This window comes from Drosophila subpulchrella, chromosome 3L, assembly GCF_014743375.2.
Source record: "Drosophila subpulchrella strain 33 F10 #4 breed RU33 chromosome 3L, RU_Dsub_v1.1 Primary Assembly, whole genome shotgun sequence".
NCBI lineage: Eukaryota > Metazoa > Arthropoda > Insecta > Diptera > Drosophilidae > Drosophila > Drosophila subpulchrella.
In genome coordinates this window covers 18,843,340-18,908,493 of record NC_050612.1, presented here as the reverse complement: position 1 = coordinate 18,908,493, position 65,154 = coordinate 18,843,340, and the positions used below count along the sequence as shown (strand labels likewise).

General features: G+C 39.9%; 4 protein-coding genes across 6 annotated transcripts; 1 reads left to right on the top strand and 3 right to left on the bottom strand.

The window, feature by feature from the left end:
• Positions 1-5,572: 5,572 nt before the first annotated feature.
• LOC119555051 (neuropeptide-like 2) lies at positions 5,573-6,495 on the bottom strand. The gene is made up of 3 exons (XM_037866243.1): positions 6,341-6,495; positions 6,162-6,272; positions 5,573-5,749 (listed from the first exon to the last, which is right to left on the bottom strand). Exons 1-3 carry the CDS (start codon positions 6,470-6,472, stop codon positions 5,639-5,641), a joined length of 354 nt encoding a protein of 117 aa, XP_037722171.1. The 5' UTR covers positions 6,473-6,495; the 3' UTR covers positions 5,573-5,638.
• A 1,643-nt stretch (positions 6,496-8,138) lies between these two features.
• On the bottom strand, positions 8,139-15,216 carry LOC119553196. 2 transcript variants are annotated; one of them, XM_037863446.1, is made up of 9 exons: positions 15,194-15,216; positions 14,873-15,138; positions 14,270-14,817; positions 12,620-13,662; positions 10,253-12,386; positions 9,372-9,515; positions 9,034-9,311; positions 8,813-8,974; positions 8,139-8,425 (listed from the first exon to the last, which is right to left on the bottom strand). In XM_037863446.1, exons 1-9 carry the CDS (start codon positions 15,214-15,216, stop codon positions 8,245-8,247), a joined length of 4,779 nt encoding a protein of 1,592 aa, XP_037719374.1. In that variant the 3' UTR covers positions 8,139-8,244. The 2 variants fall into 2 exon arrangements, with proteins under 2 accessions (XP_037719374.1, XP_037719375.1); XM_037863447.1 differs by lacking the exons at positions 14,270-14,817; positions 14,873-15,138; positions 15,194-15,216 and adding an exon at positions 13,746-13,805 and having other exon boundaries at positions 8,245-8,425.
• Positions 15,217-38,891: 23,675 nt separating this feature from the next.
• On the bottom strand, positions 38,892-39,372 carry LOC119554745. The gene is made up of 2 exons (XM_037865769.1): positions 39,262-39,372; positions 38,892-39,211 (listed from the first exon to the last, which is right to left on the bottom strand). The coding sequence occupies exons 1-2, from the start codon at positions 39,280-39,282 to the stop codon at positions 38,981-38,983; spliced, it is 252 nt and encodes an 83-aa protein (XP_037721697.1). The 5' UTR covers positions 39,283-39,372; the 3' UTR covers positions 38,892-38,980.
• Positions 39,373-61,733: 22,361 nt separating this feature from the next.
• On the top strand, positions 61,734-63,102 carry LOC119553811 (accessory gland-specific peptide 70A-like). 2 transcript variants are annotated; one of them, XM_037864432.1, is made up of 2 exons: positions 61,734-61,863; positions 61,918-62,092. In XM_037864432.1, exons 1-2 carry the CDS (start codon positions 61,734-61,736, stop codon positions 61,968-61,970), a joined length of 183 nt encoding a protein of 60 aa, XP_037720360.1. In that variant the 3' UTR covers positions 61,971-62,092. The 2 variants fall into 2 exon arrangements, 1 of the variants encoding a protein (XP_037720360.1); XR_005219784.1 differs by lacking the exon at positions 61,918-62,092 and adding an exon at positions 62,615-63,102 and having other exon boundaries at positions 61,763-61,863.
• Positions 63,103-65,154: the final 2,052 nt, after the last annotated feature.

Below are 65,154 nucleotides of genomic sequence, written 5' to 3'. Positions count from 1 at the left end.
AACTGAAGGGGTCTTTATAGTTCAAATGAAATGTAACAAAAATGATATTTTTCATACACATTATTTCCAATCGGTCTCAAAATATAAATATTTTTTATGAAAAGCTCTATTCTTATCGCATTCCACAGCACCTGTAAAAAGGCCATATGAAAATAAAAAAAATATCTTTGTAATTTATGATTTATAAAAGGCTTAGACAAAATATGTAGATAGAAATTCCTCATAAATCCACAAGGAGTTGTATTATTCTTAACAAGCATAAGCTATTTTTTTCTGCTTGCCGCGTTCTGCTGATCTTTTATAAATAATAAACATATCCCAAATTTAGGATTTTTTAAAATATTATTTTGCTTTTCAACTATGCCTTGCAGAGGTATTTTTCTAAAAACCGACCCAACTGTGAGCGAAAGATCATAGATCTAATAATTATCGAAATTCCTGGAACCTTTCCAAATGTTTTCGATATTTTAGATTCTACTGGTCAAGCACTTAAGCGATTTTTTTAAAGAAAATATCGCGAACGTTTCGTATACATAATGTCCCTGGCAAAAGCGATATCTACTGTAGTTTCAGCGATTTTTTTGCAGCGCGTGTGTGGCGTGTTTTGATGGCTTGTAACTGCTCAACTGCTCATGCATATTCATGCAAAACGGCAGCCAGAGCAAACGAACCGACGGGATTGCTGTGGGGCCGCCTGCAAATCAACGCGGCCACAGTCGAGTGCTCACAAGGATGTCATCGAGGACTTCCTGGCCACCACTGTCTGCCGACTGCCGCCTGCATTCGGCAGTCTTAGCGCTAAGGCAGCTGTTGCCGTCAATTTTCGTTGTCGGAATACATGAATATGCAAGGACCACTCCGTGAGCCGCGACTCCAACTCAACTAACTCACTTGATGAGACAAAAGGTTGTGGTTTGGTTCTTGGCAAAAGGCAATCAATGGCCCAAAGCTGACGCTGAGTGGCTGGGAGAGCTCTCGGAGAATCCTGGAGAAGCTCCAGGTTTTTACACAGCCCAAAACCACGCCCATGTTTGTTATATAATTTCATTATTTGGGATTTATACATTTTGTTTATATATTTATTAAAAATAAAATATTTTTGGCCTTACATTTCTGCTAAAAACAGACTTTGCTTATCTTTTATTTGTCATTAACTTTTATTTACCAACCTTATTTATTTTTTTTGGAAACCATTTTAAATCTTACTAATAATAAATATTAAATAATTATTATATATAAAAATGCTTGAATTTGTTGAAAAACAAAAATCGCACACTTCGTGTTATTGCATGCAATATATCAATGTATCTGTATAATCATAGTCTTTTTTTATAACATCTTTGAAATGAATATACATATCATGTTTGTGCAAGAAAATAAATTTCTTGTTTGTACAAAAATAATACCTCAGCGGTTAGCTGACTAAACTTTGTACTAAAAATATGTTCCTTCAAAACTTCTAATAGCATTGACCATAAAATGGGAAATTCCAGTGACACAATTGTACAAGCTTAATATTATGTATTTCCACGACAAGAGCAACAGATTATTAAATCCGTACTTATGTGAGATATATATTGACTCCTCGGTTTTATTGAAGTTTAGTCGTACCTGCCGCACCTTAATATACATATTTTCATGCTCGCATTTCGAATGCATTGAAATGCATGCAAAGAGTTATGTATGCGTTCATATAAAGTCCTGCGAAGGAGCAGCGGAGCAACTTAAATACTTGTCATGGCAAATACTTCGATGTTGTTGCTGCAGGCACGCTGATGTTGCTGCTGTTGTGTTGCTGTTGCAGTTGCTGTTGCCGTTGCTGCTGGGCAACATGCAAGGAGAAACATCCTTCGGAAGTGGCAAGCAAATGTGTCTGTCAGCGTGTGTGTGTGTGTGTGTGTGCTCCGTGCTGCAATGTTGTTGTTGTGCATTATGTTGCATTTGCAATGCAAATGCTTTTGTGCTTTTTGTTGATGTCGCTACGACAACGACGACGATGAGGCTTATGTTGCTGCTGCTGCTGCTGCTGCAGAGCCTTTTATTTCTTTATTGTGGCTGCCACATTGTGCGTCTATTCAGCTATAAATGCATCTGTGTGTGTGTGCCTCGGTGCGCGTATTTGCATTTGCTTTCTGCTGTTTATATTTCTAATAAAAATTGTACGTTATTTTATGCTCCGATGCACTGCACTAGGCGTTCTGAACAAGGGCAGTGCTGTCAGCGTGAGGATTTTAAAGAAATTGCACTATATAGACCTTAATTTATAAATTTGTCAACTAACACCATCGTCATTTGAAGCGAATGATGGAAGATTGGTATTATATGGGAGGGATGTGTATTTTAAAGTATCTAGAAGGTCTCAAAAATACATGCATATATAAAATAGGTGCTAAATAGATGATATAGGCTTTAAAAATGTCAATTATATTTTAAAAATTTCTGAAGATTACATAGGTAATGCCGAAATTAAATACATTTTTTAAAATATTTACTTTCGGACCATTGCTATTTTTAAAAATTTACCTTTAGAGGTATTTTTAAAATATAAACGTAAGTCTTTAAATGTTTTCTGGTTTATAACCTAACTTTGCTTTAGAGACTTGAAATAATATAAATCCACAATTTATTCAAGGGGTTTGATATAAACATAGATTATATTAGGTACAAAAGACGTTCAATACATTTAAAATATTTCTGAATATTATATAGGTAATTTTCGAATTGAGTACATTTTTAAAGCAATTTATTTTCGGATCATTGGAATTTTTGAAACGGTAACCTAAGAGGTACTTTAAAAATATATACCAAAGTCTTATACATGTTTTCTAACTATGCTTATAAGACTTGATATAACATATGTAGATCTACAATTTATCACGCTGCCATCTTTGAACAGCGAATAAAAAACATTTCACTGACGAGGCGGAACCCTCGGCGGAGTGCGTGTGGGCGTGGCTGGAAAAGCCCCCTTTTCTGTGGGCCAGAGCAACTGGCTGATAAACACAAACAAATGCGGGCGACAACAGCTCGAATAGGCGACGGAAAATGGTTGGCGTTGTTCCCGTTTCGGCTTCCGCGCAATTCCCGCTGCATTCCATTAACATTACAAATGTATTCATTGTTCGCAACAGGCAGCGGCAGCAATGACGCCATTATGCGAAAATGTGACAAGTGATAGAAAGGATAATGCCACCCCTCTGCATTTTCCCCCTTCGTCCTGCCGCCCGGGAAACTTTTTCCTTTGCCGCCGTTTTTGCTTCTTTATGCGCAAGTGGCTTTATTATTTGTTTTTCCCGCTTGCACGCTAATATTGCCAGATGTGTGTGTGTGGTGTCTGGCTTACTGCAGATGCTGCACACCCAGCAACAAAAACAATTTCAAGGGAGTCCTTTTTCTGGAAGAAGGCCTAATACCCTTTTTGATTGAGCGTAATGGTAACAATAATATGATTGTAGTACATTCGTAAGGTAAATAGATAGGATTTTAAAGCGTTAAGGTTTATCCAAAAAAAAAACTCAGAGCTTCTTTGTTTAATAATTTATACTTGGTTATTTATAATTTTAAAGACGTGTTGTTGCAAAAAAAATAGATATGTTTTTAATAAATAAATATATTATTGGTGATTTTTAAAATATAAATAAATATTTTTTACTAATTTCAAGAGATACTCATAGACGTTCATTAAAAAATACATTTAAGTGCTTAAAGTTTGGTTCATGATTTTGTTAACCAGACTCAAGCCGTAGGTAAAGCAAATTGAATACTCATTTTAACCTTTATATTTGTTAGCCAAATTGATTTTGTAGTATAGGGACTTTTCCCTTCAATGGTAGAGCATCAACAACTAACAACAACAATCGTGAAAGGATGACAAAATCACAGAATGCCAAATTGTTTTCCTATTATTGTTGCCATTGTAGTCGCTGCCATCATCATGAACGTTGTTGTAGTGGCAGTTGTAGTTGTAGCTGGTGCTGTTGTTGAGCTTATCGTTATTTAAATTAGCATTACAATGCACTCACACTGGCACACTCACTTCGTGACATGGCAACCATATTGTTGCTTTGGGAGTTGTTTGGTGCAACGCAGAGGAGCGCAGTTTTCCAACTGGGTTGCACTCCTATGAATACCCCTTCCAGTTCACCCCTTCCTATGGCATTCCACCCAATCACTCCGGGGCTCTTTTGTGATTCCTTGCGATTGTGTCGCAGCACTTAATAAATTTTTAATTAAATTCGAATTGCTTTGAGAACGACTGACAAGAAATAATAGAATGAAACATTGTGTTTTCGATACTTTCGGGTTTTTACAGTTAGCGAAGTGAAGAAACAAAGATATTAGATATCGTGACAAATGTCAGAGAAGTTCAATTTTTAGTTAAATTCTTTTTAAAGTACGTTTCAATGAATGAATATAAGTAATAATATAAACTACATAACTTTATGCTATAGCAACATTACCTTATTTAAAACTTGTTAAAAACCTTAGCTAAGTGCAAGCCATTGTTAAATTTTAAATTTAAATTACCACTTATTATTTTGATAAACAAGCTCAGATCTAAGCAAATTTCCTAGTCCATTCGTGTGACAAATTTGGTTTCAAGCGAACCCTCCTCTCCCCACGACAAACATCAAAGATCGAATGGATGAGTAAGCCCCGACACTTTTGAATAAGAAATGCTCTGAAAAAAGAAAATGAAAACATTTATAAATTTCACACAACAATGCCATAGAAATGGCACAAGAGATGCCAATTGATGGACGCACAGATACACACGAGTACATAAAATGTGTCTAAGCAACAATTTGGCATTATCCGCCTCAGCCAACTTCCGTTTGTGCAACCTCTGGACCCCTGGAAAGAGGAAAAATCCACTTTGATACTATGCAATCGTGCGCGGCGGAGGAGTTAGATTGTGATGCCGTACAAATGCCAATACATTATTCATGTTCGAAGCTCAGATAGGTGTGCAAAATAACTGACAAATAATTCACAGACGCCACCCTTTCGCAGCTATGTGTTTCTGTAGTTCCAATAATTTGTCAATTATTTACTGTGCATTTATTTCAAAGTTTGCGCGTTATATTAAAATGTAGCCAATAAATAACAAGAACACTGTATTGCCATTAAACATTACAATCAAATAAATGTTTGAGGGACTATCGTGTCGCTACTTAATAAAAAAAACCTTTTCATGAAGTGAGTAAGTCTCTAAGTGGTTTTTGTTTTTTCTTTTCACTGAATGGCCATTTACCCTGAACCAATTAAATTTTAAAATTCACTATACAGCACAAAAATTTATGCTTAGACTATCACCTGAGGCGTATTTATATACCTATCTTCATATTTAAGATTTTTCGCGATAGTTTTATAAATGAATTTAAAATCCCTAAAAGTTTTGGGCGAAAAATTTTCTTCAAATTTTTGTAAGCCTCTGTTATTATTATTTATCAATCCTAATTAATACTGAAGAAACATAGGCGATAAGCATTTTTTTCTTAGTGAATGTGTTGGAATAATATAGTAATTTAGTGTTCCAAAAATCCGTACCGTCAAAAAGGTAAAAACTTGATTTAAAGTTTACACATTTATTATAGACTTTTTTTGTGTAGTAAATATATTGCCATCTATCAACGTCTTAGTGGGCTTTGTTCTCGAATTCCTGGATTTTCTGGTTAGTCTCGGCAGAAATCTTCTTGGCACTTTCAAGAGCGGCATTCCAGAATTCGCCAAATTTCTCCTTGAGTTCCTGTAGACAAACAGACGCGGTTAAAAAATAAATTTAGGCAAAATTAGGTTTGTTTCGGCAAGCCGATGCTTTTTAAACTTAGCATTGGTACTAAAAACCAATTAAGGATTTTAGTTAGTTGTAGGCTTTCTTCTGAGCTGCAGGCCTTCTAGAACAGTACTCAGGTAGCCAACTATCCAAACTAATTAACCAATGATCCGAAACGAACAATTTCAAGCGATAAGTATTGATAAATGATATAAACTGTAGTACGGGCAGACAGATATGGCTACATCGACTGGGCTTTTGACACTGACCAATAACAAGTAAATAGGGTAACATTCTATTCAACGATACACGATTCACAGTACATGTAAAAAGTGTTAATATATACTGCAAAGTATGCCGAATTAGCGAATGTTGTTATACTTACTTCAATTTTTTCCGGAGTCGTATTTTCCCTGAAGGCCTTTGCGATTTGGTTTGCAACGTCTTGCACGGGATTAGATGCCTCTCCACTGGGCACACTAGCGGACATGGCCACCTGAAAGCAAAGGCCCGAATTATATCCTGATCCTGGGGGTCCGTTCCCGGATTTGATAATCAACTTACGGCGAACAGGGCGAACAGAAGGAAGATCAGAGCAATCTTTGCCATTTTGAGTTGGATTTTGTAACTGCTGCGGAACTCTGAACTGGAGAACGTTGACTTGAGTACTGATTGAACGTCTGCCAAACTACTCATAACGACACCTCGTTTTGCGTCGCAGCCGCCCGAATTCGAGCCCGGCTTATCGCCACTAGGAAGGCCGAGCGTTTAGCGCTAGGGAACTGACCCGTGATAAGCGTACTTTTTTCCGTCGCATGCTGGGTACTGTGGTGTATTGCCTAGCCTCCCAGCTGTGGGATTACTTTGATGGAGAATCTCTAATTTGCTTTTTCTACGGGAGACATCGGCTATGCGAAACTGCTTGTTAGTATGACAATGTGTTTGCTTCGGGTATTCTAAACTCTTTGTGGTGGTATAAGCATATTTTTAAAATCGCTTTACGTTCCTATTCCAATTTTGAATTTAATAATTTAAGTTTCCATTTAAATTTTTTTTTCTAATCAATTAATATTTTTTAAGGCGTATTCGTTTGTATGATTTTAAATGTATGCAACGCCCACTGTAGTTCGATGGCATGGAGTGCCAAAACAGAACCGTGCTGAAGGCCTTCTAATCCAGCACCCGGAAATATGCTTATCTATTATTGTTTTTTCCAATTTTGTAAAATGTTTAAAGGTTTGATTTTGTTTTATTTCTCTTATATTTTCTAATCAATTTTTGTTTGGGCAGCATCCGTCACTTCGGTGCACGTGGCAAATAATTTCAGCTTGATAAGAGGCTTTTTTTTAAATTTCTGATAAGACGACCCACATTCCAACAGTTGGGCACAATCACAATTGGACTTAATATACTTCATAGCACGAACAATTTTCAATGGCAAGCTTATACAAAAAAATTGAAGTCCAAAATTAGAAGGGCCTGCAAACATTGGACGTTCTTACCGAGGTTTCACTTAATATGAACTCAGAAACGTAGCTTGATCACGTTGATCTTATCTTTAAGAGGCGGTAAAAAAAAACTTTATAGGGTTAATGCGTTACAAAAATACAGAGTTAATAATATAGTGTATACAGTAGCTCACCTGCAAAGGTTAAAGCTTTTAATTTTGGTCTGTTCATAGACTTTTTGTGAATGATTTGCAATTCAATTAGAATAATTGACACACTGAGCGAATGAAAGAACAGTTCGCTGATTTTGACGGCCAGACAGATAAGGGGCTAGTTTTCTGGTCAGAGTTCACATATGACATAATGTTTACGATAGGTAAATGCTTTTGTTGATGCTTTAAAAACAGTTGATTTTAGGTTTAGGCTCTTAATAATTTTTGTTTAGTTTAAAAATTAAATTAAGCCTTACATTTGGAATCCTTTAAAACTACAGTAAAACTTATTATAAACCACATAAATCGGAAATTGTTATATAAGAATATGTTCCTAACACATACTTATTCGGAATCAGTCACATTTGTGTCATTGCAAAGCGCATTATAAATTCGTTATTAATTCTGAAAAATATATTTTTTCGTATGCTTGCCTCATCGCATAAGTTATACCAACTATCTTGACGCCTGGCTTCAAGAGAAATCCATTAAAACAATAAATGTGAAGTGCGACGCTGAGGGTTTTTCACCCCGCCAATTTGAGCCCCAAAAGCGGTTAGTCTACGAGTCTAAGCAGCAAACAGAGCTCAAAGTGCATGACTTTGTGCCTCGTTTTGGTAATTTTCCTAGACACAAACAAACCCAATTAAGTGGCAGCGGCAGTCGTAAGACCCCGACCAGATCCCAGGAACCACTAATAAATTTTCATTTGGCGCAATGAAAATATTTAATTGCAATTTCGCCAAGTGGCTAAAACTTAGCTCCACGGAATGGTCTGCTGGCTGGTTTTGGTCGGGTTGAACTTCTCCTAGGGCACCGAACTGAGGATGTGCTCCGGCACCGGCGGATGGCATTGGGGCAGGGGTGGGCCCAAGGTGGGGTAGGTTCGCAGACGAAGTAGCTCCAGAATCGTCTGCAATTCCAGCACATGGGCGTAGTGGCGGCGCACATTCTCCATGAGCTGCCGATGGGTCTTAATCTGCGACATTCTGGGGGTGAGAGAGATGGTGCTTTTATCAGTACACACAGAAAAATAATACACATATTCAATTGATTCACATTATTTTCGCTATTAACATGATAACATGATATATGTTTTTAAGAATTTGTTTTTGTGCGGATGTATTGACCTCAAAATGTAAACATATCTATACTGGGAAAAAATTAAATACATATAAAAAGGAGGTATATTTATGTGTAGAATCTTCCTCTCTAGTAACCTTTGTAACACTGCCAATTTACTTTTATCTAGCTAGGGTAATCGATGTTATATATTTTTAAAAAGAGTCTCGCGGAAATTTAGTTAAATAAGATAAGCATAATTTTGTAGAGTGTTTGGGTGCATAATTCAGCTCCCGTTGGAAAGGTTATCTCACCGTTCGCGCTGCTCACGATCCCGCTTTTCCTCCATCATGGTATCGCGCATTGTGTTCTGGAAAGTGACGTCCACCTTGATACGCTCGATCTTAAAATCGATGGCGTGGTTGCTGCGCTTCACCTCCAAGGTCTGTGCCTTTACCGCATCGATTTTAATGTTCCTTGGGTGGCAACAGGTTTGGGTTTAGATCTTGGCAAGTCCTGAGAAAGTAATACTTACACGCGTTCGATGTTCTTCCTGAAGGTAGCTATCTTTTGCTCGATCACTCGTTCGATGGCACCGGCTATGTACTTCTGTCGTTCCGTTTTGACCTTTTCCCAGTTGCGCAGAATGTTGAGGAACTCCATGGATACCTTGCACTTCTCGATGGCGTCCAGCATGTATTTTAGATACGCTATATTGGCCTTGTACAGCTTGTGCTCCCACTCTTTGAAGATCACCTGGCGTCTAAATACGGCTACTCGCTGCATGGCCTTGATCTTCTTGTTTCCAGCATCCTGTGGTAATTAGATGGAAGTGTATTAAAGACCCTCTCATTTGGCTGGTACGGGGCTTACCTGTATCTGGCGATTTACTTCGTTGATGTCATCCACGTGCATTAGAACTGTGTTCGAGAGATTGGTGAACTGGCCCAACACCGAGACCTCGACCTGACCCTTTGTGAGGGTCAACTGGATGGTCATGTTTCTCATCTTTTCCAACTGCAGTGGGAAAATTTATTTGTTAAGAAGAAGAAATATTATGAAGCAGAAAAAGCCCAAGAGTATGCTGTAATTGTTTACTGGTAGCTATGCAAATTGAGAGGTTTTTGCCTTATAACACAACATTGTTCGGTTAATTCAGAAGATCAATTCTTTCAGGCAGCTTTCTGTAGTATAACAACTCTTTAAAGCGAGCTTTGAGGTTTAAAGTAAAAACCAATAAGCCAATTCGTGTATTAGCCCAATTTCGAAATTTTTAAATCCCCAAATAAGTAATATTCTTGGGCTAATAGGTCAATAAGCAAATATATATCCGGAAGTTATAATTTCGCTAAATTTTTTCTAAATTTATGATTTTTTGAATTTATCTTAGCATTTTGTGGGACGTATTTAGTGCAACAAATAAATAATAGTAAAAAACAGACTAAAGCTACTTAGCATGTTCGATGCGACATTAAGAAAATGTTTAAACGTGTATATAAGGAGGAAAATATATATTCCACCAGCCTACATGGAATTCAATGAGCTTGTTAAGAATTTAATACCACAGATGATTAACAAGAAACATTTATGAATATAGTATGCTTTGTACTATTAAAATATTTGATTACAGTACTTTGTTTAAAGATCTCTTCTTCTAAGCTGTAATGAATGAGCCGAACAAAACGGTTTCATAGCCGTATTAAATATAAGTGCAGATCTAACCAGAAAAGGATAAGAACTAGGGCTCAACTTACGTAGGTTTGTATGCTCTCCTCGGCATTGCGCTGCGTGAGCACCTTGGACTCCTTGAGCGCCGCGAGGTCCTTGTTGAGGACGCCCAGGAGGCCCTGGCTGTCGAGCAGCTGGTAGCCAATGCCCTTGAGTCGCAGCTCGCTTTCGGTCTTCTGGCGACGCAACTTGACGAAGGTGTCCCAGGACTTGGCATCCACCTGAGGCGGACACTGCTTGGGCTGGTCGAATTCGGAGAGATAGTTGAGGAACTCGAGCACGTCGTCGGGCAGGGGAAAGGGCGTACGGTGGCTGGGCTTTCCACTGAGCTTGTTCGAGGCCTCCATGCAGATGAGCACCGAGTTGAAGACTTTGCCGGGCAGCTTGGGCCGCTTCTTGAACAGCTTGGTCATCTCGTGGGTGGCATGCGGGACCAGGGGCAAAAACTGAGCCCTGAACTGACGCTCCACGGCCCGATCGCGGGTCTGCTGGGCCTCCAGTCGCGTCTTCACATCGAGGAAGGCCTTGTCGTAGAAGTCGAGCAGGTTTCCATAGCGAGTCATGTAGTCGTTCAGCTTGTCGATGTCCTTGCGAAACATGCAGAAACGTTTCTGCAACTGGACGCGTCCAAAGTTGATCTGCTCCAGGGTGAGAAGACGCATCTGGCCCTGCTTTAGGGCGAAGTCGTACTTCAACTTCATGATCATCAGCTCGGCCACGCGCTGGTTGAGCTTCAGGATCTGGGCGGCCTTCAGGGCCAGCGTCTTCTCCTCGTTTTCGTGCAGGATGCGAAGGTACTTGCGACGATCCAGTTCCAGCAGGTGGACCGCCTCCTCGTAGGCCCGGAAGATCTTCTGCTCCTCGAGATTGTACTCGTGCGGCTGCTTCTTCTGCATGAACTCCGGCTCAGGGATGTCCTTCTTGATCTCCTCCTCCCACAGCTTCTCCAGCACCCCGTCCATCATCACGATGAGGGCCCGAGACCAGAACTCGGGGCTCCACAGGAGCAGTCTGCCCTTCTTGCCGCCCGTATCGATGGTCTTGGGCTTCCTGCGGTTAATAGCCTTGATCTCCGAGTCGTCCACCTCCATGATCCGCTTGATGACCTCATCCTGGGCCAACGCAGGCACGGTCAGTTCCGGAAGCTCAAATTGATCCATATTGAGCAGACGTAGCATGATGTTCATGTTGTCGTAGATTTTGTTGAGCACCACATTGGTGTTCATCACACTGTCGATGGTGTCCTGCTTGAGCTGCTGGGCCTCGTGGAAAAGCTTGTTGAACTCCGCCTTGAGCGGGTCGTTTAGATAGTAGCGGATCTTGCAGTTGTAGTTAAACAACTGGTTCGAGGTCACCAGATTCTTGTCCTGCAGCTGGAAGACGGGTGCCATTATGTGCTCGTAGACGCTGGGTCCCTCCACCACGAACTGCTTGAGTTCCTTTAATCCCTCGACGACCTCTTCCTTCTCCTCATCGGCCTGTTCACCTTCCTCGATGGCAGGAGGTGGACCATGACCGCCGGCGGCTGGAGCCGGGGCCTCCTCCTCCTCGAAAGAGCCCAGGGAAACTCGCAGGTGGTCCTCGAGGTCGTAGAAACGATACTTGTCGAACTCCGTCATCTCCACCTTGCGTCGCAGTGAGAAGCTCTCGAAGTTGGCATCTGCGAAAATGGAACGTACGCGATAGTTGATGCTCACGGCATCGCGGGTCACCAGGCGCAGGATCCAGTCCCGAATCCTGGCCTGATCCGCAATGGCTCGTTCGAGGGATCCCCGCTCCAGGGCACACAGCTTGTGAGCCTCCTCCGTGAGGGCATCCAGCCAGCGGTAGTGGAAGCAGAACTTCTTGAAGATGCCATGGGCTTTGCCCGTCTTCGAGATGTCATAGTCGATCAAAGCCGTCACCTTGGCGGCGAAATCCTTGATGCTGGCCAACAGCTTGTCCCGCTTCAGCAGATCAGCCCGTGTGTACTCCTCCTTGACCTCCTGCCGCAGACTCAGGGGCACAAACATCTCCACCTTGTGGACCACCTCCTCCACGAAGCAGGGAATGCCCTCCTCCACAGGCAGCGGCAAGGCCACATTCTCCCTCACAAAGTCCGCCAAGGAGGGCAGTCGCGTCACCCGCATGCTCTTGTTCGCCAGCAGGATGATCAGGTATCTGCAGATTTGTTACACATTAGGGGTATTAAAAATGAGGGTTCCTTTGATCGTTTTTTATAAAGATCTTCAAATTATCTAGATTCAACTCCCAAAACTTCGATTAGACCAATAGTTTATGAGATATAGGAGTTGGAGGTTGAGGTTTGTAGTTCGTTGGTCTGATTCAACGCAATTGATATAATTCCCTAACTTTTTAACTATCCCTTGAATTAGGTGATCATAGATACTCACTTGGAGTTGAAGCACTCCTTCACCCGCAGTATGTACTCCGTTTGCATGCCCAGGTTGAGGAAACGGCAGATCATGAAGGGTTTCTTGGCCCGCTTGTGCTGCTTGAAGTGCACCAGGATACCGCCAAGACTCCAGGTGACCAGGTGCTTGGTCATGCCGGCGCCCAGAATGAAGCTGAAGTGCCCCGACTTGGTGGAGGCGATCCACTGCAGTTCGTCCCGCTCGTTCAGCGCGAACTGGTCAAAGTTCAGGGTGTTGTTCTCGGTGGCCACGATCTCGATGACGGCCCATCTTCCCACCGGCGGCTGGACGCAGAAGTAGCCGTACTCCTTGGGCAGGACGAACTCCCGCCGATGCAGACGCTTGTCCTTGCCCCAGTTGTAAAGCCAGAGCTCGGTGGCGTAGCCGGGACGCTTCATGGTGTGATCCCGGTTGATGAAGACCATCAGGCGCGGTCCGTCGGCTAACATGAAGGTGTGAATGAAGACCTGCCCCAATTCCGGCTGGTTCATCTCGAAGTAGTGCGTCAGCTTGTGCGGCCTATTGTCCACCTGGACGACGTGCAACAGCTTGGACTGATCCTGGAACACCAGCCAGCTGTCGTTGAACTCCAGTCCGACCACCGGCGCCGTCTCCAACTTAAGTTCGCAGAGGACGTGGGGCAGACTGGCCCGCTCGAAGTGGATCAGGACGATGCGGGCATCCAGGGTGCCCACGGCCACCTGGGCCAGGCTGCGGTGGTTGCACATGGCCCCTGCCCCCGGCACCGCGACCTCGCAGAGGGTGTGACCCTTGGCCAGGTCAATCATGGCCACCCCCTCGTCGTGCAGCACACACACGCACTCGTCCTTGAGGCCCTGGAGCACCCGGAACGTGATCACCGGCCTGCCAGTGGGCACCACGCACTCCAGCGAAGCCGTCCCGTTGCGGTCCACCATCACCTGGTCAATGTGACCCGGTCGACGCTCCGCGTAGACCTCGCCATTGCTGTTGCTCTGGAAGCGCACGACCTCGTGCAAACGGGACTCCAACTCCCACTCAACCTAGGATAAATAAAAGGATATTATTGCAAACGCATTCTAAGATCAAAGTCGATTTATGAATTTGAAAAGGATTCAATACACACTATAATATGTAAGCTATCCAATATAAAATATATACTTTGTGTCATCAATTATTCGATTTAAAAAATGAAATCTAGTTATAAAAACTTTTGAATCTGTAACCTAAGTTTTGAGTTCAATAAGTGGTTCCTTTGACATAGCTCGCGAGATATTTTTGCGACGTACAGACTTGGAGTATATCTATACTTTCGAGAACTTTTTTTCTAAAGTCAAATACAGTATTATTAAGATGGTTTCACTTGTTTTAAACATGATTCATTCATAACAGGTTATAACATGAAACTTTAAATTTTATTCGGATCTTAAAATTTAGACAACTTTTACTTGTAACCATGGCATCAACTTCAATATTAAAGCTCGAGCTAAGCTAGTGAAACTCAAATGGATTTTAACTAGTTTTAATGGGAACTATCAGTTTTCTGAGTTTAAATTATATTAACACTCCCAAAACTTTCAAAAGCTGTGTTTTTGGGTAGCATTTTATATCATTTAAATGATTACCTCTTTCAGGGCATTAGGAACCTACCTTGTAGACCCCCGCCTTCTTCTTAACGTAGTAGGCATTCGAGCTGTTCCAGATGATAAAACCGGACCGGTGGTAGGTAAGGCCGTGGGCGCGGGGCATCCGTTCCACGTCAATATCCGATTCGTAATTGGGTTCCCACTGGGGCTTTAGGGCGAAGCAGGCTACGTCCACCGTTAGCAAGTGACCAAAGTCGTTGGTGGCGTACAGGATGGTATCCTCGCCGAAGGTTAGACACTTTTCCCAGGACTTGAGGTAGTCCTTGCCCAGCTCCACCTCGGCCACCTTGTACAGGAAGGACTCCTTCTCGACGGTGCAGATGTCGTAGCACAGGATGGACATCTCCTGTTTGTTGAACTGTATAATGCTGGGCAAGCTGGTGTAGCTCATCACAATGCCACGTGGCACGGTGGGCACATTGGTGGATTGTTCCAGGACCAAGGTACCAGTGCGGTAGTTATAAACGCATAGGCAGTAGTCGGGAAAGCCGCCCACGGCGATTAGAAGATCCAGCTCCGAGAAACGGATGTCGGTGTAGCTTATCAGGTGAGCTAAGGGGAAATATAAATTAAGAGTAGAACAAAAATCCCTAACTAGGCAACTCACGTGGAATGGAACTAAACTTGGCCATGTCCGGATAGCGGTATATAAAGATATTTGGTCGCAGAACGACCTCGGCGAAGGCGAAAAGCGGAAAACGATTGTGGCCAGCAAAAGCACTGATGCTAAGTCCAGTGGCCACCGTTTCCGGTTTGAAAAAACTGACGACCTTCGTCTGCATGTGTACGAACTTGATTGCATTGCCATTTCGCAGGCACAGGACATCGGGACCCACATTAACAATGGTGTTCTTGTCCCAGATGTTGCACCAACTGGGGATCGTTTGAATAAGTGTTTGTTCGCAGGGAATGTTCGCGGAAAACTCACCAAACTGCTGATGTGATATTCATTTTGGTCCTGTTTAAAGTTCAAACTTCCTGCTATTTCCTTAAATACGTTTCGACTGGCCGTCAACAAGTTCTGGGGTTGCTAAGATAACTAAACACCTGCTAGAGTTTGTTTTGTTACCCTGGATACAAACATTAAAAAGTAAAGAAATTGCTGTTTTTTCTTTAATTGTTAACTTATTTACAAAATATATGCACTTATTTGATATTAATTAAATGTCCAAATTGATGATCATAATTCTTCGTTTTCCCGTTTCCCAGTCAAGGCGAGTAACTTTCTTATACGGGTTATTCCAGGTCGATGATCGTGACTTAGCCGTTTTTGTTCGCATTCAATCTCAAATAAGCAGGGAAACAATGAGATCCCTATGGTTCGAATAGCTGACTGAATGCGGGGCAGCTGAATACTTAGGAATCTTCCATCACTATTCACTTCCTTTCCATTTTTAACTTGAATATCAGAATCGGTTCTGGCTGAATGACCATAGACGAGAACTAAAACAACCAGCTTTAGCCACATTTTAAATGGAAATAGCCGAGAAAAAGGTTCAACCCCGAAACTGATACAAATTCAATCAAACCATAGCTGTATCGCATTACCTATATAGCCAAGTCCGCTTTAATAAGGAAGTTCCCCCACATTTTCTGTCACCGAATTTCCCAGGCGACAACTTCTTTGACCCAAGTAAATTGTCTTGGCCACTTTCCCTCAAAAGTACAAACAATAAAAGTCCTGGACCATAAAAAGTCAACGCCTTGGACAGCCGCTGCCTTTGGCGCAATTATATTTGTTTGTTTTCTCCCTGGCTGAACGTTACTTTAAAATTTGATGCGGCTTGTTATTTTTATTGCCTAAGCGTTATGGTTAATGGGTTTATTTTTTCCCGGCTCTAAGCGGTGATAGGTAATTTTTTACGGGCCACATGGGTGTCGTTGCTGGTGCTTGCGGTTATTATTAAACTTCAACCAATAATACAATTTTGCTATATTTATTGTTATTTTGCATGAAATTATTGCATATTTTAATTGAATAACTGAAAGTTAAACAAAGATCTCAGCTGTTTCGGAACAATTACACAATTTACAATTTCCTTTTAAAATAGCCCAATCTAATGAGGCTAAATTAGTTAAAATTGGCTTAAACGCACATAAATTAAATCGCTTTCCTATCGACTTATTCCTAGAGGAGGCAATTAAAAACATTTTAGCACAGATTTTCATTTACATGGGCCCATAAATTTCATTAAAAGCCCGAAATATGTTTAAATAAAATCCTAAAGCCCGGCTCAACACCGACAACTAATGGCTAACAACAAATAGAATGCATGTTAAATTGGGCTAACAACGGAAATGGTCTTTAGGCCGTTGGGCCAGATTTGTTTGCTGGCCATATAGAAACTAATTTGCTGGGCTTGCTATTTAAATTTGTTAAACATTCCGCACTCTAACAAATTAGATTAAAAAGTGTGGAGAGCAGAGCAGAATTTCATATTAATGTGGGGATTTCCCGACCCGTCGAAATGCTAATGAATAAAGAAATGGAAAATCCCGTCGGCCCATGTGGGTAGGGCAAAGAGCTCGGGGTGTTTGGGTCAAAAGGACAACCCCAGTTGGTTCCTTGCCAGACTCTTAGCCATCTGCCAGCCAATTGTGTGGCCTATTCAGCTGTTGTTGACAAGACGGAAGGAAGGAATTTTCAGCACATCAGCGCAATCTTTCCTACAAAGTTGCCTTTTTTACGACGGTCGCTACCTGTGGAGGATGTTATATGCATGCCCCATCGTGTTCTTGTTGACGTCGTCTGGCCTTTATAAAATATTTATTGCCGCCACCTGAATGGGATGGTCGGCTCTCCCCTCCATTTGAATGCCTTGGGATGCGGATGGCATTACCCCCAGGTGGGGTTATTAACATGTTAAGCAGATAAGCAAAAAATTGTGAAAAATTGCTGGTTTCGACGGCCATTTCTCTTGATGCTTTGTAAACGCGTTCCATGGGTTGAAGCTATGATATTTCAGGGGGATTTTTCAATTCCAAGCCATGAAGGAATCTTGGTTTAAGGGCTAGATAATATTGTTTCGAATATTTTTTTAGAAAACTAAATAAGAAAACTAAAAATTACTGATAAAATGGGATATATTTTAAAAGTCGCTTTTAAAATTACTTTTAATTTTTTGCAACAGAACAAGCATCTTATATTAATATAGAAGATTTTTTTTAAAATAAATTTACTTTTTAAAATAATATTTTCGGCTTCCTTGTTCACTGGATAAGCCAGTACGAGATACACCCTGGATAAAAAGCATCTGCGGTCTGTCTGAGGCCTTCGACCTGCGGGTCAGTCGGCAGGATAACTCATAGGTTGGCCCCTGACATTGTTGAACACACATATCCGACGCCATACACATGTACACAATCATCGGATGACATAACTGCTGCCAGATGATACCGATGCCCCGGGGAGTGGCGGAGAGGTACGAACCGGTTGAGTGCTACTTATGGCACAATAATGATTTACATTGCATAGTTAATGCGTTTTTAATGAGTGCCTGCATGCTATTATAAAAAGTTGTGTGCAGCGGAAACTTGTCACCAGAGATTTGAGATTTCCCAGCCGCACAATGGGAAAGTTGCCGGCATCGTCGTCTTGCCGCAAAGCCGCCTTAAGCGTTTGCAAAAGTTCTGCGGCACTCGAGTCATTAACATTAAAGACATTCCGTGTTGCCAGCGTGGTGTGCGGATGTGGATGGCGAAAAAGTTCGCCCCTCATATGGGGATGGCAACCCTGGCACTGCAGGGGCACATAAATAATTGAGTGGCGCCCCAAAGTAGGCAGCAAAGTGCACCCAGCAAACTGCAAACTGCAGACAGCAGGTGCGGCCATCGGATGTTAAATAGGGTGGCTCAGTGGGTGGCTGAGAGGGTGGTCCAGTGGGTGGTTGTGGGGGTGTCAAAGTGGGTGGGCCAGCCATCCGAGCTGCTTGGTTATGCGAATGCTGTGGGCTGCATTTACTTAAATGGAGCAGCCGCAGGGCGAAAGCGAATGGGCGTGGTCTTGATTTTGGTTTTCTATTCGCTTAAGGCTATTGCATTAAATTAAGGCAGAATTGAAGAGATGTTATTAAGGCAACGCCACTCACACAAGTTCTAAACCATTTTACGAGTCGAGCATTGGATGCACAAAATGTTTTAGGTAGATTTTAGGTTAGGCATTAGACAAATTAATTTAAAGGAGCAGATAGCTAGGAGATGTTCTTTAAAAATCAATGGAGTGCTTTAGAGGTTTAGTTGAAAATTAAATAATCTTTACAAATGTTTACTGTTTATTTATTTAGCATAAGGTTCTAGACTTAAAGATAAATATTGTACATGGATAATATATGAAAAGTTTGAAATATAATTTATGTTCAAATAGTTAGATTTTCTTCCTAGGCTCCACATCAAATTTGATCATACTTTAGATTAAGAGTTAGGATGGTTTAAAATTATGTTTTAAAATACATATTATAAAGCTTAAATCAATTGTTTTTTTCCGTTTTTAAAATGAGCTGTTTATTATCAGTTCGATGCCGGTCTCTCGTCAACTCACTTTTTTGATCTGCAGAACTGGCAGCTGATTATGCTGTGCTGCTATGCATTACAAGAGCTGTTGTCGCGCAACTCGTTAAATTTCCATCAGGGAGCGTGTTGTGCACCATATTGCCCCTAAATGTCACCCAGCCGAGGACGAAGCCCCAGCAATGAACTCTGATGTCCTCACGTATTCGCATGATATCGATTTGACTTACAAAACCCATACACCCGAACACACTCGCTTAGCTGTCACACATGTCCGTAATTGATATTTTATGAATGAAATGTAAACACTTTTTTTACGATTCCGGGCAGAAGAATGTCACAATGGGTCCCATAACTTTGTTATGGCCCAGAGCCCTTTTGGAAAACAGAACTTTGAAAGATACAAAATTATATATTTTTTGACCATTGTCCCCCAATACAACATTTTCACCAGCTAACTAACTTAAAATCAGATCTATACCACCATAATTTAGGAAGTTATTCAAGCAATATTATCACATAACTAAAAAAAAGATTATTAATATAAATTTTAAATAATCAAATACGTGCAACATTTGTTTTTTATTTGAATAATTGTCCGGCACATGGCAGCTGATTATCTGTACAGAAAAAAAAAGTATGAGTTTGCAAAATAAATTATATTTCGATAAGAAACAAACAATATTATGTGATTATACATTTTGTCCTACTTCTATGGCAATTCCTCAAATAAAAAATTACCTAAACTCAAATACTTTTAAATGGTGCACAAGAAAACCGACAAAGAAACAATACATTATGCTACTCTAGCAAAGCTTTGCATAATTTGCCAGCTAACTTACTTGGAAAATGGTAAATGAAATAATTTTTAAAAGCATTTCCAGTTAGGTCATGTGTGCTTCCACAGTGTCCAACCAACTTTGAAGCTTCAAAGTTGTCAAAAACAAAAAGAATTACCCAACTGGCCGGGTCCAGAGCGGTCGTCAACGCCTTTTGGCCTGCACACAATTGCCCAGACCCATAAAAAGCCGAGCGCCGGCGAGCCGTAAAGAGCTCTCCAAAGCACTTTCATAGCAATATGTGTAAACCATTAAACTCCACAGGCCCCGAGCTTTTAACCCACAAGACCGTACAAAAGTATACAAATATTGCATTTATCGTATATACATACACCCTATATGTTTTCAATTCATTTTTGTGTGCATATTAACACGGGGTGGGGGGAAAATGGAATTGTTTATAATACAAAAGCAATTTATTGATGATGTCTTTTAATCGAGTGTTTTCCCAGCGGTTTGTTGTCTCTGAAAACGTTTATTTTAATTATTCGAGTTGTGCATGCAAAAATGCAGTTTGTGATTTCTCGTCTTGTTATACCCTTGCAGAGGGTATATTGATTTCAGTCAGAAGTTTGCAACGCAGTGAAGGAGACGTTTCCGACCCCATAAAGTATATATATTCTTGATCAGCATGACTAGACGAGTCGATCTAGCCATGTCCGTCTGTCCGTCTGTCCGTCTGTCCGTCTGTCCGTCTGTCCGTCTGTCCGTCTGTCCGTCCGTTTCTACGCAAACTAGTCTCTCAGTTTTAAAGCTATCGGGCTGAAACTTTCCCAAAAGTCTTATATCTTTTGCAGGTAGTATATAAGTCGGAACCAGCCGGATCGGACAACTATATCTTATAGCTCCCATAGGAATAATCGGACAAAAAAATGAAAAAAAATTATATCTTTGGTGTTTTTTAGCATATAAACTCCTAAGCTTGGAAATAACAATTTTTAAATAATTTTGAATTTTGAATTAAATTTTATCGAAATCGGACGACTATATCATATAGCTGCCATAGGAACGATCGGAAAATTTGTGGAAAAATAATATGAAAAAAATTTTAGCTTCGGTGTTTTTCAACATATAACCTCCAACGCTTGGAAATAACATTTTTTAATTAGTTCTGAATTTCGAATTAAATTTTATCAAAATCGGACGACTATGTCATATAGCTGCCATAGGAACGATCGCAAAATTGGTAGGAAAATAATATGAAACAAATTATAGCTTCGGTGTTTTTTAACATATAACCTCCTACGCTTGGAAATAACATTTTTTAATTAGTTCTGAGTTTCGAATTTAATTTTATCAAAATCGGACGACTATATCATATAGCTGCCATAGGAACGATCGGAAAATTGGTAGGAAAATAATATGAAACAAATTATAGCTTCGGTGTTTTTTGACATATTATCTTATACTATTGGGAATATCATTTTTTGTGTTTTTAAATTTAATAATTATAGCTGCAAGGGTATATAAGCTTCGGCTTGCCGAAGCTAACTTCCTTTCTTGTTTTTATTTAATAATAATTCATCTTATTCGGTTTTTAAATCGAACATTTTAACGTGTTTTAACGTCTTGAGCAGCCAATAGTGCGTATGATTGACAGTGGCGAATTTATGAGCTCGACTCGATTGAGTGTTATTCTTGCTGAAAAATATTCTTCTGCTATTTGATTTAGCTCAGTAAAAGTGCGTCATCTCTTTTATTGCCTCTCAAAACAGAATAACATCGAAAATGTATCGCATGCGAAAGTTTATGTTTTCACAAGTGTGATGGATTCGAAAGTGTGTGCGGGGCACTCAAGTAGCTGGGAGCCCCTTGATCTATTCCGTGGATACACTTGGTGGCCACAAGGCGTGGCTTATATATGTCAATGACAAAATCAGACCGGGCCTTGTTGTTTAAACTGCCGCTGGCATATGCAAGACCACTTCACGATGATATATGATCTGGCCGGGAGACACAATTACCCAAAGACTCAGATCTGTTCGCCGGGAAGTAGGCGAAGTAATTCAAATGTGCCTGCCATAAATCACTGGCAAACTGGGCAAATCTGTTTGCAGATAAGCTGAAAGCGGCAGTAGGTTATTGAATCCGTAGTCAAGCTGTGCCCACAACGGGACTAGATATCTGTCGGATTGTATGTTTAAAATTCAAGTTGTAGACTGAAAAATGTAGAAACCATACATTTATAAAAAAAATACAAAATACTTTTTATAAAAATAAAATATATATTTGTTTTTATCCGATAGTATATATAAAGGTTCCATCATATTAACAAAGCTATTTGAAAGTCTTACAAATTATCAACAAACCTTTCATTGCTTTAAGCATTAAAAATTATATTAAAATACTACCATTTCTTTCGACAAAACTTCAACAGTATTTATAAATATACTTCATTTTATTTCTGTGTATTTATTCGTATTGCAAACAAACCCATAATCAGCCCAATCAAATCTCCCCCTCTTGTCAATCTCGGCAAGCTCATTTCATTAGGCACATCTATGGTGTTCTCCTCATCCGCAGATTCATTCAAAATTCATCAATGGTGCACAAAAGTATGCGGCGGGAAAAATGCCAAATATTCCCGATAGGTGTCGCCCTGCCAAGGAGACTTGTCAACTTCTGGCACGTCCTCAATTGCCAATGTTGCTCCTGCTGCTGCCGAATCCTGTTGTTGTCATCAGCATAATTTGCTTTCAAGTGAAACTTTGGGCTAGCCCCCGAGACGGAACTCAACTTGGGGCCCAACACACTCAACACAGGTACACTTAGCTCGATTTATTCGGCGCACTTAGAGAAAATATGGTTAAAGTTGGTGGCTTTTATACATATTCTAAGGGATTTATTTTTGATGATATAGAATACTTGTACTATTTAACGTTCTATAAATATACTTTTAAATGTCGTATTATAACTGCGTTTTAATATAATACCATCCTTAGAATTGTTAAAATTTAAAAAACATTTTTCAAGTTTTTTAGACTTGTGAAAGCTTAATAAAAGTAATATTAGTACATGGGTTCTATAAGACAGGAACAGACAGGAATTTATTTTTAAGGAAATTAAAAAATCGATCATAGGGCAATACTTAAGTTGTTTCAATATTAAATAAGATTTGAAGCTTACATACAATAAAATAAAACAAATATTTTAAAATGGTACCAGAATCCCATTTTTTTTTTAATTTTGAAAAATATCTAATGTACTTTGGACTTAAAATTGAAGTGAATGTTAGTTCCTGGATATTACTGTGCAGCAAAATACACCTTATCATTGCGACACGTAAGCAGAGTTGATTTCTGTGGCAAGGGGCTCCGGCTGGAGGGGCGTGGCTGGGTATTCGGAATAGGCTGCTCAGGTATGCCGTTTGCTCAAATCTGAAATTGAGCATGGAATTTGCGTAATATGTAGGCGTGTGTGTGCGTGTCTGTCTGCCTGGCCTTCCGTGTGTGAGTATTTGCGTGTGTTGTCGCATTTATAGCATGCAAATATGTGTGAAGGCATTTCCGCTTTCCCCCCTACCCTCTGCTTTCCACTTTCTCCGTCTTTTGGCCCGTGCCATTTTTATGCCTGTGCGTATGAGTTACGTGCTCGAAGCTCTGAATATTATGCATACGCAATGTTGCTGCAAAATGATAGAAAGGAAAATTCATTTTGCCATCGGTCCAGTCCATTGATTGCAACTGTGAATGAACTGAGTATTGGCATAAAATCAGGGAGGATTGAGGAATACTTCGTGCTTATGAAGTGAGAAACTATTGAAGAGATGGAGTGATATATTAAACTTGGCTATTAGTACTTTTTGGGAAGAAAAACGCTTTCTACTGGCACCTTTCTAGGAATTCTAATCAAGTTTATGTGTTTTTTGCGGCCAGTCGATGCCATGAGCAAATCTAAATCCCAGACACCACGGAACCCTATATCATTCACTCCCACACTTTTGAATACCCCTGCCATTCAAATGCTCACCACACACGTTTGCCCGCTGTCGTGTTGCGTCTGGCACGGAAATGAAGTTAATTTATGGCGCTAAAAAGGATTTGACTGTCTCTGCCCTTGGCTCCCAGTTTGTTTTGGATTTCTGTTTCGGTCGACGGCCCCTTGTTTTAAAAAGTGAACCGCCGGCTTTGGTATCACCGCCATAATGATTTGTGTGCTTAACACGGCGCCGTCGCCGCCGTCCTAGATTATAAACTATCTGGCGTATGCACAGAAGTTTTCCAACCCCCCCCACAACATATGTCTGTTTTGCTGGGGGTGTCACTGGAAGCCTGAGACTGCGGCGACTTAGTAGCAAAGTTTTGTTGAATTTGTGGCTAAAAGTTATAATCATATCAGCGCCAAGTTGCCCCAACTCCGGTACTTCTCTACTTCGGTGCTCTGGCTTCCAGGCCCTGAAACCTCTTTCCACGGCTTAACAAACCGATTCTAATTACAATTTCCGTTAACATTAATTAGCATGTCTGTGTTTTTCGGTAAATGGCTTTTCATTTCGCCGCTGGCATTGCCATTGGCCTTGCTTTCGAGTCGCGGGATGGGAAATTATGCAAAATAGATGCTGGCAGAATGGTGATGATGATGCTGAAGCCATTATGGCAGCCGAACAGTTTGGAAAGGTAAGTCAAGTTGAATGGAGTAAGCCATTCAAAGGGTTGCTCTAAATGGGGGTAGAAATACTTTCATCCGATTGGGAAATTAAGAACAAAATTTTAATTGATTAATAAAAAATTATTTTACTTTCAAAGTCTTGGGACTAAATTAGTATATGATTATTATTTTGGACAGCAAAAAAAATGTGTTTCAAAAAGGGAGGTTATATCTGTTTCGAAAAATAGTTAAATATTTAAGGATTAACTTAAGTTTACTGAACAGTGTTCACTAACTGTGGTTAACTTTTTAAGTGACATTAATGAATTTTTTAATGAGAAATACTTATAAACCTAAATTATTTACTATTATTTGTTAGTTGGTAGAGTATTTTCACAGCGACTTTGGTGATCCTACAGAACGTTATGACTATCAAAGAGCCGCAGACGTTCATTAACTTGTCATTGGGGGTTTTCCGAAAAATGTCAAGCCTAGACGACGGCAGACAAAACAAAAGCTCACCTGACTGAGCACCGATTTTTCTGTGGGTTTTCGCTCGTTTTCGGCAAAGTCAATGCCATTTTTTGTCTTCTGGACGGCGGCTGTCTGCATCTGATAAATGCCTTCAGGTGGGACAGCAAAGAGACGGGGCAGAGTTTCGATTTACGGCCTTTGAGATGTCTGAGATTGCGGACCGAGAATGCTTTTGGTTTTTTTTTGGCTATTTGGCTTTTTGGCCGGGGCCAAAGTGGCACTGCACATGCAGCCGGGAACTAAAAGCACCGACATTTACTTAAGTTACTCCCCTGATGCAGCCGTAAAGCGAGGCAGTTATCATAACAATTATGTAGCATAGACAATGGCAATCCGAAGTGCAGAAGGAGTCGTCCTCAAACAAAGCCATAAAACAATGAAGTGGGTGTGGGAAATGCGGAGTGGAGCTCGCAGGATTGCTCTGGGCATTGTAGTTTGCAAATTAAATAATTCCCAGTTACATTTCCGTTGCGTCGACAATATTATTTCCCCAACTCCTTTGGCCCGCCCGGCCGAGTTGTTTCCGAGTGCTAATTGTGCAGTTGGCGATGTCGCATTTGCCTTTTGTTTGAGTCCCGAGTCCTGCGTCCTGTGCTCGGTGCTCTGGGTCCTGCGGCCTCGGATGGTCCTCCCTCGGTCGCTCGGAGTCCCGTTGGCAATCTCTGGAGTTATGCGACTGCAATAACACTAAATTGGTCTGATATCTCGCGGTTTTTGCCTTTGCGTTCGCCACTGCAATTCCTGCAGCGGAGCTAATTAACCCATTACCGCTCAGTGTCCTGGGAGAAAGACGGTAATCTGATAAACAAGGAGTGAGAAGAGTGTTTTGCAGTGCACTTGAAGATGCTTAAAATGTATCGGCATTTTTTAAAGTGTCGTTAAAATTACTGAAAATACCGAGTACCTGAGAAATGTTTAAGTAAGTATGGAAATTACTCAAAAATGTTCTGAAGATTGTTTTAAAACTTTTAAAAAAATTAAAAATGTTAATTTATAATTAGCGATTTGTACTTATAACCAAAATACTTTCTTTAAATCTAATACTCTGCTTACTTTGAATAAAAATATGTAAGGCGTATGGACATATTTACCAAACCGATATACAAGTATGATATGTGTTCCCATAGTTCTCATATGCCAAACCTTTAAATTTTGACTGTAATTTTTGGTAACACTTCTAAAACCAATGCCATTTTAAACTCGGTTGATACTCCTTTTCATTTCCCAGTTTCAGTGGGTTAATGGTTTGTGCGCTGAAACTTGACGCTATCGCCCAGTGCATTTAGCTTTTAATTGCAGCCAAGATTTTTTCTCCCCTCGGTTAGCTGCATTTGCATATCATTTTGTAGCGGCTTTGGCTTTGGCCCCCCTTTTCGCCTGGCGACGCTGCTGATGATGAGCCCCTGGGCGGAGAGGGGGCGTGGCTGTCACTGGCACATCGCCTAACCATATGCAATGCAATTGCACAAAACTGTCCATCAACGCTGTCATTTGCTGGCCAACTGGCCCAAAACTCTGGCCTGGCTCTGTCGTCACTGACTTGGATATATTTGGCTGACAGGCCAGGCTCCCCAACGCATCCTGTGGGCATCCGGCTGCATTTGGTAGGCATTTCTTAAATGTTGGCCTGCTCTGCAGAATTTATTTAAGCGCGGTCCTGTCATACACATGACATATGCATACGCAATGCGTCATCGTCATCGTTTCGATGCTCGTTCTTTCCTGCCTATCTTTGGGATGCGGTATGCCTGAGGGGCGTGGCATTGGTATTGACTGACTTGTTTTGTGGCCTCGTTGGAAATTAATGTAATTTGTACGCCTGCCAATGACAGGCGTCTCCATTCAATCTCAAAGCTCAAGGCTCCAGCTAAAAATATAGAAGTGTAATTATCTTCTGACACGTTGGGATTCCTTCAAATTGAACACTTATTTAAAATGTGGCTGAGATTTAATTTATTTTCATCACTTTTTGGCATGTTGGCCAAGCATTTTGTATTCATTTTATCTCTCTAATAAACTTTAGTTCAGATGCAGTTGGGACTATCACAAATATATTTTCCATCATTCCCAGCACAATTTGTAAGAAAATAAAACTGTAAAATCGTTAAAGACCATATCAATCAGAACCACTTAACCGTCATGTACATATCTTCAAGGTGTCAGGTCTTTAAAACAATGTGGTTTCCCCTGCCATTTCTTAAACCAGCATTAGTTGGCCCAGTAAAAGTTTGGGTAAGCCACATGTTACATTTTCCTTTACCAATCAACAGCCCTGGGTGCATTTTAATGGCACTCGAAGCGAATCCTTTCCATCTGCAGTTGGGTGTCCTTGAGCAGGGGGGGGTTGAATGCACCGACCACAGGGGCGGGGATCGGAAGACGAAGAACCCAAACCACAACAAACCCGAGCAACAGCAAGTAGTTAGTGTAAACAACAAAAAAAGGGAGGAAAACCCACATGGAATAAGAAAAACAGAGGGGGATCGGGGCGGAAAAGCAAAGAAAAACTGCAGGCTACATTGGAAAAACAACATGTGAAATGGGGAAAAGAAGAACAAAAAGCAGCTGAAGAAAAAGCAACATGAATCTAGACAATGACAGCTTCTCAACGTTGTGTATAAAGCCGCAGGCTATTTGTCATACGAGTTTCCCTCGTTATACCCCGCCACGCCCCCTTTTCCAGCACCGCCCGCCCTGCGGAAAGTGCATCGAAAGCGAAAGAAAGTAAAAGAACAATTTACTGGGAGAAAGCGTGCAAAGGGATGCGGAATAAAAAGCAAACCAGGCAAGCAGCACCTGTCAAAAGAGTGGAAAATGGGGTTAAGGCTATGAGCGGTCCCAAAACAGTTGGATGTGCTAATAATTACCAAAGGAATGCTAGTAAACGGGGTGTAAAAGTACCAAAGACTAGCTAAGTAATTCAAATTTACTTTCACGGGAAACCAAAAAAATAAAAATTAAAATTTAAAATAATCAACTGAAGTGGATTTAAATACCAGTTGTTTTAAAATTTTACCAGAGATGAAATGGAAGTATATATTAAAGATAAATAACATAAAGTCTACACTTCACAGTTTTATGTATATATTAAAGAGTCTAGAATTTGGATTTGTGGTAAATTTTTAAATTTAATTTAATACTTTGGAAAGTATTAATTTAAGACTCATCTTATCGATGCCAAATCTATACTTAGCAGTGTAGAACTAATTTAACAATAATTGCTTTTCTATTATTTTTTTATCGGTAAAACTAATTATGGATAATGTCTCTAACCAAAACAAATTTATATTAAATTAAATAAATTACCCTAAGTGTTCGTTGCAATTATTAAATAGATGGCCCGAGGAAACCCACAGGATTTCCAAGCAAAAACTTGATTCTCTCGCTTTTGTATAAGCAAATATTTATATGGCATATTTACATTCCTATGTACGCACAGCCAGTGTGTGTGTGTGTGCACTTTGTATATTTTGCGCATAATTATGCACAGTTCACATGCGTTTTGTTTGGCTTAAAAAAACACTTTGAGTTTGCGGGTAATATTGTAATGAGTGCAAAACGGGCGTTCTCGAGGGGATTTGTATAAATTTATTCGAAAAATATAACTCAATATGATTAAATGGAAAAAACGATATCGTTTTTGGGTAAGTTGTGGCATTTGCAATAAATCCCCTTTCAAAGCAATTACGCCACGTCTCTGGGCAGCCTCCTGTGGCGTTTGGTTCATGCGCTCTAATGTTAAAATAGTTGCCAAAGCGACCGCACGAATTTTCTTAATGAGCTCAAACGTCACTAGCACACACATATACCTACTATATGTATCCCTGAACTTTAGACCCATTTACCCCATTACCCTATCCACTTTCAAGTCTCTATTTTCCCCTTTTAAATGTGAAAGGAATTTGGCTGGAGGAGAAGAAATTCAACATCTTGAGGCGAGGCCAAATTTAAGCTAAAATGCCACGCCCTCGCACCTTCAGTGAAACGGGGAATTCCCGGGCAGACATAACAATTAAAATTCATAAACCGCCAAGCCATTTTAGCATAATTATTTTTTACAGCCGAGGCGAAGGAAAAAACTGAGCAGCAAAGTGCGAAGGAGGCGTGCGAAATAAAATGGGAATGGGCGCGGAATAATGAAATCCCAAGGTCCCATACCTTTTTTACCCTGTCGCCGACTGGCAAACTGGGCGTTGGCAGCTGTTTCCACTCATTAGGCGCTTTATTAAGCGAGATAATTAGCCGAAGCACGTAAAGTTGCAGTTAATTGATATTATTTGAACTGTTCAGCAGCTCTCGCTCATTACATGCCCTGACCCCTGACCCCTGACCCCTAACCCCACACTCCCCACAACCTCTGCGTAATCGCTGCACTCGCTTAACCTTTGACCCGCCTGCAATTGCGACGAACTTGAGTTGCAAATTGTGTATTAATGTTAAGTAATTGTTTGTAATCCGATTAACGCCCCCGGAATGTGTTTCGGCTGAACTCAAAGTTAAGCGAAGGTACTTGATAACGACTCAAGTACTTTGAAGCGGTTTATTTCTGAGGAAAAGTTGGTTTGCCTTTATTTTCAGAGCCTTTTCCCTTGAACGATTAACCGCTAGCTATCGTTACACAATAAATAAAGTAAACATAACTTTGAAATAAATAATGTTCTTTATTTAATTCATTAATTTTTATGAGAGATGTGGTGCCGAAAAAAAGACTTATAGCTGGATGTAAAAATAATATTACTTTAAATCAGGCCATCAGTAACTATTATATAATTTTTTCAATGATAAGTTATGTTTACTGTAAGATTCCTAATTGTCCCAAATTTATTGTTTAGGGAAAAGTAATGATGTCTTTATGTATTTTTATTTTATAGGTCTGTCTATTGAAGAAATATTAGTGGTTCCACAACATCTAGTCTAAAAGGATATTTTCTCCCAGTGGCCGCTAATGACTCAACAACTTGTAGGGCTTTCCCAAGTCGATTTATTCACGCTTCTTTTAGTTTACCGCCCTGGAAAGCTGTTTCTTTATGAGCTCGTCGGGAAACTTTGGCTGCTCCGCTTGGCCATTTAAATCTATGAGCTGATGACCCGTTGCCCACCTGGCTGTTCATTAATTTGATTTGAAACTCACCGCGCTCATACTACAACACGACTTAACGGCTTTAATTAAGGCAAAGTCGCCGCCCAGGAATTGACGTCGCATCTGACCTCATTCTTTATGGTTGCCATAAATAACCGAAATTATGTGCAGGCCCAACTGGACTCGGGACTGCGGTTCGTTCTGGCTCTGGATTTCGGACCAAAGGAGTCGCGTTTTGGGCGCGTTTCTTTATACGCTTTCAGCTTTTTTGGCCTGCGAGTTAAATGCGCTGCCATGAATTTTAATTCGACGACACTTGCACAGGGGGCAGGAAAAATACAGGACACACGCAACGCGACAGACGCCGCATAAACCAAAGAAGAAATTTAAGCAAAGTACTCGGACTGCGACACAGTGGGCAGTCCTTGCACAGTGGGCAATAACAATTGAGGGATGGAATATCACTTAGTGGATAATGGTCCCGGGTGCAGAAATCAATAGCACAATTGGCTTAATAAAAAGAAAACTAAATAACTCATTTAATTATGAGCTATAATAGTACTATACAGAAAATACGGACATACGGATCATTTTCATATTCGCATTGTAAATTGTAAATTCGAAAACTCTCCCAAAGCTTCTTATCTATACAGAATTAATACTGAATTGTATCGAAACGATCATCATATCTTAAACTTTTTACTCTGTGTAGGCTGAATAAAATACGGCTACAAAGTTTTTTAAGAAAGGTATTAGGTGAGTAAAATATGGCTTTACCGTTTTTTAGGAAGAATATTTTGTCACTAATTAAACCTAATATTGAACTAAATAATAACAATATGAATTTAAAATTTTAATTATAAAACAAATTGAATTATGACATTGGCAACTCTGCGTATGAGTAATATAATTTGTAAGTAATATATTTTTAACCCTGCGTATAAGTAATTTGACACCTTTAAAGGAAACCAACATGTTTTTCATTATTTTTTTAAATGGATTAAAGTTATTTTTCATGTTTACATGATTATAAGAACAATCTGAAATTTATGGCATATTTTTACACCCGACCCACTGTCCGCTTATTGCGAGAAATGGAGAAATTGTTCTGTTGTTTTTTTGGTTCCAGTCCGGTCGACGCCAGTCCAGCGGCTGTCCAGCCGCAGTCGGTATTAATTTAGCGGAAGTAATGCGAGAAATTGTTGTAGGTCCCTCCCCGACGACCTTTCACCCCGGCACCGCTCGATGAAAAAGGGGGACAATTCGCCTTTGTTCTTCTGTATTGAACCCAAAGCTAATTGTATCTTGGCTCCTGCTCGGCATATATTTCATTGCTATGGCAGCTGAAAGGGTTTGTTGCCCGAAATAATTCTATGCTTATTTTTATCATTCTCTTGCTTGGTTAATTTTAATGTACACAAGGCATTTAGTTTTATTTCCGTCGTAGGCGCTTTCCGTTAATTAAATAAACACGCTTTCCCTGGGCTTCCAATTTTTTTAATGACCGCATCAGTTTTTATAGCTTAATGTCTTTGGGCTGGCTTATGTAATGCAGTCGGTTGGGCCTCGGATTGGGGATTTGGAATCAGGAGCTGGGCTCCCAGTTAATTGCTTTTGGCCCTATCAAATCATCTTGTTTTGCGAAGAGAATATCGTTAATAAAAGCGCCACATTGCCTGACTCGTTTGTGTTATGTTAATGTCTTTATAACGTGATTTATAGAAATACGTTCGGCGGAATAAATATAATTTTAATGGCCTATATATCATACGTTGCAAAATTAATGGCTAGTTTGAAGGCGATGTTGATCAGTGGGTTATAAAGCACAGAATGTAAGTAAGAATATTGAAACGCTGCATTTCTTTAAACCTTAATTTGCGAGCTTGGTGGCAGGCAAAAAACCAATAATATTCAAGGTATTTGCTCCATTTCCCAATTGAATTCTGCAAACATTTTGTCTCAGCCTGCTTCACGAAAATTCGACACATCTTTAAACACTCATTCACACGTTTCGGCCAACTTATTTAACAACTCAGGGCGTACGAGAACTGAAACAGAAGCAAACCGACCGGGATCTTTGCACATTACTTTGCCGAGCAACTGCTCAGCTTGAATGCAATTTAAGTACGTACTTCAAGAGCAAATGTTTTATAGAGCACCGACACACATTTACACAATTCCCCTTCCTTAGATCTGAAGAGCACTTTCAGCATTTCCACCCAAAAAATGAAAGAAAAAAAGGAACAGGACGCTTTACTTTTTGGATGCTGCAAAGGCGGAAACATCCTCTCGTCCTGCCAGAACACTCAGCCCCCGTTCTAGACTCTTCCCCATTCTGGCACTGTATTTTATTATTTAAAAGCCTAAAATCTATAAAGTGCGGTGCAAATATTTGAAATTGTCGAGGAAACATTTCTTCCCTGCCTGACTCGCTGACTGCAGTTGACAAGAATATTTAATTTAACTGATATGCCAGCGCCAGGGGAAACACAAGACCATTTCCAACCCAGGCACACATGTCGAGCATTTGCATTTGATTTCAGTTGGAGTGTACAAATACTAAGCTCAGATGAATTGACTGGGTTGTGTGGAATAGACCAGAAAGATGTCACTCTAAGGAGGTAATAGATTTTGTTTTTAAATTACAGTGAACTGTAGGGTATATCGATATGTTTGATAGTTTTTGGCTATCGATAATAAACATAATCGATTCTATCGATAGTATAAAAAACCAAAGAACATTAACAAATTTTATTTTTTTATTGAATGTTATAACTTACAGAAAAAAGACTTCATCCAAATATTACCGCCATTAAAGTGAAACTTTCCACTTTATACCAACAAATACTTTTTTGTTTCTCAAAAATACCAAAAGTTACAAGGGAAATTTGATATTTTGCTGAGCGATACTATCGAAAGTAAGCCTAGGCCATTGATATTTCCTAAATTTTTTGGCGTCAAAAATAGTTTTTGTCCTTTTTCATATGATGAATATCGATACATCTGTATTTGAAGATGGCAAGTAAATGTATGGCAAATTTTTAATATTAAACCCTACTCCATTAATTAAAATTATCTTACAAATTTTACCTAGGATTGGGATATTATATTCCAGATTTTTATGCGACCTCCTTGATCATATAGAGTATAAACCGCATGCCTTTTATTTGTTTCTTCAACTTTTTAAATGTTCTCTCGTCAATGGCATTTTGGGCCTCACTTGTTTGCTCAGCTTCCGCTTCCTGTATTTCTTTATCCACCGCTTTGGATTTCATGCCAGTCGCTTGCCTTTCGTGTTAGATGCAAAAGTTGTGAGAGAATATTTCCACACATTGACTTTCCCAGACGGGGGCAAAAAGCCTGCGTCTGCCCATTTAAATTATAAAAATTTCAAATGCTCTATTTACCGTAAATATTTTCATAGTAATTTACGCAAATTTACATAAATAAGCAGGCAAGTGGGGGCAGTCGTGCCGTTCTAACCTCATTTGAAAAATTTCAAACGCAGAAGGACTTGGCGCTTCCGCCCACTCCACTCCAAGCGGCCATTTAATGGGGCGCCTATTTTTCCACACTCAACAAAGGAGCCTATAGTCCTGCGCCCTGGTCGTGTCGTTTGTTGTCCTAATAGCTTTTCTATAATTTATCATGCAATATTTATGGCACGCGCTTTTCCATCTAGGAATTATGCATTTATTATTCAGAGGCGGTGGCGGCGGGGCCGGGAACTCGACTCTAAACGCTGTCAGCATTTAGGGGCACTTTTTTTCCCAACTCTGGGCCGGGTCGACCAGTCCAAGTTAATTGGTAAATTTAAATTGAATAAATATTCCATGATAGTGCAATGGACTCGGCCACAAAACTTTTTAGATGCCTAACGATTCTAGTGGTTGTCATATGAGGGGTCGTGTGCTCATGTCAGGATGTTTTGCTGTTTGTCCTTCGGCCATTATTGTTGGTTTATGGCTGTGTCGGAATTAAGCCGTTAAATGTAATGACTGCGATTTATACGGTTCGACCAGAGTAATTGGCAACTAAAATGCTTTGAAAACTGAAAGCCAAAATGATCACAACGGTTTTTGTTTTCGACAGATTGATCGGGATTGCTGCCATTTTAAAATAATTGAATTGCCCTCTCATCCAACTCAGAGCATGAACTCATTTTAAAATTAAAGAAAGTTTGAAAAATAATTTAATAAAATGTTTTACTTACAGAATAAGAAGCAATGCATTATTAAAACAAACGTTTTTTACGGACATGATCTAACATTGCTGTCCTATTACTTGTAAAAGTATTTATATTTTAGTTATTTAACCAAACCAAGCTAAAATAAAAAACAATTTCACAAATTTTTAAAAATTATTCTAACATTAATACTTGGTAACAACAAAGACAACTTTTGTACTTAATATAATTGTAGTCAAAAATACAACATTATTTATAACATCTTATTTTGGTAAGGGGGCTGCCCAGCACTTTTGCCATGAATCACAAGGACCTATAATTGATAGAACCATTCCCATGAGGTAGGTGATGTCCAATAGTAGTGGCAATGACAACGACTTCATTTTCGTTTTTATAACAATTTATTATTGTTTCGTATTTATATAGATGCGATAAGCTCCAGCTTAAATTTATTGGTCATGCTAGGCATATGTTAGTTACGCCTTAATAATGTTAAGTAACTAGACCTACTAGTGGGGTAGAGCAAAATATGTCAGAAAGATAAATACATAAATAGTATATATTCTTAATTTCTTAGTTTTTTACGTAATTATAGTTGCTAATTCTTTGGGCTTTTTAATGGCACCGCAGGTTCTGTAATCACCCTGAGTTACGGGTCGAATCCTCCTTAAAGACCTCGATCTGCTGGCAACACTTTATCTGTCAACTTTGTTGCCCCACCTCTGTTCGAGGCAGCTGGGATGGTCTCGTTCCTCTGTTTGTTTTACAATTTGCACCTTCAAGGACTTTTAGCAGGACGTCAGCACGACGCTGGACACAAGGACGCGGCGGCGGTAAAGCAAACGCAAGTCGCATTCAATTTAGCAACAAAACCAAACTTTTTTCCTTTCCACGCCGGACAATAAGCGAAAGCAAAAACTTGCCACATGGAGAGAAAGGAGGTCCCACGAAAGTAGGCAACAAAAGTTGCCGCAACGACTTGAGATAGTTGCAAGGATCCTGGCGAGGGGAGGGAGCAGTCGGAGGGGAACTTGCCACTGCAACGCGCTAACATAAAAAGCAAAACTTTTAACTGATGCCACAAGTAAAAGGTGCTACTTGTCGGGGACAGGCGACTCGTCCCATTGTTTCGTAATGGAGAAATATTGTTTAGCATGCGAACAGAAGTCGAGGAACAGGAACAGACAATGCTGACATCGGACAAAGGCCACTGGGGAGGGGTTTTGGGCATGGGTCCTGGGGACCCGAAAAGGGGACTCCCCGTGGCTTTTGAGCAGCTGCAGCGCTCCAGCGACTGCGAATGGGGGTATTACTATGCATAATGGTTTCTGGTCTATTGACATTTATGGCACTTGGACTGCAGTGATGGCCAATATTATGGTACTTAGTTTCGTTGGCTTCTTACCTCACTTAGGTACAATAAATATTATTACTTTCTCAGTAGATTTTATTACACAAATACAAATGACAAGTTAGATGTATTTGGAAGATTTGTCTATATCCTTTAAGAAAATATGTATCTCTTTGATAGGTTTTCTTTCATAGTGCCTGTATATTTGGTTACTTTTTATCTCAACACTGTTGGACTTAAGGATAATAACCGAGGGCTTGGTTCGGGTGTCGCTAAAGTTTACTTAAATAAAAGGAAACTTTAGTTGGAATTGGATAGTTGGGAGTCAGGCAATGGAAATGGGATACGGATACTTAAGTGCAAAGGTGAAGGGATTTCAGAAGAAAGTTTTCACTGGGAATGCCGAGCCATAACCATACTTATAAAATATAAAAAATATTTAATTGTATAGAGTATGTTTATTCATTGTTTAAGACCAGGCTTAAGAAAATTCAGAAGCTCATTTTCGGTTACCCTAAACACTTTTATTTTCCTTAGGTGCTACTTTTCGAGCAGCCTCAAAATATTTATTTTCGAATGCATGACTATCAAAACAAACTAAACTATTTCAATCAAAGCTCACTCTGGGCCATTCAACAAAAAACTTGATTTGAGAGCAAAATCAATAGAGGGGAAAAAGTGCCAAGAACTTGAAAAAGTTCACTGTTTGATTGGACTCGAGGAGGAGGTGGTCAGGAGTTGAGAATCCCCCAGTTTGAGAGTATCTCACTCGCATACCAAAGTTGGCATAGTTTACGCAACTGTTTGCTATCATTCCTATGTGTATAGTAGCATACGCTTTATTTTTTATCCTTTTTATCCTTTCAATTGCGTGATTTAAATAAAGAAAAACTATTTCTAAAAGCGAGGCTCTTTCCTAATTGGCTTTGCTATTTCCAGCAGCTTTCTAAACTAATTTTAACAAAATATTTAGACACGGTGCAATTCCACCATTCGAAAGTAATTTTCCGTGTTATTTTTATTCGATCACATAAACTTGCCATAATTCTATTTATTTTCATATGCTGATGGCCACCCATTTCCCTGTCGGCCTCTTCCATTATCATGTGCGTGAACATTTATCCATTAATTTGCGCAAATAAAGTTGCCGCAACATACGCGTACTCACGTAACCGCAATTGAACTGGGCAAAAATAATAAAAAATACAAACATACTCGCTTGTCGGGCTAACAGAGAAACAACAAATAAACACCGAAAGAGATAGCTACATATCGCTGTCTCCCTCCAGCGAACTGAAGCTTAACGCCGCTGAAAGGTAAACAATTTTAATTTATTTACCCAATAATAAACCCATCAAATGGGCGTTCATTCCCCCCAAAAAGGAAAGAGGGGGAAAGGATTCTTTGGGGCCTAAATGAGCGTTGAGTTTTGTGTATTTGTTATTACATGTCTGCGGTCCATACACAATGGATCATAAATTGAACCTCAGACGAGATTGCATGTAAGTTCGAAATTTAATGGTGGGACTTATTAGTCACCACAAATAATGCTCCAATTATTTGGGAACAAGTGCGAATTGGTTATAGAATCATATATTTTTGTTATAAGAAATATTAAACTAATTTTATATCTATACTGTTAATATTATTAAGCTTAAGAAAAATGGGTTCATTTTAAATTATGTAATAGAACAATATACCCTATTGGGTGGGTTAAATAATAGATTTATCGATGGTTGATAAGTTGACAGACATCAATGGTTTGGGATCACCATCAATTGTAAAAAATAATTTAATTATCTTATGGTAAAATACCAAAAATAAAGTTTCTTTTGAAAGAACTAAATATTTTAAATAGGTATATTAAATACACTACGTTCAGGAGTTCAGGAGAAACATTGATTTAGGTTTAATTTTAATTGTCGGAAAATTAAGTAAGTTAAATTTTGTATACACTAAAATTATCAGTTTTCATTCAATTGTTCCATCATTAAAGTTCTACTAATTGTTCTTTAATTGTTTTTTAATTTAAAACATAAAATGTAGTTGACATGACTTTTTAAATAAATCTAGTGAGTCGAAATTAAAGCATGTGTCAAATGACCATTAGTTTTGTGACAGAATATGCGTCTTAAAAACTAATCCGATTTTTAAAAAGATAAATACGAATTTTATTTTAATTCATTTGTATCATTTTGTGGATCAACAATGTTAAAGAACATTACGTAGCATTATCTGTACTTTATACTACTCCATCAAATACAATCACAATCATGCGCTTTAATTAACAACCCTGAATGGACTCATCCCATAGCCGGAATCCAAGCGATTAATCAGTTTACGGCTTAAAAAGCTTCATCAGTGAACACGGCGCTCGCTGCTTTTGAGCTTTGCAACGCCTTTTAATTCAATTAAGCCCGGCTTTTGTGCCATGCCCTTCCAAAACGGAGGTTGGCAATAGGCAATTACCAGTAATCGAATTTGGGGCGCAGCGAAATCCGTTTGAAACAATAAATTTTTCACTGGTTTGCGAGGGTTGCAAATGCGGAAAACCCCTTGGGGGAAGGAAAGCCCCTCCAAAGAATTGAGACAGGGGGAAAATGCAAAATGCAAATTGAGCGTTTCGCGTCGGAACATTAAACTTAGTCGCGGCTTAGGCGGCTTAAGCCAAAAGCTCAACTTTCACTTAACCGCAGAGTGCCGGAATTGTCGAAACCAACCCCAACCCCAGCACCGCCCGCATTAATTCCTAATTAAATGCAAGTCTCTCGGCGAGGGTGGAAATGGCCCGGGAATTCATTTGCATTTTACAGCAGATCTGGACACTCGGTCATCCTGACAATGACAAGCGGATGTATTTCATCTCGGGAGCGCAGGACACGGCTTCCTTCGGCTGCTCCTTTATCCCGTGTAAATATTTCATGGCTCCTGGAAAACAATTCGTGCCCGTCGCTCAGCTGTTGCACTCGCTGAATAAATTATCAGCTGTCATTAAGGCTTCTCCGGTGCAACTCCTTCACTCCTTCATTTGTCACCCGACTGCGTTTGACAATTAAAAATTGTCCAACTCTACGCGAAATGCCGGGAAAATGCAGAGCAACTCCGGAGTGTTGTATGCAAAGATGTCGAAATGGATGGGGAAAAATAAAACCGTGGCAAACAAAACCCACTCAGAGCAAACTTTGAAATGCATCAGTTCGTCTGGGATACAATTTATTATTAAGTCTTAATAAATAAAATATAAATTTTATAAGTTTAGTTCAGCAAATGCTCCCATGGTCGATTTCTCAAAGTCATGCTAACTTCTGTCATTAAAACATCAGGTTAATGACATAAAAAAGATTGACAACACTTCATCTGGTTTGTAGATTGAAATACAATCTTACATATATGTGAAAATAGACTGCAAGGTTTTTTTATTCGTAAAACTATCATACCATTGACCAAACAAATTTGATTTTTTAAATAATTTAACTTTTCGCAGAAAAATATCAATAACCCAATAAATTCCTATGGCAACCATATATAAAAAACTCATTAAATGCCCTTAAGAAGTTCAGTTTTTTCAGTTATCTGATCTCTCAAGGCAGTTAACACAAACAAAATAGAACATTATAAACCATATAACACATTTATAGGTGCCGGGCTAAGCTTTGGATCTCTTCGTCCTCCCAGTCTAAAGGCGGTGGCTCCACCTCTGCAACATGATTCTGGGGCATCGAGGCTGGCATCACCTGATTGTTTTGGGATGGGTTCCCGTGTAGAATCCGCACATACTTGAGAGCATAACCCAATTCGGACATGGGCAGCTCGTGCTCACGGATAAATAACATGGCCTCGTTGGTCTCCTCCTCTGTGTATTCCTAAAAATTAAATTAAAACGGTTCTTTAGAATGTATACCATGCATCTAACCTCTTCTTCCTCTGAAGCCATCTTGCCTATAAATTATTTTTTTAGAATTTTCCTTAAATATTTGTGACAACTTTTTGAGCTTGGTGAACAGTGTTCACTGTGAGATTTGAGAGATTTTAGTAGCCTACTAAGCGCCACTTCATCCTAAAACGAAAAAAGCATCAAATGCACAAAAATGATTTCTGCATTGCCAACACACACACACAGCATGTGGTCGAAACTGACCCATCAACACTTTGGCATGGCCTTTAATATGGTCAGGGAGCAGGACCAGTTGCCCCGGCCAGGAATGGGAACAGGACCAGGAGCAGGAACAGCCCAAGCCAGGATATAGCCCCACCCAACCGAACCGAACCGAAGTGAACCAACCGCATTTTGCATTTGCAGTTTACTCGGTTAACCGCTTTTATAGCGGATTTAACACATTTCAGCCTCAGTCGGGCGACAACTGAACTGTGGAGCGAAATTATGATAAATTATGAAATATCAAAACAGATAGTTAAGTCTACAACTGAAATAAGTCTGTCATACTAAAGCTGGTAATATTACCTAAGCATTTTAAGTGTTATTCTGAATTAGTACTAATTTAAATAAAAATTTTATAAATTTATTACATTTACTTAGACATTGGATTAAATGTGACTTTGCATCTTGTATTCAGGCACTACGTTTTATGAAGAATACAATAAAAACGACAAATTTTAAATATGTTTTTTTATGTAAAATATACTTATAAATTTAAAACTCTATCTTCACAAATAGTAAGAGTTATAATGATAGGTTATGCAATGTTGGAATTTTAATTAATTACTTGCGAAATGTGGTAAGGTGTTTTAATAACATAAGAAATTTTACAATATTTAGAACTGTATAAAATTATTAACTTTACATAACTTTATGTGGGACCTGGTAATACATGATTAACACTGTTTTCTCAATTGATTCCACTGTAGGGGGAAAGTGAAAACTAGTTCAGCTGCCCGAAACATGCCAAAATGTTTGAATCGAACAATCAACGCACAGAGACGGATTCAGTGGGGTTTGTGGAGATGAAACGCTGGTGGATCGAGGGCGGGAATGGGCATGGCTCATATCGTGTGGCTGCATGCATTTGCCATTTCCTCAGCAATCCGACTAGCCCGCCGCCCCCAACAGAGTGCCACGCCCACTCATATGTCAATGGGGCATGCATTTCATTCAAAGTTTTTTTTGTTGTTGTTTTTATGCCTCACAAAACCCGACTCGTCTGACGTTGTGCGAATGTTTGACCCCCGGGGTTCAACTTTGCGGAAGGTGGGAGGCTGGGTCGATGGCAGGATGGTCATGTGGGCGGCGGTTGGTTTCGGGTTGAATTCTAGCCAACATTCCTTTGTTATGGCCAGCAGGCCAATGAGCTTTGGGGCCTGACCATTATAATTTCAAGTGCAAACTTTGACACTTGAATTGTTGGTCCACAATGGGTTAAATGGCGCCAGAAGCAGGAATCCTCAAATTAAATTTTTCTCTTCCATCGAGCTTTAAGGTTCAGGATTTTTTCAAGGGGTCTCACAGACCCTAGGCACGAGCCAAAGAGATAAAATTTAGCGCTTGATAGAAAAAACAAGCAAACATAGATAAGAAAATGGGTTCGGCGAGTACTGGCAAATAGAATTGCACGAGGACACAACAGAGCACAAAAGGCAAACAAAATTATGTTTAAGGTTATATGCTATGCATAAGTAAGTGAGGCAGACGGAATGGAGCGGGTCAGGCGAGCGGAAGCGGAAACGGAAGCTCAAGTAGCAAAAAGAAAGTGTCTAACTGGCTGGGCATGTGTGCTGGTATGGGTGTTGGTATTAGTGTTAGTGGGTGGTCCACCTCCTCCCACAGGCACATCCGACAATTGGCAAAACAAAACACTCGCTCACACACAGGCAGAAGGAAAGCGCAACCGCAGGCGACTTCCAGGCCATGTCTTCTTCCTGCTTCGGTCCTTACACAGCGAAAAAAATCACTACCTTTATATTTAAGACAAGGAATCAGTCATGGTTACATTACATCATGTTACATCATTGCATTGGATTTTTAAAAATATATTCAATTTGTCATTTGTAAATAATTCTCAAAAGAATGCGAATTCCACAATTTATAATTTTAGATTTTTAATTTGTTCAAAATCAAAAAAATCCAAACAACTACAGGTTTTAAAAACACAAAATATTGTATAATGCGATTTTTGTTGATTAGGTATAATATTTATTTTTCAATAAATATTTTCTTAAGTTTTTATTGGTGTGGCCAAATAAATACCACATTTTCCTCTGTGTATTTCGGCTTGCACACGCGCCGAACGAGATAAAACATTGGTATGCTCTGATAAGAACGCATCCACTTACTTTTGGTCGCACATGACCTGAATTTTCGCTCTACGGGGAAACAGGAGTCAGACGAAGAACAGACAAAAAACTTGAACTTGCACACGGACCGAAAGGCAAATGAAGAGATTTAAATTTGATACCAGCCAGGGCAATCAGACGATGTGAATGATGCCCACTTTGCATACCCTGTGAGGGAATCGATTGGGGTATAATGGATTTAGATTATAAGCGATTAGGTGCAGTCTCATAGAGAGTATTATTAATACAGATATTACAGGTAATCTTACATCAACCTAGTTCTAAGTATTTAGTACACCCAACTTAGGAGTTTAATCAATCTGTTTAGAGATGGTGCTGATAAAATAGTTTAAGTACCTATTAGAATAAAAAATGGTAATGGTAATTCTTTTTTATTATTGTATGCAAAACCGAATAGTATAATTTTTTGATTTGTTTTAATGTTCCTCCTAGTTTATAGGCATTTTCCCCAGTCGATCACCATGTTCCACCCACATATTGGCGATGGCTGACTTTACCATAGAGCAGGCAGCATCCTCTGCCAACTCCATCAACCACCCTCCATCTGTCTGGTGGTAGTAACATTCCTTTTTGTGCCCTCTTTTTTTCTAAAGTTCCAGTTCAGTTACACGAAATTTTGAACGGAAATACGAAAATGAAAGATTCGTATCTGGGCAAAGTTGGAACGAGATTGATGTGTGCACGGGCATACGACCCACAAAAAAGAGAGCAGAAGCATCGAAACGCCCGCAGCACTCAAATGTGGTTCGTTCGCTTTCTTTTTAGCCCGGTTTGTCTCCGCCAGTTAGAGTGCGCTCCTCTTATACGAAAATAGGATTTGCTTGCAAATTTTCGGAACCCCTTGCAGATGGTGGGGTAAACTGAGTGGTCTATAGTAGAGGGAGTTGGGGAGTGAGCAGGCCTTGGGCTCGTTTTGTTTGTTTGACACTTGCGTGGTTAGTGATTGTCCATATTATGTGACAGACGACTCAGAAAGAGCTCTGCGGGGTAAGGATAGATAGAAGATTGGGAAAGGGAGTAGCTCAATTTCGAAATGCACCCAGCTGAGTTGGCACTTTTTATTAGGCGTCTTCGAGCTGTCACAAATGTGAATCTTGTCCAAATGGAAAAAACCCCTTGGACAGTTTAAAACATGATTTGACCATACATGCCTGAGGTTCGAAATCTCTGGAAACATAATAATAGTGATAATACTTGATTTAGAACCTTTGATCTTAAACATGATAATAATGTCATGTAATTTGTGGTTCCTTTTATTATGTTGTTATGTTATGTTATGTTGTTATCATGCTCCCAGTCTTAACCAAGCAACCAACAAATATACTGTTAAACTATTGATCTTTAGAAATACCGAGGGATTTTTCGAGGGGCCGACAATCCGACAGCGATAATTATCATACATCAAAGTCACAAGGGCCCCACAATTAATCATCCATCAAAGCCATAAATTGCCAATTTGCAGGACCAAAACCATGCGCACTTAAAGCGGCTTAAGTTCCCGCCTGCACAATTTAACCAGAGAATCATCGATGGTAATTAGCCCTGTCGACACTCCAAGAAACGGCCAGGAATTATTCAAAGCGAGCTGGGAAAGTGTCAGCTGGCCGAACTGAAATTAATATTTCAGGTCGTGCCAAATAATAAGCCAGGCGCCACGACTCGGCTGGAGGTCGCTGCAAAGCTGGAGCATCGTTTAACACTTCATTAAAAGCCATTCCGACAACTTGTAGACAATTAAAGACAGTTTGAGGGCAGTGGAGTGGGCGGCACTTAACACATTTCCAATGTTCATTGACCGGCAAATGAAATAAAAATTGCAAACATCTTCAACTCCGGCAGCGAATGCTTCATTTAACAGCGACAAAAACAACATCCCGGAGAGCCATTTGCGAGGGGTCGGAGGGCAGTGGCAAAGGACTCTCCACACCGAGGCAATAGACAAAGTTCCCAGGCCACAAATTACACTTTGGTTTGGCAGCACAAAATGGCGTAAAAATTGCAGCTGTTTCTGCCACTCGAATGCGAACAAAATTATTGAATGTCCTTGCCTCCTGTCTTCCGAATCGGTCGTTCTGAATAGCACTTTCTCAAATCGTCAAAAAAATGGAATTATACTGTCTTTGCTTAAAAATATTTTATACTAGTTTTATAGATCAGGACAAATTTTTATTAACCTTACATTTTTAAAAGTTTTGCCCTAGTTAAACCTATACTTTTTAGGCCGAATCATAAATGGGAACCTCTCCGAGTCGCAGCCTCCTTTGAGTTCCCTTTCTGGCCATGGCTCTCCGTCTGGTTCTGTGTATGCCTGTGTATTTTTTATGATGCTTGAAAATAAATAAACACTCAATACCAATGCCAAAGAGCAGACAGAGCCAACTTTCAGTGGCAGATACCAGGGAATCCGTGGCGGAGGCGATGGGAAAGGCAGACTGGCAGCATCGCGCACATTCAATAAATCTTCAACTGTGAATAGTCACTTGAGACGGAACCGGAGGAGGAGCAGCAGCTCCCCAGGATGCTGGGACTCGATGCTGGGATGCTTTCCCTTTCAGTTTCAGCTGCTCCTTTCCCCGTAATGGCCGCACTCATGAGCTGCTGGATAATAATAATGATGATGCTCTCGTCCCAGCGCTGAACGTGTTTTGCGAGGCATATTCGAGCTAGTGTGTGAAAAAGCGCAGCCTGCACGTATGAACGACGGACTTAAGCCTCTAATAGCCTCATATTTTGCACTCCAATACATAACTCACTTCGCACAGGAAGCGGAAGTCGAGAGCGGAGGACGCGAGATCAAGACCAAGGCCAAGTGCGCAGAGACAAAGAACAAAATAGGAAACAAAGCCGGAAAGATTTGGCGAATTTTTTATGTCCTTGATATGTGTTTATAGGTTCTATTGCACTTAAATTTAAAAATGTATTTTTTTTTTTTAATCCAGTATTTTACTTTGTTTTATTAGTATTTATAAGTATATTATAATTAAAAGTATGTACAATTTTAGTGATTATATGAAAAATCAAATAAATTGCAAAATAGAAAGCGATGGTAAGGCTTGTTAATACCTCTCTATTTCCTCGAACATGGCTATCCTAAACAGAAACGCCTCAAAGTAGGCAACATTCCATGCTGAGCACAACAAAATGGATGCGGATGCTAGGAAAACGTAAATCAAACGGGGAAAAAGGCAATCGCAACTCCCGACCCCGAGCAAACATTCAATCTATAATGGCATTTACACGACTAGGAACAGGATATGTAATATCCTTTTGGGGTTTTTAGCCAGAACTGAAAACCGAAATGCCTCGCTCCTCTCGTTTAGTAGGCAGGTCCTTCGAAAAAGCCGGCTGACTGGGATGCAACTTACTTTCAAATAAATATGGCGCAGCCCTTTGGAACCCCGTCGCCATAAATCTCAACAATTTCCGCTGTCTGTGAGAGCAGAGGGGTCCGCTATTCCCATGGCCATCTATGGATTTGCTATTGAAATTTATGCGCATGGGAGTGTCTGGCCAAGTGGATCCTAACTCTTTTGTTTTATTTACTAACGCAGGAAGAGGTGGGCCAGCCGAAGATACTTTCCCCGTGGCTTTAGTTTCGGTTAGTTAATGGATTTGTTCAGTTTGGAATCAACGGGGTGTCCGAAGTTGAAAAATATGCCAACTTGTTTAAACATCATGGTGTAAGATACTTCCTTTTACCAGTCAAATCATTTTGATGGGTAGTTCATTTGTTATAAAGTTTACCTTTGGAACCAAACTATTACTGTTTTCCCCATCCAATCCTAATGGCACCCACTTGTGCCTTCCGCTCGAGTTTAAAAGGTGCTTTGGCTCACCACGCGCCAATCATAATTCCTAAATCTTAAACAGCCACATAACACTCGAGTGCGAGGCCCACAGAGAAATGGCAACTTTCACTTGGCGCGCTAACAACCGAAAGGAGGCCAGGCTAAAACTCCGCTTGGCAATTTAAAAATTAAGGCGAGGAGGTGCGAAGCGGAGCGGCAAAACACTTTAACTAAAATTAGAAAAACGCAAACGAGCAGAATGCAGGCGAAGTCCAAGATTCCCTCCTTCCTGTGGCCATAATCAGCACTTGCAACTTGGCAAGGAAAACAAGCAAGGGATGCACAAAGAAAATCGGATCCCATCAAATGACGTTTATTGATATATTGATTGGATCATACAAAGTGAAGGAAGTCCAGAGAAAGTTATCATAAAACTTTGTATATAAATGTTGGGGCTTATTTGAAAGGAAAAAAACTGGAAGCTAAATTAATAAAAATAAATTTCTCCCTGTGTATCAGCCAAAGAGGCAATATGCAACAGCAACATCAGCGGCAACTGCAACACGGCACTATAATGAAGCTATCAACCGTAAGATGGCGCTTAGGCACGCAATCATACTTTGGAAACCTTAGAGACCCCAGGCTATATGCGACGAGCTCGCGAGGAGCGTCATGTGTGCTAGGTAAGGAGTTCCAGTAAACGATTTCTGTAGAATATTATCTAAGTAAGCCCTTAAATGTAAAATGCTTAATATCAATCTTGAAAATGGATTATTTCCAAATAGATTTACATTTTAAGGAACTTCTTTTAATGGTTTGTGATTAAAAAAGTTATCTATGGAACACTTTAGTTAACAATTGAATGTTACGCATTTGTTCAATCTTGTAAAGAGATTTTTCCCAAATATATTTATATTCTAAGGATCTTCTTTAAATGATATGTTCTTAAAAAATATTTATGTAAATATTGCAAGCATTTATTTTATAAATGATACATTATTAAAAGATACATCGAAAAATATATAGATTAAACATAGGAATGTGAATCCAAAACTTGCCTTCAAAATGGTTGTCTCTAATTTCGGAAAATAAGAAATGCGATGCCAGAACAACCCCTAGATCAACTAGCCTGCATCGTTGGAGTGGCCGTTTTCGTAATTTTCGCTATGCCGCATAAACACGGCAGGCACTCACACACGCGGCGTATGCTTAATATTTCCGCCGCATCCTATGCGCATATTCATTTTTGACGACGCTTTGACGTCGTCCGTACGTTGACCGCTGGGGAATCGCCCGGTGGGGGCTTCAGCATTAGCGTTTAATGGTAGACGACGCTGTCCTGGGCGCTGCCATCTTGCCAGCTGTACGGAAAAACCCCGCGGTGCTGACCTAAATTTCCCGGTTTATGAAAAATATATGTGTGCAATATAAAATGTTTCCCTCTGCTGCATGCATAAAGCGTTGGAAAAAATGTATTTGATATATATATATATACACAGAGCTGGGCACAGCGCGTCATATTTATATTTATTTACATAGGATGGGGATGGGATGGGGCGGTGGGTGTACTGGCCAAGTTTATGAAGCCTCGCCCGTCCGCTTTTTTAGTCAAAATCCAAATGGCGACAGTAATGGCGGCATCACAAACGGAAATGCCACTGCGGTGGTGCAATGAAATATCAAAGGATTTGAAAAGCTCTTTCAAAGGGTTCCTTGTGCTGGGCGAGAACTTTCAGTGGCAAACATTATTTTTTGGAACAAAAATTTACCTCCTTTAGGCACAGTAAAACGACAATACAAGGCCTGGTTGGCCGACATTACCTTTTTCTCCAAGCTCGTACATGTCATTCCTGGATTTTCTTGGATCCTTTAGGTAGTCTTAATAAGTTGGAAATGCTCGGAGAGCCCTCAAGCCGTAGAAGCTCGTCTTTGCCACTATATCCTTTTTGAATTGGAGGTCTAGGTTAATGACACTGTTTCAACTTTGGCTGGGTCTAAATACACACGTTTGCGATTTTCCAATTTTTAAATGTTCTATTTCAAAGAAAATAATAATTAATAAATAGGTAACAAGTTATACGCTTATCTATTTAAAAGTGAAGTTACAGCCAGTTGAAAAAAATGTAAAGTAGATACAAATGTAAACATCAATGTTTCTTCTCCTCTATTAGGAGGATTATCTATTTTGAAGTTGGTTAAGAAAGATATGTCGCCATATCATAATCAATACATTCGACATTAGCGATCCTTCTTGTTAAAATTACACTTTAAAGATTATAAGCTATATTTTACGAGTCGGAGCATCGTACAAAAAGGTAAAACCAGCTTCATTTTTCTACCAACGAAAGCAAAAACCATTTATTTTAATATGTGTCAGGTCCAACGCGTTTCGATTACAATTTTTCAATAAGCCCTATAAGAATGTCAAACGATTCCTTTTGTTAATGTTTTTACTGCTACACTTCATCTGATTGGGGTAAAATGACGACAGGTGTGATTGAAGCCCGGTGACATCTATAGCAAAATGAAGAAAATAATGTGAAAAATATTGTACACTGTTAACCGCACCGCAAACACCCTGCACCTACACTATAAATACTAAAGGTTGTAGGGACAACAAATTTTCTTGTCATCATTAAACGTATTCTGAGAAATTACGAAAATCAACTGGATCAGAGATTTATTTGACTTATCCTGAGATGCCGATAAAGAGTATTCATACCACATTTTTATTTTCCCTAACATTACCAAGAATAACTAAGAAAACAAGGACGATGAATAAGCAGTCAAGTGCAGAGCTCAGCAAATGTGGCTCCGTTGGCTTTGCACTTTGAAGTGCGGTCAAGCATTTTGTAATAATATTTATGCTGATTCCCAGATTTCTTTCCTGTTTTGTTGAGTAAGCGTAAATACCATTCTGGGGGAGGTATGTGTGTGTACAATTGCCAGCTGGGGAGGCCACAAGCCACCATCAGATGCAAAACCAACTTGAATTTATGAACAATTTTTGGGGGAAGCATGGAGCAGCTTATCATAAGCAATAAACGCTAATGGACGAGCTTTATGTCGGTCAGGAGGGGGAACCGCACTTCTGGGCACACTTGAGGTCCAACCCCGAAAAGGTGACAAAAGATATCGCAATTTTATGAGTAATCCTCTGACACCCTGACAAGGACATGCACTGATTACAGTCTCGCAGACTGCTCTCCACCACCCTCCCGGTAAGCGGTAATAAAATTCTCACTTCTAGATAGATTTTAGCATTGTCTCGCTTAGTGCAGATAATATGTCCGACTGTGGGATCCTGTCGTCCTTTCCCACCTTCTGGTCCGAACCCCAAAAGTCTGCCCGCCTGTCTGTGCGCTCGGATGTTGTTGTGAGTCATATTAAAAAGTAACGAGCAAAATATTATGAAGCCAGACAAAAGGCATTTCCGGCAGCAAAGGGCGGCACGGTATGGGGATCTCCTCCTATATTGGATTCACACGATGCAATGTTTTGTGAAGGATGCCAGCCAGCTTAACTCTTGTTCATTGCCCGTTGTTGTTTGACCGGCCAACACAAACCCCTCGGCAATCCCACCATCCCATCTATACCAGTATTATATTGTGTTCTGGGCCCAGACAAGTCTGCATTGCCGCATGTACCATGTCCTGTCTCGTTTCCGAGGTTATCTCGTCCTTTGCCCGGGGCAGCTCACACAGCATTATTAATAACCATAACTCAAATCTATTGCCGCTTTACTGCTCATTGATTCTGTTTATGGCCATGATTTCGTCAGTTCTTTTTGTTTGCCCTCCCCTCTGCTGGGGCACTTTCAAAAGTTTTGATTTCACCGCAAAGGATGAGTTTTACGGCGGGGGAAGGGACGTCGACATGGATTTGAGAACTTAAACGGGCTGGAGCACTTTCGTGAATATTGTGGGCAGAGATACTTTGCTTTACAACTAAACTAACATTTATTTTAGAATTTAGTGACCACAAAAATGAAAAAAATATGTAGCTATAAAGCTCTCAAACCTTTCCAAAAGCTTTAAGGCCCACCAAAGTCTTGCTGGATTTTTGACTAATTTATTTATTGTAAAATGTCATGGCAGCTATATCGTAATTTAATACATAAATTCACAAGATGTTGTTAGGCTATGGGAACTATTTATCAACCATGCACTTTACTACAACTAAGCTTTAACATTATTTAATATTAAAATTTATAAGATGTTGTTAGGCTATAGGAAATCAATCAATTACTGGAAAATGAGGTAAGTGTCTTAATCCTTTGGTTTTAAACATAGTAAAATTTATGCAGTTGTCAAAAAGATATATATTTCCTTTAACAATTTTTCCAGGTTGTCAGAAATATCACTTTAACTGACATTGTAGGTGTCTAAAAGTATGCAAAAATATATTTTAAATTCAGAAGTACATCGTCGAATCTGCTAAATTCACTGCATACTTTTAGACACCTTAAATGTTATTTTTGACTGATTTCAGTGGCATATTTTTTGAAGATAGGCTTCCCAACTAAATATATATATTATATTATATTATAATTTTTAATAAATAAGACTTATTTAATTTGAAACTAGAAAGAGATCACGATATAACCCTTTCTTTTCAAGCTTTCAACCAAGATTAAAATGCCTGCTGTCAGTATAGAGCCCAAATCGATTTCTGTGGTCCACCAAAACTATATTTCCCCTTTTTCTACAATTCTTCCGCTTTCAGTTACGGCTTATCACTCAAAGCTGGCACTTGTGAGATATCCCAGAAACGCCACCGCCAACTGGCCTTTTGCGGCAAGTTTTAATTGTGCTCATATCTCAAGAACTCTTCTGGATCGCTTCGCTGCTTGTGGCAAAGTTTGCATTTGGCCATTTGTGTGTGGGCCAAACTTTTTTGGGGCACATCCCCGCGCACACTCCCACACACACACACACCACACTCCCTGGCAAATTGCTCAACAATCCATGTTGCCATTTTACAACACTTGGAATTTCTTTTGGACAATTCGCCTTTGGCTTAGACCCGCTCTGGATGTTGACTTTTACTTGGGCGCAGCGGAGCAGCGCTCGCTGGGCGTATAATTTCAACGCTCACTGTCGTAAATAGCCTGGCCACCGCCGAGAACGATGAGTATTTTCTTAATTTTCTTGCACTTCCTGCAGCCCGGCAAAAGTTTTCCCAGCTCTGCCAGCTAGAATCATCATCAGTAGCAGTAGAGGCAGCGGCAGCAGCTTTTCCGTTTGTCAGCTGACAGGGGGCTGGAAAAGGGTCTGGAAAACGGGGGACAAGCTCCGACATTAAAGTATTATGCAAGCGTATTAATGCACTCAACGGACACGGAGATAAGACAGACGGAACGGAATGAAAAGTGACCGGCTACACTGAGAAAAAATAAAATCTACAACCCCCTAGGAAACTTATATCCCCAGCTGCTACTATTTGTTATATGCTATCTATAAAAATAAATTTGTATGTGATACAAACATACCCTAATTTTCCTATGAGCTTTAAATATTTGCCAAACGGTTGAGAAAGTATTGCAGTCGATTTAATTATATTATTTATTAAATTAGCACCAATTTTTTATAAATATATTAATATATATCAATTTTAGTTAGTTTTATACTGGAATACTTCATTTATTCCTATAATTTCCAAAAATTTATGTTGTTTATTTTATTGTCCTAAAGTATTGTAGTAGACTTTTAGAGTTCTTTCCAGGATATTAAACCTTATTTGTAGAAATATAACTATATTTTTTAGAATCCCCATTCATATATTTTCCAAAAATAATATATATCGTCCTAGAGTGTTTCAGAATCATACACAGGATGTGCAGAAACCTAATTCGTATTTTAATGATCCCCACCCTAGATAAATTTTTTCTCTGTAAAGAATAAGCTTGGAAGCAGGATGCTGTAGAAGGACAGCAAAGAAATGCCAAGCTGGAGCGAAAGTTTTGCACCAGCAGCAGTGGCAGGAAGCGTCTTATCCTGGCCCAAAACTCTTGGCTTAGATATTAGCCCATCGTGGCTGATTCCGTAAAGGGAATGCATCATATTAAAAGCGTAAACAAGTTTATTAAAAATACAAGCAGTGGCTTTAAAACTTACCACAATTCTATGAAGGTCTGTCTTAAATTGGTGGCTATAATCATTTCCGGTTCGTCCCAGGCGCAGGCCTAATTGAATTAGGCGTTAATTCTCCGGGGACCTCGACCCATGTAAAAGATCAAGTTGCTGTCTGGTCAAGACGGCTGTTGTCTGGCCTTGTATTGTGTAGCGGTGTCTTGTCAACTGTCAAAGTGAATGCTGACCCAACCCGCCCACATTTGTACATAAGTACACATACACATATATCCCCATGCGCTTCGACAGGCTGTGTATTCCCAAATGCACTTCGATTTGACGCCACGATGATACCTACACGGAGAAAATCAGTTAAGCATTGGAATATGTTTCAGCAATAAACAATATATAAATCCAACATTCCTTTATATATTTTGACGTTGAAGTATTTTAAGAACAATATTAATTTATATTAGTTATATATATATTCCTTGGACACTGTTTATATTATATTAGGAATTGAAAAATTACAAGGTCCCTTAAATTGAACATAAGGAATATGTTAAGTATAATCTAATCAGACTTTGTGGATTATAATTATCGGAACATGTTCAATATTATTTTATCAGAATATGTGGATTATAGTTATCGGTTTACAACAAGTATTGCATTAATAAAAAAGTTTACGGTATTAAAATAATTCCTTCATTGTAGAAACAAAGAAAAGAATTGGTCGAAATCTCTCGTTCTTAGATTCGTGAATATATTCATTCTAACCCTTTGTGCTTGTGAACAGATAGAACCCCAAGAACTTAAGGATATCGGGTTTCAAAAGAAAAAAATCCAGGAGTAGATGGAGAAACAGGACATCCTGCTTTGACTAAAATGAATGGTAATAAATGACGGCATAGAGGTTAGCCAGTTAGACGAAGACCAATTGGATAATCCTGATCAATAGATCAAACCGGCATCCAGCTAGTTTTGCTGCGCAAGAATAAACTGTGAAATAAATAAAATTAACACACTTTTTCTTGGGATATTAGTTATTTTTGCGACAGGAGAAGGCATGGAGAACACATGTGATTTGATTAGGAAACCCGAACAGGACAGTCATTTATTTTACAGGCTGGATCTGCTATTTGGGCGTTTACTTCCACCGCCTGTCCACTTGACATATTTTTACGGTTGAAAAACTCGAATGGATCGGGCGCTCATTCATTCGTTGATTCGTTTATTCATTCATCAATCAGCGTACGCGACACAGCATGAAAAATGTCAGTGAGGAAAGCATCACCGCGTGGACAGGGAGTGCGTTTGGTTTCGATCTGCCGGATACCCAGGAAGATGGCCTGACTTCGCCTGGGAGTGCCATTACCTTGCTGGCTGCCGCCAAGCGGAAGCCGCTCCTCGCCCGGCTTTTCCACAGAGGGTATGGCAATCCCGGGGGAAACTCTTTGCCACCCCCTCCCGATTGGCTTTTCTCCTTGCCACTACCCATTTGGGCGATGCGTTGTGAAAATTGGCAAGTCACTTTTCAACATTTTCCGCGAGCCGTGAAGCAATCAATATTGATTGCATAATGAATGACAATCAGCGCTGCGCTTGACACTTGCCACCGAAGCATCGCGAGCCACCCACATTTCATATTTTTGCACAGAGAAAAATAATAGTAATAATTTAAAGTATACTTATACTTAACATTAAAGACAAGTTTCTATTATTGTCATGTTTCTATTATTTTAGTAGGAGTTGGATTTTATGTGAAATCGATTTCTTTAAGCCATGATATGTAAAATTGAAATATTTTCTTAAACTAAAATGGAATTATGATTTCAATCAAATATTTCTTTAACAATCAAATGTGGCTGGATATTATCCTTAAAATACTATTACAAAATAGAGTTTGATGTGTATTTTTTTTAAGTAACAATGAAATCCGTTTTTTATTAGATTCTAGATTAGATTGTATTTGCAAAATGAAAGGGTTACTAATCATTTTATTCTATTTACCACCTACTGACTAAATACAAAAGCTAGCTCTTGTGTAGATGCCAGATTTGGCTTCCCCGCAGTGCGGCGATTTCCCCTAAAGTGGGACATGTGTTGACCTGTGGCATTCTAATTGCGCTGGCTCTTTTCCGGGGTTCAATTGGCAGAAGCAGCGTAAAGCATTCCAGCGCGGGTGAAGATGATTCAATTGACATTCCCATTGCCATTGGGGGGATGGGATCCGATCCGGATGCTCCGCTCGTGGCGTTCATGTGAACGTCCGCAGGACGAAGGACGTCCAGTCAACCAAACCGACCAGTCAGCCACACAATGGCCGCCACTTGGCTGGTCGCTGTCATGGCCAACTTGGCCAACAATGATGGCGGTTCCAGTTCCTGGCCCCCTTGGCCCCCTCTGGCCACCTCTGGCCTCCTTTGCCACCACATCCCCCCTTTTTCCTCTGTCTACGCCACTGTTTTTGTTAACTTTTCGAGCTCAGTTCGCTGGATCTTCTCGTGTACGTGTGCTCCGTTTTGGCCTGGCTCTTTTATTTCTCGGTGCCGTCCCCGTTTTGGCCTTATTTTGTTGCAGTTTGTTCTGTGTTTTGTTGGCTGCCATTGCGCCATTTTAGCAGTTGATGTTACCTGCTGCCATTGCTGGTAATACTCTTCCAGGAAAAACAGCGCTTCAGGGAGCTCAGCTCAGCTTATCCAAGCTAAAGGCGTTAATATTATATACTTTGAATTTTATATATTTAAGTAAATGAATTCAATCTAGAAAACAGTATGTTAAGAAAAAAAATTCCTCAAAAATACTATTATAAAAAATTGTTGTTCTTAGTAAAGGTTCATGATGTAAAGAAAAACATTGGTGTGTTCGATTCCGATACGCCAAGCAAATAAAGTTAAAGTCAATTAATCGGACTTAAAAAATGTTGACCATGGTTTGTAAATCTTATTTTCCAGTTTTTTAAGCAATAAGAAATATTTTTAAAAACAAAAGGTAACAAACCATGTCCAGTTTTTTTACTTCCATTATAAAAACAGAGTAATCCGGCCTTTCATATAGATTTTTTTTGGTTATTTCTCAGTCCTGTCCTAGTTTAGTGTGTATGTGTCACTCAATAGCATTGAATTCGATGTGAGTGCCGAAGGGTGTGTTCCTGTTCTTGGGTTCTTTTTAAATTGAACATATTTCCGTTCGAAATATACGTTTTTTTTAGCCCGCTCTATAGCTGCCGTTCCATCAACGGGGTATTCATTTCCTGTTTGTTACGGTCGAGACTGGAAACTTTCTCGAGCGAACTGACCAGGAACTGAAGCATCCTTCTGCTTTATTGAGTTGGCAACTTTAAACAGAAACATTTGTTGACACACGACGTGGGTTGGTAGAACTATTAGTCTGGTATTATGACAAAATCGTTTAAAATATTCAACTAAAACCTAAATGCAAACACTGCAAATTGCTTTATGCATGTTTAAAATCAATTAATTAAGCAAAATTCGATAGATTCACCTGGCCGAGTGTCCTTTTTTGCTCCTTGCTTTGTTGAGTTTAGTTGGGAAGCGACAAGAATGTGAGCAAATAAAGCAATTCCAATTTAATGAATTTCAGATTCCCTTTGTTGTCCACTACTATTATTTCGTTATTATTCTCACATGCTCTATTGCGTCGGGCACAAAGGCTTTGCCAGCAAATTATTTAAGCGAAATCAATTTTATTAACTTTTATTGAATTTTTCATTGGGTTCAGCCAATTAAACCTATGGCTTTTCCGCCTTTTTTATATAGTTCCGGTTATACTTTTTTCAGTCTGCCCTTTTTGGGTCTATCATTATTGTGGAGGGATGTTTGTGACAAGCGAAGGCCGATAATTGACAAAGTGCTGTTTTACAATGGCAAAAAGGTGCAAATGGAGAATCGAGAAAAGGTCGTTCCGGAGTAAGGAACCACCAGATGTCTCGAAAAGGGGTTTTAAAGGTAACAATGTTTTTTAGAGCAGTCCAAAAAACTAATTTTCTTTATTTTATTTTAATATAAACCTATACACAGCTTCTTGACATTAAATCGATGAAATTTCCGTGGTTATTACAAATTAAATATCTGCAAAAATGGGATATAAGTATATTTGTGTGATAATAAACATAATAACTTAGGGCGCTTTAAGTGCAATATTAAAATTTATAAAATCAGTTTATGGCAAGGTGTAAAATTCGAACAGCCATAGTCAGCGTTTTTATTACACGCACATACATTTATGTGCATTTTTTCACCTCCGATTCTCCTCCAGCATAAAATAAATATTTTAACAAGTGTTATTTTAATTGCGTGCAACTGCAGCATGCCCAACATTTCTGCGTTGCAACTTGTTGTTTTTGCCGCTGCTGTTATTTACCTTTGACTGTTGCTGTAATGCACACATGTCCGAGGGGTCAGTGGTCGGGGGCGGGGGCAGGCCATATAAGTATGGCGCTGACTGTGTGCTGCGTGAGGTCGCATAACTTTCGGGCCGCAGGACAAACCCAAACTCATGCCCTCGCATGAGGACCGAACTGAGGCTGAACCTTTTTATCTGATTAACGCGATGGCTGAGTAAAAATTCCCGGCATTCTGATTTAATTTGCTCAACTGGGGCCAAGGAAAAGTTTTCACTTTGTCACCTTGCTTTCCCAACGCCGCGCGCTGCATAAATCAATTCAATTTGTAATAAATTTCAAAACTTTTCATTTTATATTAATTTTGATGCCAGCCAACGCCTGTCGTCGGCGCAGTTTGCCCGTCCTTTTTTGCCGCCACAAGAAATCAATTTAATTCTAATAAAATAAGTGAGGGGAAAGTTCCGCCGCCTTCTTCGGCTTTATAGCACACGGAAAGAAAAGGATTTCCTTAAAATTAAAGCTGAAAAAAAATTAGGGACTCAACCTTATGATATATGCAACTGAATTTGTTAAATGCCTTGTGTGCTGATAAATTAACTCTTATAGATAGCCTAGTAAAATTTAAAAATTGTTAAGAAATCATAATCATGAAATAAGCGTAATTAATATAATATATGTACTACCATCAAAATTGTATGGTATCTCTTATTTTTTAAATAAATAAATATTTTTATTGCAATATTTTAGCAAAACTGGATTATTAATTGTGAAGGAAAATAACTATTCGATTTAAATTAATTTTCCCTGTGCAGCCAAGACGTTGTCTCTTTGGTCTTTTACCCTCGCATTTTGTGGAGCATATTTCTGCGGCCCACTTTCCGCAATTTCCTTTGTCCTGCAGAGGTCCTTTCCCCGCCTTTTTTCCCAGATCCTGTTCCTGGCTGCAGCTTAACAAATTGACTTTCTCCGGCCGCGGTTCGCCTTAGTTTTCCTGGCCTTTTTATTCTCTGCACTGCATACTTACTTACTTTTTTATGATTATCGGCTGAGTTATTGCTGCAGGCAGCACGGTCCTTTTTATGGCCCGTCTGGACGCATTGTCGTCACTTTGTCGACGATGCGGGTACCCGGGCACATGATCATTTCCAGTGCCAAATCCTTCATCCTTCGCCAGGACTCACTGACAAATTAATTCGGCTTGATTTTGTGGCTGGGTGCGATGCAGAAACCCTGGCTGAGTGGCAGGAATAACAGGATATACATGCACTGGCAGTCGAGAGGCTTTGACAAATGATGTGTGATTATGCCGCACTCACTTTCGCCCACTCCACCTGCTTTCACCGAAACTATTTGCTTAGCTGCTCTGCACTTTCCCCCGCCCGAAGAGCAACCAAGAAATGCAATCAATTTGCTCAACAATTTTTGTCATTTGTTAAATTGGAAATTGCCAGCTGCAGGCCTTTTGAATGCAAAATGGGCAGTGGGGATAAGAGGGAGCTGGGAAATTCCTTTGGACATTTCGAGAATTCTCTTTGTCCTGAGCCTACCGACTGCAAGTCCTTTTGCCCATTTTGTTGATTGGTCGCCTTTAGGCCTTGAGAGCTCTGTGGAACTTTTGTTGATTTTTAATTGCGTCGATTTCTCCGGCACACAGCCACACCGAAATGAAATAATTTATAACCCGGCCAAAGTCCTATAGCCCCAGCCTCTTTGGCCAACTTTCGAGAGCTCATCTCGCATGCAATGGCCAAATAAAATACAGTCCGAGCTGTTTGCTCAGCTCCTTTGTGTCTGCCTTGCCAATTTGTGGCAGAGACAACGATTTGCGATTTTCAGTGGTGTTAATCCTGCGAATCCCTAACCGTACACTCAAAGCCAAGCCAATTAAAAGTGAAGCCAAATTGGGAACATCATTGAAGACGTTGATTTCATATAGATAGAGAAGCTATCTAGTTCGTTATGAGATTTTGAACTTCCTTGTTTGAAAATCGCCAAAAAATCAATGAATTGTAAACATTTTTTTAGCTATTAATAAATACTACACCTTTGTAACTAATTTAATCTTACATTTTTAAAGCATTTTTTTGAGAAACCTAATAGTTACTTTAGTCTGCCTTGCTAAAGATTACAAAATCTCTCCAGTTCTTTTGCTCATTTTAATTATTTTATTAGCACTGTGTACGTAATATAATAGTGCTTGCGCCCAAGGTCCAAACGTGGCGAGGCAATCGCTTTATAGTCCTGGCCAGCACACATGCTCACGTTTTATTGAAGTGTTTAACTCATGACCAGACATTAACAACGTCTGGCGTCTCTCTCCTTTATCTTCCACGGGGCAATCAAAGCATTGTCCTTTTACGGCGTTCCCCTGCCCCCTTTCTCCGCCCCCTTCGATGCCAGGATGCGAGTATAGTGAAAGCTGAAAGCACTTGGCTGCATCTTGGCTCATCATCAACGCCAAGAAATTGCCATTGCAGCACTCCATCGCAACCCGCATCCCCCAGATGCTCCGCAGCTGGAGAACTTTCGGGTTTTTGTGTGTTGTGGCATTTATGGTGCACTGGCGTAGTCCTTGCCGGATAAGGTGTCCTTGCTCGGAGTGACAATTAATAGAGCGCTTTATAGGAAGGGAAGGAAGGGAAAAGGCCATCCTGAACAACACATACATATTTTGAAAAATTAAAGAATTCGGAAGCTAGTGAAAGTGGTATATTATTTCTTTAAAATGTTAATGTAAGGATATACAATTATATATGTTTTTTTATTTGTATCATATTTCTATCAAGATTTTCGATTGCGTTGCCCTTAAGCAAAGTCGCAAAAGAGTTTCTACAAAATATTCCTGAAAATTAAAAATTTCTCTAGCTCTTCGAATAGCCTGGAGGTATTGCACCTTAAGGCTTAGCACATTTGATTGCCAAAGTGATTTCAATGTTTACATGCTTTTATAATTGTTTTTAATAATGTTTTTAGCCTCTAAGGCTAAGCACATTTATTTGTCATAATAATTTGAATGTTTTCTAAGCAAGGACCCATGGCTTTTAGTGGTGTCCCCAGCTTCTTCTTAATTTCCTGTTCGTACAGTATTTAATATTTAAGTCAAGGGCTTCCATTAAATGCAAATCTTTTCTAGACTTAATGCAAATATCATTTGATCATCTGCATATTTTCTGCCTGGATAGCCAGTCAACTCAACTAAGCCTCGACAAATATCGAAGGGCCCACGTCCACGCCCATCCTTCCACCTTCGCATCTGCTCTTTTCTGCACTCGATGGCCTCCACTCCACTTCAATTCATTTAACTGTGTTAAATTAAATCACAAATCAAAAATCAATTACAGTTATTACAACGACTGCGACGATGTCTACGATTTCCAATCTCTAAACGAGCGCGATTTCCACCCCCGTTCGACTTTTCCGACCCCCAAACAGCTGCATCCCAAGTGGGGGGGTTCTTCGACAGGAGGAAGTTCCGGGGCCTGCGACTGGCATGGTGACCTCTATCTATATCTCTGGTCCCTGGCTACGGGTCTGGTGCTGATTCCCACTCGGAGTCGGGAGTCGGAAGTCGGGAGTCAGGGTCCGGAGACTGGGTCTGCGGCTCCTTGGGCGCACATTCCTGCAATCTGTTCGAGCTGCCTTTCTGCCTTTCTGCCATTTGCTGGCTGGTTGGCTCACTGGCTGGCTGGCTGCCTGTGACTTCTGGCCAAAGCTTCATCAATAATGATGTTATCGGTTGCACAGGCACACACCGAAGGCAACGAGGGCAGCACACGCTGCATATTTATTTAAAGTTTTATGGGTTGTCCGGGCCGGGCCAAGATGAAGTCTAGTTGGAAATGGAAATCGCTCGGCGGAGGAAGCAATTCCAACTGATTTTTAATTTCGATTTGATAAAGATTTTAATATTGTTAGCCGAAGATGGTGCGGCCAAACAGGGGGGGAAACATCAAATTAATGTAACGGATGTTGATTGCTCGACGAGCTAAAAGTGATTGCAGTTGGTAAAAAAACGTTGATTGATTTTTTCCCTTCTTCAACAGTTGATGGGGCGGATGGTAGTTGGAAAAGCGATCAAATTAAAGGATTATTTAATTACTGGAAAAGGCTTGAATCTCTATTGCTTCTCTTGGCTAAATAAATATAGATCAAATTTAAATTTAAGGACAAATGTATATTTATAGTTTATAACAGTTCGGTAAAAGAGTAGATGAAGTAATTAATTTAGGATCATAATTAAATCATCATACATATTTTTTTAATTTTACTGTTTTATTCTGTTCTCAACTTAAAGATTGAATCATTAGAATTGGAACAAAGTTGACCCAAATACATAAAGCTAATTGATTTTTGTACTTCTCTAAAGAAGAGTACCCTAGTTAGAGTAAGAAAAACCTTTTTCCAGTCCTCGTACCGAAACTGTTTTCATTTCATTAATTAATTTAGCTTTACATCGAATATCCTTTGTATAATTTTCTGGTTACCTCGGTTGTTTTCCTTATTTAATTTCGGTACGTTTCATCCTGAACCCTTTGAATTCCTCGCCCCGTTTTTGGGATTCCTCCAGTTGACTTCTATCTCGGGGCCCCACCCTTCCGTTGTTAAGCCGTTTGCTTTGTCATTTTGTTGGAAATTAATTCCCGTTTATGTACATTCTGGCAGCTACTGATACTTTTTAATTCGGTGGTTGCAAATTTCATTTGGAACCAGTGCTGGGACCCCCAGCCCCAAATCAACCCCGGAGCTCATCCGAGCTTCATTTGCCTGGAATGTAACCAGACAGTAACAACTCCTGACTGGATTTTATGAGTTCTGGCTCAACTACAAATGGCAGCCATAACACTAAAGAATCCCCGCCCCCTTGAAGCGGAGATGGATGTGAGTCCCCAACAGCTGCTGGCCAATTAGATTGAAAAGTTTTCCGGAGGGGGAAGGATAACAATTTACTCGTTCGAGTGGCTGGCTGCTTGATTAATTCCAGAGAAGGAAAGCCCCACTGGAACTGCATTGTCATTTGCATATCCGGAGTCAGGGTCGAATGTCGGTTGGGGCCCAGATTTTGTGGTTTTACTTTTCCGCATCATCAAATCGAAGCATGCAAAAAACATCATGACTGGCGTAATTTACACTCCAATGACTTTCGAATCGACTAAGTACACAGCCACGCACATATGATACATATATCCGTGCACTGATATGGACTGGGTCTCATCTTGGGCTAATCTTATCGGGCATGGCACAGCTCATATAGCTTGGCAAAATCGCTTTAATATTGAAATTGCCAATTTTGATATTCATTAAATGTTGCGATGTTGAGCGAGGAACGTGGAGGGGGCGTTTTGGCGGAACGGGGGCGTGGCGACAATGTGGCCCCTGTGCAAGGAAGCGTGCTTATCCTGCCATCGTCCCTGCTCCGGGGTGTGATACGTCGATGGGTGGGGGGCAATCAAAATCCATAAACATCAATGTCGCTAAGCTGCGAAATCCATGCACTGAGCAAAGTTCCGAGCCAACTGGGAAATATTAAAAGAACTTATCAATGTCAAAACCTGAAAAAATGCAAAGCATCAGATCTTCTCTTTGTATTTGTATAAACTACATATTTTCTTATCAAACAGATTTAGCTCTTAACCAGGTAAAAAGCTTGTAAAGATCGCAGCCTTAACATACACAATTTCTGACAACAATTTTTTTTACTGATCTATCCTTTTTTTTAGCTTACTCCTGGCAGCACTGGTAAATATAACCCAACCTTGACATACTTGAACCGTGTCATCTGTAATCTTTTTATAACCCTTGTCAAATCGTTTATCCACCTTTTAAACCGATTAGCTTAAATATCAGTACAGAAATGAAGACCCTGGCAGTACTTTTGGTTCTTGTCTGCATAGTTGGGTTAGTCAGATCTTGGGAATGGCCATGGCAAGAAGGAAAGAGACCTTGGGAGAAACCGAAGAACCCGATTCCAAGCCCAAATCCTCGTAAGTTCCGCTTTGTCTGGTATCCAGTCTTTGAGCCAATCCAATTTTTTTCAGGCCATAAATCGTGCCGTCTTAATCTGGGTCCTGCTTGGGGTGGTAGATGCTAGGGCACTTCTCATATTATAAAGAGTTACAGATTTTTTTTTTCATAACCGAAATTTCTTTAAAATCTCTATTACATACGAGCCAAACGGGGAAAATTTCAAAAATAAATGTATTTATATATTTTTTTGCAAGTGCATATATTTTACAGGGATCTCATTTCCGTTTTTTCTCAGACCCTACGTTGAAATTTTGTTCTCACGCATTTTATATTTAATTCCTTATCAAGGCATTTTCGACATTGCGGTTCATTATACAGAGAACCGAATATATTCCCGCGAACATGAGTTAAAGCCTTAAGATCTAGGAAGAATGCATATATATATGCACGCATATATGTATATGGATTCGTGGCGCTTCGCTTAGGCCCTGTGTAAATTTCATCAAAATAAATACAATTTATAGCGCAATAAGCCAATTTATGCCCCATGTTCGTTCTCACTCCACTCACAATTTGCATAAATTTAGCAAGTCAGTTGGAAGAGGGTCGTGGGCGGTTGGCGAGGAAATGTTATATGTGTAAACAGCAAATAAATAATATTTGATTACTCTAACGGCGGGAGGAGCGAGGGTCGCCATAATTTAGCCTACTGAATTATTGTTTAACTTGCTGTTTAGAATTCTAATGTTCGTTTTTATTTTCCTTCAGCATCTAGCAAATATCCTCTTTGTATTTTCATTAAAAATTGCTCAAAATCCCGATGGCAAATATTTGGAGAACTAATGGACTTAATGCTGTTCCAAAGATCAATCTAAAGCTATTCCGTCAAAGATACAAATTGAAATTCTATTTAATAAAACCTAAAAGAGTGGAAAAACAAATGAGTGTTGATGGAACCCAGTAAAGGAAACTTACAAATGGGAAAAATACCACAAGCAAAGAAGGAGAGAGAAAAGAGAAATGAACCCTGAAAAAATTAAAATACAGAGAAAAATGGCGCAGAGTGAGAAAAAGTGTCACACAGTGCGTATGTGGAACATTTTTTAATTGCAGCACATATGTTCAAGTAATTGCTGCAACAGTTTAGTCGGAGAATTCCAATGGGAGAAGAGAAAAACAGAGAAAGAAAAATCTGAAGAGTGGAATATTTTTTGACTTCTCTTGATTTCTTAAAAAAATGCAATGATTATCTTAAATCTCTTAGTCTATTATTTATTTTAAAGAATATTTGAAAATATTTTTTGCAACCTTTTGAATTTTTCCAAAAGGATTCTTTTAAGAACATCCTTTACCAAAGACGTTTTAATTGTCGGGACGAATGCCTTCGACCGTTCTTGGCATTGAACTTAAGTCCCATACTTCCGTGTTCAGCTCACAATCGTGACCAACTCATAATCCTTTCACAAACGCTCCTTTCCCGGGCGGTGGCAATAAATTTTCAGGGAACATCTAGGCTCAGTTGAGAGTGTAACAAGCCCTAAGTGAAAAATAGAGAAAAATGACGGCTACACAAGATAAACAACATGGCCGAGTGCGAGCGAGCTACATAAAGTAAAACTGTATTTAATTAACCGACATTGCAATTACAAATTCTGTGCAGCGCGGCGAGAACAAAACCCGGGACTGGGACCGAGGGTTAAAACAGGACACAGAACACAGGAGCAAAGGATCCAAGGAGCCAAGGAGTAGCAGCTGCTGTTCGGCATACTAAAAAGACGCCGGGTAAAAAGCAAAGCGAGGCCGGCGACGTAAAGCAAAACAATTTCATTTTGTGCACAGCCGGCTGACTGAACTTATGGTCTGGAATGGTGAAAGGAGCCGTGGGGCTGCTGGGAGGCACAAGGCGCCATAAACGTGGCCGTCAGATGAAGGACACGGCACAGTGTATCCAGTATGGGAAGACATCTTTAAGGTCCTTTTACTTACCAGACAAAAATAGCTAAGCTGAAGAGTTATACGTGACAAGTGGTCCTTCAAGCCGGATACTGGTATTTTACTGGTACCGAATCTACTGAAGTGAATTAAAAGAAACTTAATTATGTAACAAAGATAGTAAAGAAAATAAAAATGAATAAAAACAAATAAGAAGATAAAGCCAATCAGGATAGGAGAAGAATCTTCAATGAAAAATTGGTATTTCGAGCCGGGTATTGATACTTAATTTTTCACAATCTTCAGGAGGTTTTAGTCAAAGATAATAAAAAAATAAAAGATGACTAACATCTTAAAAAAACGAAATATGAATTACAATAAGTCAATAAATAAAGCGTGGAGAACAAATTTAAATGACAAACTGGTCCTTCAAGCCGGATTTATTTATTTTAATCCATAGGATTCGTTATAGCGTATATAAATTTGTTTCCTTTGGGTAAATAATAAATTTAAGACTTTCTATGACCAAAAAATAGGTATATATTTAATAATCTAATTTACGTAACATTTAAGTTGTGGAAAATTCATTTTACAAAGCCCAAAACCCACTGTGTTGACCAATCGGGGCTAACTTCGGCACACAATGCAGCAGTTTCCAAGGCGTGCAAACAAAAGCGCAGCAGTAGCAGCTGACTTGGAAGAATTGAAGAAGATGTAGCCAGAACACAGCAATAGGAATCAAGGAAAGGAATGGCCGTGGTAGGAGCGCCGGGCGAAGCAGCCTTTTGTTTATGGCTTTCAGAATTTACACCTTAAAGAACTGCCAGTGCGAGCAGCTTCCTTCTTTTTTAGCAGCCTCCTCTGGGGAAATGGTACTCAGGGGGGCCAGAAGGAAAATTAACGGTAGCCAGTTATCATCCGGCAGCAGAAGCCCTTTCCTCACCTCGCACCCTGCCATCGGTCCTTATCGGTTTTGTCCTCCGGCAACAGACGGAGTTGCTACAGAAAAATAAAGGAAAGGAACGTAAAAACTTGTGCATAACTCAAAAAAGTCTTAATGAATTATGAGCCCAATGTTGCCGGGTCCTGTCTCGTCTGATGTCTCGTCTGTTGTCTGTGGACTGGCAGTTTTCAGGAGCGAAGTTCCTTCAAGGATTCACTGCGCCTGTGGGTTGGGCGCATCTGTGTGGCGACCGATGATGGCTGTGATTAAGGCGGCAGAGGTAAGCCAGTTAAATGTCTTGATTGTGGTAAATGATTACACTGCCCTGCCCTTGGTTTGTTATTCATTTTAATAATAGCTCGTTGAATGTGGCTTTACAGTTGCACGATCTGAGGTAAATACTTTTTAATCGAAAAGCTGAATAAGAACTAAG

Excerpts from the sequence above, each read along its gene's own strand:
- LOC119555051 (XM_037866243.1), bottom strand. The coding sequence starts at position 6,472 with ATGAGTAGTTTGGCAGACGTTCAATCAGTACTCAAGTCAACGTTCTCC. Across the intron at positions 6,273-6,340 it reads TTCTGTTCGCCCTGTTCGCC|GTGGCCATGTCCGCTAGTGT; the intron begins GTAAGTTGATTA and ends CTTTGCTTTCAG. Across the intron at positions 5,750-6,161 it reads CGACTCCGGAAAAAATTGAA|GAACTCAAGGAGAAATTTGG; the intron begins GTAAGTATAACA and ends GTTTGTCTACAG.
- LOC119553196 (XM_037863446.1), bottom strand. The coding sequence starts at position 15,216 with ATGAATATCACATCAGCAGTTTG. Across the intron at positions 12,387-12,619 it reads AAGGAGTGCTTCAACTCCAA|ATACCTGATCATCCTGCTGG; the intron begins GTGAGTATCTAT and ends ACAAATCTGCAG. Across the intron at positions 8,975-9,033 it reads AGGAAGAACATCGAACGCGT|GAACATTAAAATCGATGCGG; the intron begins GTAAGTATTACT and ends TTGCCACCCAAG.
- LOC119554745 (XM_037865769.1), bottom strand. The coding sequence starts at position 39,282 with ATGGCTTCAGAGGAAGAAGAG. Across the intron at positions 39,212-39,261 it reads TGGCTTCAGAGGAAGAAGAG|GAATACACAGAGGAGGAGAC; the intron begins GTTAGATGCATG and ends TTTAATTTTTAG.
- LOC119553811 (XM_037864432.1), top strand. The coding sequence starts at position 61,734 with ATGAAGACCCTGGCAGTACTTTTGGTTCTTGTCTGCATAGTTGGGTTA. Across the intron at positions 61,864-61,917 it reads GATTCCAAGCCCAAATCCTC|GCCATAAATCGTGCCGTCTT; the intron begins GTAAGTTCCGCT and ends AATTTTTTTCAG.